The following is a 72,089-nucleotide window of genomic DNA, read 5'->3' on the forward strand; positions in this document are numbered from 1 at the left end:
AAAGAAACATCATGTAATTCTATCAAAACTTCCAATTACCATACAGACATGACTTAGTTTGTGAATTAGAAAACTTAAGTAACATCAGGTAAACAGCAACACACAATAGTAATTGAAATAAAGTTTGTAAGATCAAAAACTTTTTTAACTATTTTTTCTGTGGAAATCTGTAAGCTTTAAATAGAAAGGAGTTTCTCTTTTTTAAATTTGTGAAAAAATAATTAAAGCTACTCGTCCGTAATAAGTTTGTTGGAAAATTTAGCTACAATCTTCCCGAAATATTTTTTATGTCCTATAAAGATTCCATAAGTAGATTTAAGATCTGCATATTCAACAGCTAAACTTTTCCATTATAATAAATTATAACTTTAGCATTACTCAACTAAAATACTTCATCTCACAAATAACTCCTATTATATATATTCAAAGAATATTAAATAGCATTGTTTAATGCAAATTCTTGAGTAAAGATTCATAAAAAATCATGCTACTACAGTGTACATGTAAGAACTGATATTCGTGTATTAGAAACGAAAGGAACAAGGAGAGGAGGTAAATAAAGAAAAACACAGCACCACAAGGAGAGATTTGATTTATCTAACAAAAGATCGCGGCGGCTAAGGATTCCCCAAATCCCGCCACCAATCACTCCATAGGCATCGCACAAACTTATCAAGGAGATTAAAAAAATTTAACAAAACGTTATATAACAAGGGGATATTAGAATGATAATTAATCCCATACCTACGAAACGATCATGGATGGAACAAAACCAGACAAAATTCCAAACTCATGTGTTAAGTCTTGTTTTTTTTTTTTTTTTTTTGTTTTTGGGTTAAGGTGGCACTAAACAACATGGGTTTTTGTTTTCCCCCCCTTCTTGATAACCAAAAACCACATAAGTGATGAAAATACGAGGAAATATCACACTTCGATGGGTTCTGTGTTTCATCGTTCACATTGTTCATGCTATGCTCCCCTTGTAAGGGTCAACTTAAAAAACCAAGAAGCCATGTTAAGACCATACAAAAAATAGTCATCAAATTAAGCTAAGAAATTAAAGCATACTATGTAACGCAGGAGAGAGGATAGGTTTCAAATTCGGCTTTCAAATAAAAAATAATAATAATCGCATTTCAATTTCTAGAGAAAAATTGTGAAGTTTATAGAAAAAACAATTAAATTAAAAGCATTTTACTATCAAGAAAGGAAAACTAAAAGGGCCATGATCGTTTGTATAGGGATGTACAAGGATCAGAAATTAAAACATGGAAAAATATATAAAAAAAAAAAAGAAGAAGAAAAAAGGGAGAGAGCTAGTATTTACACAACTAGGAGAGATTAAAACGGAAATAGGATAAAATACAAAAAAAAAAAAAAAAAGTGTCCTGATTAGGTTAACCAAAAGTCATGGTTAAGATGGAGAGACAAAAAATATTCCTCTTTCATGCATCAACATATATAGATACTCACCGCCATTCTTGCTTTATTTTCTTCATCTTCATTCTCTCTCTCTCGCTCTCTCTCTGATTATGATCTCATTATCATATAGTTCTTAATGGTGATTATCATATATTAAGATATTTATATTCCTAATCAGAAGAACAAATCCATGATTCCATCATACCTTCACTTCTTGTAGCCACATTCTCTTGCCCCAGCTTAGTCACCACAAAAATCTGATGACGAAGCCAAGAAGTTAACTTTCCCATTTGTAACACGCTGGGTTGAGTTATTGTAATCACCATTAATGGACCTTATAAGACCTTGTTGTTGTTGATGATGATGATGATGATCAACCTCATTTGAACCAGCCCCATCTCCCCAGTTTGTAAGACTGTTGCTGTGATCACTTCTTCTCACTAATGTTACATCTGCTGAGGGTGATGATGATGAAACTATGTTTTGAAGGCCTGAAAGGTTTGTGTTAACATGGCCATGGTTCAACCCGAACTCTTCTAAAACAACCATTTTCAGATGTGAAACATTTAAAGGAATTTCTAAAGAACCTTGTTGTGGTTTTGTGGTGCCAAGAATATTGGGTGAATCTGGAAGCGGGTATTTGGGCGGGGCTTGAAGAAGTGGGTGGAAATTGAGAATTGGGTTTTGGACGTTGAGGTTGAGCAAGTTATGTGGCTGTTTCAAAAGGCCTAAATCAGAAGGTAGTTGGTAGTTAATGGATGTGAAAGGGATATTATTTGAAGTGGTAGTGTTAGTACAAGTGCCAGAAGTATTGATGTTGGTTGTAGTAGGGGAAGCTATAGCATCAACCATAGAAGCAGAAAATGATGATGCAGCAGAACCTGAAGAGACAAATGGTGGTGCCGGTGGTGGTTGGAATTTTTTAGCAAAAGGTCCTAAGAGGTAGGGGGGTGGTGAAGGGTCCAAATGGTGAGAGACAGCTGATCTCAAAGTGGAGGCTGCAGTTCCAAGTAGATCAAGCCTGCTTCTTGGGAAAGGTGAGGATGTAAAGGGTGGTGCAGGGATCCCTGTAAACTCCTGAACCATGGCTCTGAAATTGGTGGTGTCCGTGCTCAAGACAGTTGTTGGTGCACGCCTTGAAGCTCTTGATCTTTTCTTCGGGTTTCTAATCCCTGCAGTGTTGCTGACTTGATCATTTGTCCCTGAAACTGAACCTGAACCTGAACCTGGAACTCTTGTAGCACTTTCTTGTCCATGTGATGGTAGAGACTGAAAAGTGGTTCTATTTTGAGTTTGGTTGGTGAACTGTTGGGTTGGTAAGGAAGAGGAAATGAACCCACCAAGATCAGTGCAATTCGGGTCAGATCTTAAGTTCTTTGACCAGACCATATCAAGGTTGTGGAGTGAATTTGGGTTCGTAAGTGATTGTAGTGGTGATCTTGATGATGATGATGGTGCTAAAGGATCAAAATAGTTTGAAAAAGGGTCAAAAAACATAGTTGAAGATGAAGAAGAGTGGTGGGATTGGTGGTGGTGATGGTCTGGTTCTGGCGGTTGGTTATTAGGCATGGGACCAACATGGCTGAAAGGGTTGTTTTTGTTATTGTTGCTGTTCAAGAAAGCTGAGATTGACTCAGCGCGTGATGAATCATACTCTTCATCTCCACCACTTGAGGATTGCATACTTCCACTATTGCTAGAATCCATTTTTCTTCAAGAAAAAGAGAGAAACAAAAAGGGAAAGACGTAAAAGAAAACAGAGATATGTATGCAGTGAGATTTTTGCTGATGTTACTTGTAACTCACACACACAGGTTCATTTTAAGAAGGGGGAGAAAGAACCTCCAAAACAAAGCATGATGTATTATAAAGAAGAAAGAAAGAAAGAGAAAGATCTTCTGGGAGATAAAATCAAGGAGAGTTATATCAGAAAAGTACCCAAGTTGTCTTTAAAGCTCTGATCTGCAAAGAAGACAGCGTTCGGCTTGCTTTTACTCTGTCTTTCGAAAAAAAGGTATATTATTGTTGTAAAGAATGGAATAAACAGCCCACGGATCCTGAAATTGATAGTTCCATTAGAGAAGAAAGAGACAGAGCTATAAAGATAAATGGAATTAAGTTCACTCTCTTTCGGTGTTTTCCGTTCCCTTTTGTGTTTAAGCCTAATACGAGGAGTTCTGAAGTGAATTAGGGTTTTCTTTGAGAGGTAAAGGAGACAGAGAGATGTGATTCTCTAGCATTTTCATCTCCCAAACAGAGCTGCTTCTGCTCGCGGTTTCTCTCAAAAGATCAGGGTGGGGCAGCCGTATTGAGAGAGAGATGGAGGGAGGGAGGGAGGTGGTGATGGGAGAGGCAAGTGGTCAAAGCATGCGAGACTTGCGGTTTTGATTCACAGTGTGAGAAGAAGAAAAAGATATGGGGTCAAAGTAGAACGGGGTCAAAGTAGAACGGTTAAAATATACTACTACAGTACTGGATCGTATTAAAAAAAAAACTGCTATGATTATAGTTATTTACTGATCTTCTAATTAACGTTATGACATGGTAGTCTTCCAAGCTAGTATATAATATAATAAAAAAATATGTATTTTATGGATGTGTTTTCAAGTATACCTTTTAATTACAAAAATGCAAATATATTATTTATATATAATAAAATAAATTATAAAAAATATAAACTTGTAAACCATGAAAGTTTTATCTATGATAATTAAATAATAAAATAAAAAAAATAATTTTTTTCTAAAAATAAAAGATAAAAGTATATTTTAATTAGGCTATTTTTGATAGCGTAATTATCGATCTCTGATCATTTTCTTTCTCCTTAATATTTTTCAGTAATTTTCTTTTTGCCTTCACAACTTAAAAAAAAAAAAAAACTAAATTTTAAATCAAAATATGAAATAGTAAGATAATAAGAACCACATAACAAATTAAGTAAACACTATAGAGAAATTTAAGTTCTAAGTGCCATAACAAGGCGGGGTGTTTTTTAGTTTTTGTTAAATTTAATCATTCTTCTTTTAAATTTTATGTTTAACTAACAAAATTTTTCTTCAATTCACCACAAACATATTCATTTACACTTTGTATATATATGAGAAAATACAAACTAAAATACATCTCCATATTTAAAATCATATTAATATACCTTGAAATGATGAAATTGCAATTAAAAAACTTTGATTATTAAAAAAGCAAAAAAATTATAATTAGTACGTGTGTGCAGAATAATGAGATGGGCAAGCAACCAAATTAAGGAAAAAATGGTAGCTGAATGGTATGGATAACAACCATCACCAATCCACCACCATTACTTTCCAAAGAATTATAAAAAACTACAAATATAAAAATAACTTCTAACAATAAAAAATCAAGTGTACTGCAAATTGGAAATCTAACATTATTTAGATTTTGTCTCATGTTTTTCAGGGAGATTAGGTTTAATAATAGAAGGAAGAATCATCCATGTCGATGTTATATATATATATATATATCTGTGTTTTGGCACAACATAGGGTAGTTGATTATAATCTGGGCCACAGCCTTTGACCAAGTCCTGGGGAACCATGAAAAAAAATCCCATTATTCGTGGGTTATAATTGAGGAACCTGGGAAATCTTTCACAGTTTTTTCTCTTCAGAAACGTGTAGATGCAAGAATCAGTATTCTTGTCTATCTTTCCTTCTTCTTACACCCTTAATGTAACTTTCCTTGCTTTTTAATGATTAAGATCCTTACTACAGTGTGTTTGTAAGAAATAATTCAAATTAATTTTATATATTTGGAAGAAAGAAGAAGAAACCATCCAATCTATGGATGGATCGGTTCAACAACACCCTAAGGTTGCTGCAACCATCAAAACTGATCAAAAGAAGCTGTATATATAAATGATGTTACAATCTGCTTTTCTTTTCGTCCTTCCAAATATTTATTATTATTATTATTACTCAACTTGTATTTTTAGTAGAAGCCTTTGTCATTCTACGTGTTTATGATTTATCTCTTGTTATTGGTCTGTTTTTTGCCCTACAAAAACCAAACCCTAATCCTGAAGACCCGAATTGTCACGGATTTCAAAAAATACGTGTAACGTTAGCGAAGCACTATGCAATGCATTATTAACTCCCAGCTGTAATATATATATATATATATATATATATATATATATATATATATATATATATATATATATGCCGCTTTCAAGGGGAATTCTTTTTACAGTTATTGACTTCCCCATATCCTGTGAAGTAAATTACAGGGAGAGAAAAGAAAAGGAAAAAAGAAGCATTGGCAGAAGTCAAATCAGAATTATAATTTAGAGGGAGCTAAACTTGAAATGACAAGTCGGATAAAAATAACAAAATAGTATCCACTTCTGCTAGCAAGAGCCATTATATTTTGCAGTTACAATGTTTATAGCTCTTTAGAAATAAATAGTGATAGTGATAAAACAAATATGAAACAAAAAACTTTTTAATATAAACTAAAATGTTAGCCTAAATAATTTGATGATTTTTAGCTGAAACAAAAATTATAATACCCCATGATCAATTGACTTGTGAACCTAACCTAGACTGAATCATTAAGATTTTTTTAATTAAAATAATATTATTTTTAATTTATTTTAATAAAAAGATTTAAAATTATTTTGATACGAGTTAACTTGAAATTTTACTGGATAGAGTTGAACCTAAGTCAAGTTATAATTAACAATGGTTAAACCTTCTAGGACTACAAAAGTTGTCTATACCTCTATTTTGTTTTTTGTTTTTTTTTCCTTTGAGTTGGTTGCATCAAATTACCCATACTCCCCCCACTCCATAATAAATAGTTATAAATTTTTACACTATATATATTGGATATGTTTTCTTGTTTCCAATGATATTTATCTATTGGTTCCAGCGGTGTTATTTGTTAAAACCTGCAGGTGGTTATATATCTCACAAGCACTCTTTAATTCTTAGATGACATCGTTTAAATTACAAAAAAGAGATATATCAAAGTTCTGATCACAACGTTATTAATATCATATTTTTTTTTTAACAAAATAAATTTAATGATAAAAAAAACTCGTTAAAGATGACTAAAATGGGTTATGATAACTGTCTACGTGGGTGATATATAACTCATTTATCTTTGTATGAATTGTGAGGTGCACCTTAGTCCTCATTAATAATTAAATTGTGCTGTTTTTTTAAATAATTTTTGAATTGTATTTTTTTTCATGTGATAAAACCCCCCCTCTCTTTGAGTGCATTAATTTCACAAAGAAATGCTTTTGTAGGAGTCGTATCATTTGACCCTTGAATTGGTTTTTGTCCACAATTCTTCATCCTAGTATCTGATTTTGTGTGCACTGATTAGAATTAAGATTCAACTCGTGTTTTTAAAAATTTTGAATTTCTTTTATCTAAAATTAATATTTTTTAGTGTTTTTAGATCATTTTTGATGCGTTGATATCAAAAATAATTTTTTAAAAATAAAAAAATATATTATTTTAATATATCTTTAAATAAAAAATATTTTAAAAAATAATTACAAGCACACTTTTAAACAACCTAAGACAAACGTTAACACTTAATAGGAGACAACCCAAACCTTAGTGCAGGCTTGCAGCATTATTATCAAGAATATTTTTTTAAAAAATAAAAATTATTATTTTAAATAAAAAAATATTTTAAAAAACAATCAAGATAAAGTTTATTGGGTTAACATTGGACAGGAGACAACCCAAACCTTAGTGCTGGCTTGGAATATCTTTATCAAAAAATAATTTTTTAAAAATAAATCCCATCAAACAAGTTAAAACAAACAGTGATACTTGACAGGAGACAACCCAGACCTTAGTGGAGGCTTGCAGCATCATCATTTCCACCATTATGAAGGTAAAGCCCATGCCAACTAAATAGCCTAATCGTGGATCCATATTCATTACAGGCCCAATAATCTTAATCCCAACTCCATCTTGTTAACTTTAAGCAACTATGAAACCGTGAAGGTCCAATTTCTTGCAAAGACCAAGAGAAATCTGAAGCCTTCTTTTTCAGCATAGGGCTACAGTAAATGACACTGTTACGTTGTTACAGACAGGGGCTAAAGCTCCAAAACAGCCAGCCAGCCAAATCATGGATATAAGCCTCCTAAAATTGAAAGGTGACTTGAGCTTGGGCAACAAGGCAAAATAACATCTGAAAATTAAGAAGAGAGAAATATGCTCCAGGTTTGCTTGGCTAGGAATCCAAATGGCTTTTTTAAGCTAAACAAGAAAAGAATCGATTCTTCAAAAACCCATTCCCCCAATAGAATAATAATAAGAAGAAAATCATGCCCTTTTCCCGCTATCTTTTCTTTCCCACCAAACAACGCCCAGGACAGTGTCTCAATCTACTCCAAAGGTCCTCTCTCTTAAACCCTTTAAACCCCATTTTATTATTTTCTTATTTTCTCTAGTTGATCGAGAAGGGTTTATGTGTGTGTAGCAATTACTCTAGTTTTTATGTTTCTTTTCATGTTTAAGTACGTGTGATTTCTTGGTAAGGGTTTAGGGTTTATTTTTCACAGAATGCATTTTAGTTTATGTATTGCTTGAATCGAAGTCTATGGAGTTCATTTTGCTGTTATATATATATATTAAAAATTGTTGGGTTATCTTTTGCTGCAATTTAATTGAGCATTATTTAGTGAATGTCTGCTCTTTACATTTATAGGCTGAATTTAAACACAATTATTGGTGAAGTTTGTAATGTTTTTTATTTTCTCTGTTTTTTTGGGGCATTTTGAGTATATGTTGAATCATGTGTGATTGGTGTAGGCTTGGTCCATCTAAGAGGGTTCAATCTAGCTGTTTTTCCAAATCAACAAGCCAAAATCACTGGAAGCGTCCTGTACCGCAAGTAGAAGTAGAACTGTGGGCTCCTCGTTTCTTTGTCATTGTATGCTGCTTAGCCTCTTCATTATCACCAATTGATATGTATTGGTTCTTGATTCGATGTGCCATTTTAAAATATGGTAGATTTTGTTTGTTTGGTCTTTGTTTTGATTCAAAAGGACGATTCTGCATTTGAAACTAAAAATGTTTTTAAAATGTGTAATTTTGCAGCCAGCTGCTGTACTAGGTTTTGTTGGATTGGCAGCTTTTGTGCATTATAATGACGAGAGGAGAGCAGTTCCAAAAGGTACTTTTTATGCTTTGTTATAATCAAATGACTGTTAACAATGGGTCAGAAATTTTATTCGAGACTGAATAATGGCACTTCCATCATTTGTGGTGATTTCGTTTTGATTTCTTCGATTGAGAGATTGAATTTCTGGTTCTTTGTCCTGCTTGACAAAGTGGAAAATTCCAAGACCATTGATGATTAATACGAGTTAAACCTGGATAGTAATTACTTTGTAGTTTAGTTAACATTTCCTTGTTCAGCAGTAGCTTATTTCAGTGGTTTGAAGCGGTCTTTTTGGTAACATGTGCAGTTCTATAATATCTGCTGAACTTTCTTTGTTATTTAACTTGAGTATAATTAGCTGGACTTGAACCATCTGCCAACCTGTAAACTCATGCTTTTTGTTATCAAGATGCCCATGGAAATGGGTGCAGCTTTTTGGGGAATTCAGTGCTTTCAATTTGATCAAGTTCTATTGAATCTTAAGAAAGAAAGAATGACTGCCCTAACATTAACATGGAAAAATGCTGGATCTTTATTGTTTTTGTTTTCTCTTTTTTTAGGTTTGAACATTGTACTTTGGCAGCATTAAATCAACTAAACAATTTTGAATCCATATTGTTCTTGATTCTATTGTTTTCACCGAGTTCTTAAGAAACTTGAACATGAAGCAAGTATAGCACCCCACCAAATTGCATTTCATCTCACATTTATTAAAGAAATAATCAAAAGAAAGAAGTATGGTATTCATTTTGAGCTACTGATACACTAAACAAGTAGTTACTTATCATGGTTTTTTGGGTTAATAATGATGAGCCCAAACCTGATCACAAGACACAAATGAGATGGAAGACCCACTAAGATCATCCATAAGTAAAGAAATGCACTTAGTGGTGGCCTAGAGAAATTTTTTACACTCAAAGGCAAAGAAAAGGTGTCTCTAGCAAGGCAGTCTATGCAGCAATCCCCTTCTCTATATTTCTGAGTCATCATCACTGTCCAGTTTCGATCCAATCATGTCTTTTAGTGCACAGAACAGCACATTAGTTGGATTAATGTCTGATAAGTGCATCCAGCAGCACTAGCAAATGTCTTCCAGAATGACCTTTCTTAACCTTATATCCTCCAAAACCGAGATTCTTATTAATGCTCCCCACAACTCCATGTTCTTCGAGGTGCATAATGAAACCACCCAACTTTGTCCTGAAAGGTGCCTTGAAGTAGCTAACTTGCCAGTGGCAGAGCTGTTGCTTTGCCTCCAAGGGGGACGGGAACAAATGTATTTTTAAAAATACATGGTATGGTTATAAGAGAAATAGTTTTATTACTACAAATTGATTATAAAATTATATTTTCCTAAAATTGAATAGATGAATTAAAGTTCTTGTTGCATTGTGCACGGACAATCAATATCAGATGGGTGAGTATCTTTTTTTTTTTTTCTTTCCAAAGCACAGAAACCGTGTCGCGGTATGTTAGTGGTAGTTGCAATGGCAAATACATGATTGTCTTGGGGCATGTCAGTTTTGCAGCCTTGAATGATACAAAAGCATCAAGCTAGTCTTAATTGGACAAAAGCATACTTGTATATTTTGGGCTTGTGATGGGCATTTGGCTTTGGCTAAAACCTACAGTATATTGTGGTCTTGTGACTTGAGAAAAGATATTGTTGATGAAATAGGATTGGTTGACTTTATCCCTGTTCAGGAATGAGCTCCTAAAACCTGTGTTTGGGGCCTAATTCTTACAAAACCTGTGTTTTAGGCTTTCTGATTTGTGTGACTCAAAATGTTGCACTGTGGGATAGCCTTACTCCTATTGTCTGGTTGGCTTCATCTTGGAATGGAACGTGCCTAGGGTGGAATACCGAACATGCACTTTGTGGTCTCCGTGGCTGGAGATTTGACTACTGTATGGTGGTCATATAACTGATGTGAGGCAGAAGGAAATTCCCCGTTGCCTTAAATACAACTTTTAATGTGCTTCGGGTGATGATCATTTTTACTGAACACTTGGCTCATGCTTCTGGAAGATTAAGATGGAGCTTGATTAGCTTCTTCCTGAAAAGAAATGAGGAACGTAAGCCAAGTGGTGGTGATGTCAGATGCAAAGCAGCTTGTTAAGGGCTTCCTTCTAACCTTGTTCTCCCTCTTCTCTAATTGTATTTCTTTTCTTGTATACTGATCAGGTCAAGGCAGTGATTCCGTCAATGTCAAGGGTCCGATTATTGGTGGTCCATTCACCCTAGTTAACACAGAGAATAAAGTAGTTACTGAGAAAGATTTTCTAGGAAATTGGGTTTTGCTGTACTTTGGCTATACATTCTCCCCTGATGTTGGACCTGAGCAACTGAAATTGATCACCAAGGCTTTAAACACATTAGGTATGATGCATTAGTTATTCTCTGATTTTTTTTTTGGGGGGGGGGGGGGTGGGTGTGGTTATAAATCTGACATCTGTATTTATATGGATGTAGAGTCTAAAGAGAATCTTAAGGTTTTGCCTGTGTTTGTTACACTTGATCCTCAGCGTGACAACCCCCCACATCTTTGTGCTTACCTTGAAGGTTAGGAATGCGCACGCTACTGCACATGCTTCGGATTATTCCTTAATTGCCTTGTAATAACTGGCTGTGGTTAACATATATTAATGAGCTCTGAACGACTGCAGAGTTTGAATCAAGAATAGTAGGATTAACAGGACCTGTTGGTGCTATAAGACAGATGGCACAAGAGTACCGTGTTTATTTCAGGAAGGTTGAAGAAGAAGGAGATGACTATCTTGTCGAGACTTCTCATAACATGTAAACCCCGAGCTCCTCTACTGCTTTCTTTTCTTCTGATTTTTTAGTTTCTTTTTCTTGGCTGGAACTCAAAAGTGGATTGTGTATCTTAAAAACATGCAGGTATTTGATAAATCCAAACATGGAGGTTGTAAAATGCTTCGGTGTCGAATATAACGCAGAGGAGCTTTCAGAAGCAATAGGAAAGGAATTGAAGAGAACCTCATCATAATGGTTTTGAAATCTCTGATGTGCTCCTAATCTTCTGGGAATTTTATAATTTTGGAAGGTGTCTAACTAACGTTCCTGATTTCTTTTTTCTTTCTTTTTAACAAAGATTTTGTCTAGTTGTTGCATGGGCTTGAACCTTTGACCTTAACTTCAGAGTGAAGGTTTTAAGAGGTCAGTAGGTTCTCGACCCTGTCTACTATTATGATATTGCAGACACCTTCCTCCAACCCAGGATCTTTTTTTGACTTGGTATTTTAATTTTGGTCTGTCATAGCGGTATAACTGAAGATAGAAAAAGAAAAAGAAAAAGAAAAACGCAAAATTGGGCCCGCTCCTTTATGTTCTGTATAGAAGGGAGGGACTTCCATTTTACTGCTGGAAGGTTTGTTTATAAAATCCAGCATTCTTTATACGTGCGATGCTCAAGGCCAATGTGCCAACGTGCCCTCCTCTTTTCCTCTTTCCCATGTTTCTAATTTATTTATATTTTTTGTGATTGGTTATATAAATCACTATTATAAGCATATCACCAATCTGATAGATGGTTCAATTCAGCTTGATTAAGTCTAGAAATAGTGTTATTTAATTGGTTATTCTATTTTTAGAGGAGTTTGGGATGTAGTAACTATTTTTTTTTAATATTTTTTTATTTAAAAATTTATTAAAATAATATATATTTTTTATTTTTTAAAATTTATTTTTAATATCTGTTGTAAAAAATATATAAAAAATTAATTTAAAAAAATTAAAATTTCACAAAACTCCAACTTCACCTCTCCCCTCCCCCGAACAGGCACTTCCGAGCCCCGCACCAAAGACATGGTGCATTTATGTGGAGTGGGGCAATTTACAGTAAGCTTGACGCTCGTTACAGGAATTTGCAATTATTTTCGAGTAAATCAAGGCAACGTTTTTCAAGTCCCTTTCAACGATTATCAATTACCCTTCAACGACTGACGCTTTTGGTTTTACACCTAAGACACTGGAGGACTAGCCTATGCACAAATAACAATAAAGTCAAGTTGTGTTGATTTTTGAAAGAGCAACTTCTGCAATGTGCCGAAGCTTGCTTATTGACCTGTGGTATCCGGATGCAATGCTCTCGGAGAGGTCGATGAATCCACCTAGACAATACCATGTCGGCAATGGCTTAGTGAGATTCTCAGAGCTTGTCAGCCTGGATCACCATTCATGAGGTTCTAACAACTATTAATATTTTGGTAATACGAGTTCCTTCTTTTTTTTTTCGTTTTTCGTTTGTCGATTTACGTGTGATAACTACATGAGAGAAGAGAAGTTCCCATCCCAAAATGTAGGGGAAAGATAGGGGGGAAACCTCCCTTTTTTAGCAAAAAATCTAGAGATCTACATCCTACAAAAGACCGGGTCTCTTGGTTCCCTTTTTTCAACCACATAAGAAACACAAAACAAAAGAAGACAGAAAAAAATCAAACAATCAAGAACAACTTTCCACTTTTAAATTTTAATAAGAGTAAACCAACTGTAAATTAGTGTGCTCTCTCTTCGTAAAATCTTGCAAACCTCCCCCCCACATTCATCATGCCATTTCATGTCTTGTCCCAAACAGAAAGAGAGAGAAAACAAAGAGATTCTATGTCCTAGCGGTCACTTAAGGAGCCCTAGCAATCCATCTCCAGCTAGCCTATTTTCAAACCCCACGTTCATTTTCTTCTCTATTCACCCCAATTTTTCCCTAGCTTCCTGCAGGATTCAATCCTCCTGCCTGCCAAAGTCCGTGGTAAATATCTTTATGCAGATTTAATCCATGTCCAATGTCACTCCATCAATAATGTTTCAATAGTTAGATAGCTACCGATGCTCTGTGTCTTTGTTGGTTTGAAAATTAATGTGCCATTCTTCTCTACCATAAAAAGCTGCATCGTCTTTGAGAAACGCTCAAAGGTCAGAAGAAAATATGGGAGACATATCGCCCGAAAAGAAACCTGCAGGTTGTGGCCTATTCTCTGTAGTTTTCGGTCGAAGAAGTTTTTGGCCAAGAAGATCAACATCTACAGGTTCACTTCCTACAGTGAATGCAGCCAATTTCACCAGAACTCCTAGCACGCCAAAGAGGCGAAGGAGTGGCTCGGATGAGGCTGCATTTCTAGACAATTCGCCTAGTGTAGCAGAAGGGCAGCAAAAATCTATCACAAAGGCTCCTATGCATCCCAAGATCCCCCCTGCACAGAACCAAAACTACGGTAAAAAACTTCCCGAGGAAGCAACTAAAATATCTCCTGATCAAGGCTATGCTAATCAAAATCAAGGTTATAGTAATCAAAATGCATTTGTTAATCAAGGTAGGAGGGTTCCTACGGAGGCAGTTGGTATTTCCGGTGAGCTCGAAAGCATGATCACTGATCACCAAAAATCTAAAGGAAGCAGCACGCTTGTCCGTGCTTCATCAAGCAATGTGATGCTTCTTGGCAATTTAGGTAACTTGAGGCAAGGAGGAGGTGGAGGAAATACAACTTCTCATAGTGTTCTTGATTACCTTCCTAAGACCGCAAGAGAAGAGGTTGTTACACCTAATGGAAAATACCCTAATAGTGTAATGGGAAATGTAGTGAAGAAACAGAACGAAGAGAAACCAAACGTAGGTGCGCAGCCTGCTTCAGGTTCATTATGCCGGGCTCTGTCTACTAGAATGGACCCTGAGCAACTTAAAATGATGGGTAATGAAGATTACAAGAATGGGAATTTCGCAGAGGCATTGGCTCTGTATAATGCAGCAATCTCGATTGATCCTAACAAGGCTTCTTATCGGAGCAACAGAAGCGCAGCATTAACAGCTCTAGGTAAAATTCTCGAGGCAGTTTTCGAGTGCAGAGAAGCCATTCGAATTGAACCCCATTACCATAGAGCTCATCATCGTTTAGCAAACTTGTATCTCAGGTATAAAAATTACCATTAATTGCCAAGAGACTCTAGTACAATTAAGTTCCATGATAATTTAATACTGTGTTTCTTCTTTTCCTTGGTGAAATTCTTATGTGTTAATAGATTAGGTGAGGCAGAAAAGGCTATATATCATTACAAATATGCAGGGCCTGAAGCTGACCATGTTGACATTTCAAAAGCTAAAGCTCTTCAAGCCCATCTCAACAAGTGCACCGAAGCTCGTAAACATCGAGACTGGAACACCTTGATCAAGGAGACGGCGGCTACCATATCCGCCGGCGCAGATTCAGCACCGCAAGTAAGCCGCCTAGTTATCATTCATCATATTTTAACCCCTGTATGTTAAATATTGCCATGCAATGCTAAACTAGTTTTGTGTCTAATTTAGATATTTGCATTGCAAGCTGAGGCCTTGATAAAGCTTCATAGGCACCAAGAAGCAGAGGAAGCATCGATGAAGTGTCCGAATTTTGATGTGGATGCCTGTACTAAATTTTTCGGTCCAATCGGTAATGCAAACTTGTTAGTGGTGCGAGCTCAGGTTCACATGGCTCTTGGCAGGTTAGTGTTCTGTACTGCATAGTCACGCATTATTAGAATTGCGTTAGAGGCCACAATTTGCATGATTGCATAGGTTCATAAATAAAAGAAAGACATAACTGTAACCTGGTGTTGAGGAACAACTCAAAAGGCATATTTTTGCTGGTAAAAAGAGGGACCAAAGATATACGAAGTCAAGAAAAAATTCGACCACTTACCCACCAGCCACCAACTTGCTCAAATATTCCCTAATTACTGTATGGGTTAAATACTTTGATTTTGCACCTAAGCTTTATGGTAAAAGCAGGATCGTTTTTTGAAACAAAAGACATGTCCCTAAGCTCTACCCTATCACCTAATCCTGTGTCGGTACTTCTCTCCATAATTAGGTGGTAACAACGGCTCTTCTATGAAATACTTTATCTTCTTATAGTTCCTTTTTCGGAGAATCTTCTTCTAGATTGCTATACACATAAAAAACTTGAACACATTTCTATTGCTGACTGCGTTTATATTACTCTCAAATAATCATCTCAGCTTCATAATAATTTAAATGGTTAGGTAAATATAAATTATATTATATCTAATATATCCCCTTAAGTAAAAATCATTTGAACTTAAAACTTATATATATAGACCCATACTAGTTTATGCTTAATTTTTATTAAATCAATAGGGATGATAAAATTCAAACTTGTAATCACTTGGTCATTAAAATTCTAATACTATGTCAAAAAACTAATTTAACTCAAAACCTTAAACTGTTATGTGAAGTTTTAAAATATAATTTATATTATTATTTAATATACTCTCTCAAATGAAAGTTCTTATAGGTTAAAACTTGTACATGCCTACATTACCTTATACTTAATTTTTATTAAATAAATAAGAATGATAAGATTCGAATTCTTGACTATTTGGTCATCAAGGCTCTGACACCATGTTAAAAAACCAATTCAACTCAAAAGTTTAAACTATTAGATAAGGTCTCAATATATAATTTATGCTATTCTCTAACACACTCCTTCAAGTGAGAGCTCTTTAGGCTTAAAACTTGCACAAACATACACTTACCTTATATTTAATTTTTATCAAATAAATAAGAATGATAAGATTTGAACCTATGATCGTTTGGTTATCGAAACTTTGATATCATATCAAAGAACTAATTTAATTTTTTTTATTTAAAGTATTAAAATTTCAATATATAATTTATATTATTCTATAACAGTTTTAGTGACGTTGTAATTTAATTAGATTTGAATGTATCCAACTGAAATACTTAAAGTTAGCTTCTTTTTTTTTAATCTTATAACGTAGCAAGTAGCTATCGATTTTATTCTGTCCAAAACAATTGAAAGAACGCACAGGTTAATTGTCCTTAGTGTTTATTGGGCTAATAAAGCTTTTAACCAACGGATTAACAGATTTGATGATGCTTCGGCTGCGTTGCAACGAGCAACTAGGCTTGATTCTAACAACAAGGAAGCAAATATGGTGTTGAGAAAGGCTAAAGCTGTAGCTGCAGCTAGATCAAATGGTAATCAGCTTTTTAAGGCAGCAAGATTTTATGAGGCTTGTCATGCTTATAGTGAGGGACTTGAGCATGATCCCTACAACTCAGTGTTGTTATGCAATCGAGCTGCCTGTCGATCCAAGCTTGGCCAGTATGAGAAAGCGGTAGAGGATTGCAATGCTGCTCTTACCGTCCGACCAGGTTACTCCAAGGCCAGATTAAGAAGAGCTGATTGCAATGCTAAGGTGACTAAATTGAACAGAGACATAATTTAGTTTATACAGCGTGTATCGTCATCATTTTAACAGCTTTTATCTTCTATAGCAAGTTAGATATAGTTGGATTTGGTTTGCTAGTGACTAATGTTTGTTTCACTGAAATAGTTGGAAAAATGGGAAGTCTCAGTCAAAGACTATGAGATGTTGCAAAATGAAGCCCCGGGGGATGACGGAGTGAGCAGGGCCTTGATGGAGGCCAAGTCGGAGCTCAAGAAGCAGAGAGGGCCAGATGCGGCAGCTTAATATAAAGCTAGAGAACAAGTAGTGAAATGGTAGAAAGAAATCGCTAGAGCAGCAACCTGCAGAGCCAACGAGGCCAAGAACAAAAAACGAGAGACTACTTACGCCTAGTGTTGAAGCTGAGGCAAGAGATTGCGCACACTAGATTGAAATTAGAGAAAGAAAATGCTTTAATTTAGGGAAGAAAATTGATCCGACCGGGCATCGTGTTTCAGAACATGCTGTCAAGGACTTCGTTTTTATGTATAGCTGGACACTTGTATGAAATTTTGTTGAAACACCGCCTGAAACCCGTCCGATTACTGACTTTTTTTCTGGCCTATAAGTCCCATTAATATCCCATCTATGAGCATTAATGAACGCCACCGCAAGTTGACTACTCATTAGATCCAATCTGACCGACAAAGGAACTCAATAAAACACTCCACTTTCTTAGCATCTACTAGTTGTTGCCCCTTTGAGCAATATAGCCAGCAACAAACACAATGCCAAATCTATCACGAAGATCATCTTCATGACCAATCACAACGATTCAAGTTTTATTAGCATTATAAATCCTCCTTTGATCAAAATGACAACTTTCATACATACATGAAGCCATGATCATCTAAGAACCTATAACGATAAGCAAAGTCAAGACATGTTCTTGAAAAACCAAGCACATGAACAACTGTCCAAGTTATTTGCCTCATCAAAAGATGATGGTCAAAGATCGTCGAAGCGTGATCCGACACAACCCAACACCACACACAAATTAACCTTAAGAAAAAAAAAAGGTCTCTCACATGAATGAAGCTCCGGCAGATTTCTTAACATCAGGATAATCACAATAATTCCTAATAGCAGTTAACTCATAAGGCGAAGTATCAAGAGCCAGCCACTGCTCAATGGTGAACTGCTTTTGTGAACAAGCCGCATGGACCCCAGTTGTAGTCACCTCCACGTAGTTAACGTACCAACCATGGCCTGAACCTGACCCATCAGATGTCAAGTTCAATGCACACACTGGTGAACTCAAACATGGTGCTCTTCCACTGAAAATGTCCAAATTGCCCCTCTCGAAGTAGTTGTGACCTGGCTCCATTAGCCCTCCCCATCTCTCAAGATCTGGGACCTCCAAGCCCTTACCATAAGAGTCGTACAGTCTAACGCTTATGATGGAGTCCGTGCCTCCTTTGATGATGGATCCTGTTCTTATGTACACTGTGTATACACAGTCTTCATCCTGCAAGAGATCAAGAAAAAAAGAAAAAAAACGAATGTAACTAAGAATTGGTTTTAACAATGACCAAAAGATGAGAAAGGATTTCGAGAAAGTTTCAGAGGGCAACTTACAGAAAATGCTATGGTGGCGAGGGAGAGGAAGAGGATGAGAGAGAGGTGGAGAGTGGTGACAGACATTATTTTCTTTGTTTTCTTCTTTAGCCGTAGAAATGTGAAAGGCCTGCTTAGTTGAAAGTGGTTTTATAGGGAAGAGGACTTGGAAGCATGGGATGAGTGTGTAATAGCGACTTGTTTGGTTGTGTATAATTAATCTTGCATTGCATAAAAATAATATAATTATAAAAATCTCTTATAAAATTACAATTTATATTGAAGTTTAATATTCATAACAATTTAGATTCTTAAACCATAAAAAAAATCAATAAAAATATTCAATATTTTAAAATTTAATATATTCATAACAATTTACATCATAAAAAAATCAATAAAAAATATATAATTATATATATAATTATTATCATATTTCATTTAATGTCTAAAATAATTTTACATTAAATTTTACAGTTTTATTATTAAATTAAAAAACACAACCATCAATCGCTTAATCCCAAACTTAAATCTTCAACAACAAAATCTCAACCATCACCATATCTATAAAACCAGTTTTAATTTTTATTTTTTTTTATTGTATTTGTCAGGAATCGATATTATTCTTTTAAAAAAATTCAAATAAAGGTATCTCACGCTCCTCCTCAAAACTTGAAAAAAGGAGCAAAAACAATTAGTTTTGAAGAGTAGATTTTTAGGTTAGGATGATGGCTATTATTTAATTCGCAATATGGGAGAGATCTAGTGGGTGTTGGCAGATATCAAGATATGAAGAAAGCTCATTATTTCCATTATTATTCGAAGTGTTATATAACACAAGTCTGTTATGGAGATAACAGAAGATGAGATCCTATCCTAAAGATTAATATACAACTCATATATACTGTCATAATTTATTTTTAAATTATTTCTCATATTTACTTTCAAAAATCAAAAAATATATTCAGACCAAAAATAAAAAATTCTTAAAAAATTAATAACAATGAGAAGAGAATGTCGGAGCGCATAAAAAAATGGCTAGAAATTGATCGAGGAGATTAAAAAATACAAAGATTAAAATTTAAAATTATATTTTTTTACAGACGGAGAGCCTTGTTGACAAAGAAAACTCAATTTAAAGAAAAATATTCAAAATTAGATGTTTATGGACTCAATTAAATTTTATCGAAGGTTTAATTGAATTTATGGAGGGTTTGATTGCAAGAAAAATTGATTTTTAAGTCAATTTAGGTTTCAATTGGAAGAAATTAAAGTTCTGGGGTCAAATTAGAATTTTTTTTAGAGTTGATTTGGTCAAATAAGGGGCTTAATTGCATAAATATTGAAGTTTAATGGCTAATTGGGGACTTGAGTAAATAAATTCAAAATCAAGGACCAAACTGGAAACATGCGTTGAAATATGGGGTTTGAATTGAAGTTCGTCGGGGTAAAATTAAACAAAATTAAAAATTTGAGGTCAATTAGGGGTGTAATTAGAGATAAATCACAAATTAAAGGACGAAAGAGTAATTGGTAGAAAAATATTGTTCATTAGAGGTGAGTAAAAAAATTAAAAAACTGATTAAACCAAAAAAACATTAAAAAAAATAGCCAAAAAAACCGAACCGTGAAAGAAAACTGATCAAACCGATTAAAATTTTAAAAAAACTAACCGGTTCGATTCGGTTTTGGTTTTTTAAGCCTAAAACAAGAAAAACCGAACCGAATTCAAATAAAAAAAAACCGAGCCAAACTGGAAAAAACTGAGTCAAAACCTAGCCAAATAAAAAAAAAAAAACCAATTTAAATCGAGCCAAATCAAAAAAATCAAGCTAAATTAATAATTATTGATAATAAGTTTAAGTGGAGCTAGAGCAGAGATTTTTATGGTGATGAGTTGAAATTCATTAATACAAAGAGTGGTTGAATTCATTGGAGTGGTTGGGTTTGAATTTGATGAGCTTAGAGGTTTTGTCGAATTAGTTTATGTAGTCATTGTAAAAAAAATTGAAGTTTTATTCAATGGATAGAAAGGAGTTATGATACCATGATGGTCGATATCAAGATGCGGAGAAAGGCTCATTATTCCATTACTATTCAAGGTTATATAATACAAGTAAATTATATAGATAATATAAGATAAGATTCTATCATAAAGATTAATATACATCGATAGTTATTAAACCTGAACCGGCCCGGCAGGTCGACCCGGTCGATCCGGTGGCTAGACCGGTTCGGGTTTGTTAAAAGATCGGCTAATACAACAACCTGGTAAAAACCCGGTCAACCCGGCGGGTCGACCCATGACCCGGGTGACCTGGGCAAACCCAGACGAGACCCGGTGGTTTTTTTTTTTCTTTTCAAATGTGGTTTCTGTTAGACTTGGGAAGAAGAAGGTTTTGGCCAAACGACTAGGAGATGACTGAGAGGGGGATGAGGGAAGTTGTGGCCGGACATATCTGCAGTTTCAGGGACGCTATTTATAGTTCTCCCCAACTTACCACAAACCTTAGAATCTCATATACAAGAGCTAATCTTGTGCCAGTGAAAGATAATAAACCCTAAAAGTACAACAATGATGAAGAACATAGCAAATAAGAAAACCCATATAAAGAAAGTGTTTTGATAGCACAAGCCAGTGAAACCGGCTAAAAAAAGGATCATGATTGAGATCCTAATTAATATCAATGGCCGCTCTAAGAATTTCAAATAATCTGTATTGTTGGCTTTATGCTTAGCCATTTCTTTGTTTCTCTTCCCCTATCTGGAACAAGCGTTTCAGATCTCTCTATGCTCTATCTCTTTTTCTTTTTTTATAGTTAATTTTTGGGATGGTCAATTACAACTTACAAGTGAAAAAGAGCATTGAAAGCAACAAAGGTAAAGACATAACGTGTGCAGGTGTGCTATTTAGCTTTATTTGAAGGGATGGCTCATAAATAATTAAATATTATGTATTTGTATGGGTTGACCCATAGAACCCAGAATCCGGTCTCTTAACCGAGTCAATTTCCGGGTTGGATTTCATAACTATGTATACAACTCGTAGATACAATCAGATTTGTGTTTGAAATATTCAAATTAATCAACAATCGGGTTTCAAATGAAAAAGGGCTGGTTCTGATATCAAACTAGTTATTAATTATCTAAGCCAAAAAACTAATAGGTTGGCCTTCCACAACTAGAATATCAACATATCAATATTGATGAATGCAGGAATATTAATTCGAATAAAATATAATTAACTAGAAAAAATAATTATTAAACTCAAATCCAACTATATGTCGATGCCAACATTAAAACACCATTTTTCTTATCAACATAACAGGGATTTTTTTATCCAATTCCACACCTATCACATGCAAAGTAATTAACAGAAGCCTAAGCATCCGAAAAATAACTCACCTTCACATGGAAGAACTTAAAGCGACAGATTTTTTAGCCCGATAATAATCACAATAATTCCTAACAGCAGTTAACTCGTAAGGTGAAGTATCAAGAGCCAGCCACTGCTCAACAGTAAACTTCATCTGTGAACAAGTCGCATGGACCCCAGTGGAAGTCACCTCCACGTAGTTAACGTACCAGCCATGGCCGAAGCCTGACCCATCAGAGGTCAAGTTCAAGGCGCACACAGGTGAACCCAAACATGGTGCTCTCCCACTGAAAATGTCCAGATTGCCCCTCTCAAAGTAGTCGTGACCTGGCTCCATTAACCCTCCCCATGCTTCAATATAGTCTCACGCTTATGATAGAGTCCGTGCCACCTTTGATGATGGACCCTGTTCTTATGTACAGTGTGTATACGCAATCTTCATCCTGCAAGAGATCAAGAAAACAAAAGGAATAAAGGACTGGTTAAAGAAAAAACATTTGAAGAGATATAGATGGCATTATGGGGTTTTAGGAGGGTAACTTACAGAAAAGGCGATGGTGGAGGCGGAGAGGAGGAGGAGAGAGAGGAGGAGGGGGTTGAGTGACATTTTCTTTTTCCTTTTTGGGTTGGGTGTGGAGATGTGGAGGTCTCATTTCGTGGTCTGGGCTGCACTATAGTCTATAGTTGTTTTGTAAGGAAATGACAATAAAGGAAATACAGAAAATGTGAATATGACTATAAAATTGCAAATACGTTTATCCCCAATATAATTTATGGAGCAAGTATATATACGTCCCTTGATCATGTAGCAATTTCTTTTTTGGTAGAAGATCATGCAAAAATTACAAGTGAGAGAAGCCTACAGATTAATTATATCAAAAAATTCCACGAATTATAAGTACATATTTTACATGGCTTTTTTTTTTTTTTAAAAAAAAAAAAACCAACACAAGGCTTGAAATTATATGTAATAATCTCATTACACACACACACACACACATATATATATATATATCTTGAATATCATTAATTTATTTATTGTCAATCTAAAACATCGTTAAAATATAAATTAAATATCAATTATAATAAATCAAGTAAGAAAAATAAAAATATTTTTTAATTATTGAAGATTTTATAAACCAAATAAGTATTTTATTTTATCACTCAACATTTTTTTTTATTCAATGAATTTTTAAAATATACTATAGCTGATTAGTTAAAGAATACAAGAAAGAATTTTTACCATAATGCAATAACTTTAAAAAATTATCATACAATAATATATGTATAATTACAAATAATAATTCATTTCACAAAAAATAAAAAAGATTGCTAGAAGTATAAAGTATAACAGCCACCTGTCCTCTTGGCTTTGTCAAAGTCAATGCAATATTTATGAAATTTCTAGAGAGGCCTTGCCAAGTGTCAAACAAAAAGAAATCGCATGTGGGGACGCATGATGAGAGCGTACACATGCTAAGTGATAAGAGAATGGATTTCCTGGCTATAATTATTGTTTTGGTTGCATCTTCTTTAGTTTTTTCTTTTTTGGCAGAAGAGAGAGATTTCTGGAACTTTTGAAGATTGATCGAGAAGAGGGGAGGGCATATTCTAATGGCACCAAAAAAGGTTCCATGTGAAAGAATCAACAATTAGGTGGCAAGTTCGTCAGTATAATGCTGAGGTTTTTTTTTTTTTTTTTAATGCTTAATCAGTGTTAGAACATAAAGAAAATTGTATTTGACTTTGAATTGTAATATAGTTTTTTTAATAAATAAATTATAAGAAGAGATAGTTGAATGTAGAAGTATTTTTGCATCAAATGATCTATATCTTTGCAGATAAAGATTATAAATTAGAATGAATAGTCTAATAGTTATAAATTTGAATTTTTTTTTTACTTGAATTCAATAATAAGTTTCAATTTTCATTAAAAAAAATATACATTTCCTATTGGCAATTTAGTCAAGAGTCAAGATTAAAATGAAAAGAAACATATAAAATGCAACTTATCTATTAATTACTTTGTAGAATTACATCAAATAAAATAAATCAAAAAAATTCCTTTTCAAAATAGATTTAACAAGAACACCTTTTGAGCTCGAGCTTGGTATTTTGAGCCTAAAGTACAGTAGGGCCCAAAAAGAATGGGCTCAGTCGTGGTAGTTCAAACCCAACGCTCAATGAGAAGCTTGAGCCCACCTCCCTAGAGAGCATGAACTTGGGCAAGGAAGCCCGAGCTTCTACAGGGTGCACGCACAACGTGGACGTGATATGCCCAGCACCTTTGTGGTCTTGAGAGCGCGCCCTGAGCCTAGCATACTTGAGTTTAGATAACACGCCTTGATCTATTTTTTATCTTTAATGGGCCCAAGGCCAACACTTGTCTAAACCCTATGCAAGTTCCTTAATATTTTATACTGATTCGATACATGTTATTTTAAGTAGAATACAATTCAAAATATTATAAAAGTAAAATTATACTTTAGCTCATCTCTCCACAAAATGATAAGATTCTTGAACTATAAATACACCATGAATTTTTAAGTTAAAAGTTTATAATCTCTACAATATTATTATACCTTTTCTCTCTAAAAAATTATTGACTTTACTATCACAAAGGTCCAATATCATTTAAAAGGAATCCTTTTGTAGATATCAATTACTAGTCACCTAGCTTACCAGACATCACCTGCTACTACAATAGCTATCGATTACCTGACTTACTAGATATCACTTGCTACTAGTTATCAATTATCTAAGCTTTTCATGTCAAGTTACCAAATACTTTGACCATAAAAAATGAATCAATTTGTTTGAATTAAGAAATCATCCAATTATTCAATGCATTAATTTTATTTCTAAATATCTTGGATTTTAAAACTTGCCAATTAGAAAAAAAATATTTTTATATCTTTTTGCTTGCTTAAAATATTTATTATTCAATTAAATTTATAAACTAAATAATAATGTAAAAAATAAGAACGAAAGGATTGTAATGGTTAATAAATAATTTATTGGACACAATTGAAAGAAGGTTCAAATATCCTCCCGTGCATGCCTTCCCTTGTAACTTAAAAAGGAAAAAAAAAAAAAAACAAGAATGAAAAAGCTTTTGGAAGTGTTGGGCCTTTGGGTGCTTAGGGCTATAGCCGAGCCAGGCGAGAGTAAGAAATGACGAGATGCCCAAACTAGGCCTGCTGATATCAGATTTAGATGGGCTGTAATTATTAAAACTATAGTTTAATCTGTAATATTGTAATCTGTTGCCTTGTAGATCTGGGCCTGGCCTGACCTCTCTTTCAGTTAAATATAACACTTTCAGATTTTGTGCTGTGTGACAAAACCTGCCACAGAAGAATGAAATATATCTCGACATGACCGAGGCTAGCTGTTGGGATGCAACAAAAAGCCATTAATTAATGGGCATAAGTGGAAAATTTCTTCAGGCACATATTAGTAAAGATCTTAATTAGGAATCCTTAATTAATTACAAGAGGGACAAAGCGTAAATCTGAAACCCTGATCTCTCCCCTTTGACCAAGTAAAGATCTAAAAATAAGCTCAAATTGATGATATACCAATGCTTTTTCCTTACCAAACTTATAGTACTTACGTGTTGTCAATCTCCAATTCCAACCTTGTTTCTTTCCTCTTATCTCTAATGCTACCCATCAACAGCTCAGGCAACAACCTCCTCCCATGCAAACCCTAACTTTCTTCGTTGCACGTCATTACCATTTACCCTTGCCACCCTAACCTCCTCCCTTTTGCCCGCCGCTCCCCATCTCCAAATGGAGGAGCGGGTCTCAAATGAAAGTGGTGACAAAAGCGACGAGCCTCCTCTCCACAGTACTAGATCCCCACCATCCGGCAGTGACCTTATTCCCAAAGCAAGACGATTCCCATCACGCAAGAAATCCATCAAACACCCATCTCCCGAAGCCATTGAATCTGAAACCTATATTATTCAGATCCCGAAAGATCAAATTTTCAGCACTCCATCACCAGAAAATGCTATAATTGCGGAACGCCACCGCCTTCCACAGAAGAAGGAGAGGTCATGTTGCAACCGTTGGCTGTGCATCATTGTTGCATTGATCTTGCTTGCTCTCATTATTGGCATACTCGCCTGGACATTTCACATTCTTTTTACCCCTAAAGTCCCTCTCTTCACCGTCGTGAATGTTGCTGTCAAAAAACCGCTTTCTACTCATAAGAAAACACATCCTGGGTACCAAATCACATTCGAAACAGAGAACCCAAATGGAAGGTTGAGCATTTCTTATGGTAACAAAGGGGATGCCACGTTATCATACAAGAACCACAAGATTGGTGCAGGAAAATTCCCTGAGGTTGATCAAGACGCTGATAGTTCAAAAAGCATCGAGTTAGGTCTATCTGGCTCAAGTGGACCGTTGCCTCACGACGTTGAAACGAGCATCCAAGACAAAAGGGGGAAAAAACATGTATCATTATCAATAAAAATGGATGTCCCAGTCACAATGAAAGGTCTCGGGGGAATTAAATTACGGCGTAAGGAAATCAATGTTGTTTGTTCTTTCAAGGTGAGCTCTTTGGGGGCAGGTAAGGATGTTCTCTCTCAAAAATGTCAGTCCAAATTCAAGTAGATGGTGCTGATCATATCAATGATGATGATCACACTGCAGTAGTAACCATCGATGTTATGCAAATTGATTTAATACTTCGGGTCCTGTAGTATTTTCCATTCATTCGAATGTTATTTTATGTTGATTATTCCAGTTGGTGGGATCGATGGACTTCATATATATATAGACACACACACACACACACACATAGACTTATAGTTTCGTTTTATTTCTCCAGGAAAACTAATCATATAATAATCACTTGTGGCTATAGTCTAATTCTTTGCATGGTCTTCTCTGTAAATTTATGCATTTCCCCTGTCTCTTGATGCAAAAGGTGATGGCGCGTCCCATTTTTATTCTCTAGATGACCACCCATGCATCCAGAATTTATATATATATCGATTGATTATGCCTCTCTTCGTAACAAAATTTTGGCATCACCTGTTGATTTGCTATTGGGGCAAAATGAATTGTGCTTATCTTTCTACCAATTTATCATCTTGAACTTAGATAATGGATGGCCCACCTATGATGAAGCCCAATTAAAATCTTGAAATTTTGGAAGTCCAGTACTTAACAACTCCATGTCCTCCACGGTCTAAATGAAGTAAAACTAAGTTCGTTTCTCCTGCGGACTTTTTTTTTTTTCTTTTCCTTTTTTCATTTTTAATGTGAAATAAATTCTGAAAAAATAAGTTAATAGAAAATATCTTATCAATTTAAATAGTATTAATTAGAAGAAAATAACTTATTATTATGTTGGGGATTTTTTTTTTAACACTATTATTATAACTCATGGTATTCATCAATATCATTACAATCATTACCGCTATTATATTATCATTATCGTCACCGCCATCAATACAACCATAACTCATGACCACAACCATTATTTTATATCATTTTATTATATATAATTATCAATCACTATTGTTATTATTACCACACTATAGTCGTTGTTACCAATACCATATCTTTATTATTAAAATAACTATATTTTTTTTTTATTGTATCATCACTACTACGATAACAATCATTATCCAATTATCATCAATATTATTAATGATTTGTTTTTTTTGGTGCATTCAAATAAAAAAATCATTTTTCAGGAAAATATCTTTTTTTTTTTAAATAGAAAAATGGGATAAAATGTGGTGACATCCGAGGAGATTTTGGATCAGTTCGAGGCCTAAAGTCCATCAACATGTTTCATTTGAGGACAAAACTTCTGATCACAAATAGGCACGACGGTGGGCCCATTCGGCAGCCAATGGGCTCAATATACTGTTTGACACGGCCACACTCCAACTGCCCAGATGTACACGCGAAAAAGAAAAGAAAATAGTGAGAGGTTAGATTAATTTGCTATGTAGGCTTACTGACACTAGAGACGTTAAAATCATTGACGAGAAATGATAAATAGCACTGCACATCATGACGCCTAAATGTTGTAGAGATTCATAGTGGTTTATAATTAAAAAAAAAAACTATACAAATTGAGATTTATACATCAGATATGGATCGTGGGATATTTTCATAATTTGATAATTTTCCTTATTAATTGTATGTGCCTGATAAGTACTAGATATAAGAAACAAGGTCTTAAATTCAATCTCGAGTCATTTTCCTTCAAAAGATTATAGTTAACAGCAAAAAGGAGATCGCCAAAGTAGAACAATTATTGTACTTTGCACAGGACATTGTCAAGAAAGCAAGTAGCTTAAAGGGAGTGGTACTTTGAAGGAAGTCTTTGATTTAAAGCAAGAAAACTTTAGCAGAGCATTAGCTGTATAGAACCGTGGAGAATGCAGGCTTTTGAGGAGGTTGGACGGGTGGGTTTCACTTTACCTCTTTCTTGCTCGCACTTGCACTTGGTTAGTTGGGAAAAATTGATCCCTCTTTGTATTGGGTTCGTTCTTTAATTATAATTTGTCATATACACGTTGCTTTTTCTCTTTTCTCCTTTCTTTTTTCTTGTTTAATTTTAATTATTAGCCTATAAAATTAAAAAGTCAAGCTAAGTCCTTTTCATTAATCTCAGGTCAATTTATCTTCGCCCACCTTGGTTGGTAGCATGCATACCCTCAGTGCCCTCAATCATTTGGTTTTTCATATTATTAATGTTGTTGTTATTATTTTTTATTATTAATGTTGTTGTTGTTATACATTTTATATAAAAACTAGTTGTAATTTTTATGTTGAGATATTTATTTGATATAGTATTAAAATTTTACTAACTAAACAGTTATAATTTCAAATTTTATTACCTTTATTTTCTCTTTTAATTAAAATTAATTAATAACACAAAATAATATGATATGTATACATTCTAAATTTAAAAAACTTTTATTTAAAAGGATATATTTAAAAATAATATAAATTTTATTTTAAAACTTTACTCAAGAATTTAAACTTTTAAATTTATACAAGTCTTTGACGGTTTGCACTTACATCTATAAATCTTTATTGGTTTTGTGGAAATTAAAAGAAAACTTTTGACGGACGCTATATAATATTTGCAAAACAACAACGATTATTTTAATTCCTCTCATAGGTATAAATGAAATTTTATTAAAAGTGTGTTAATTAGGAATATGATGTAAACCGTGTTACTTTTAAATTTAATATTTTTTGGTTAAAAATAATTTTTTTTAATTTTTCAAATCGTTTTGATGTATTCATATAAAAAATAATTTTTTATTTAAAAAAAATTAATTTTAATATATTTTTAAATAAAAAATATTTTAAACCATCACATATTTCTAAATTTGGATGAAGTTTAGAATGAATGATTCTAAGTTTTTTACTCACTGAGGAAAAAAAAAGAAAAAAAAGAAGAGAGAGTGACATCTTAGTTTTCATATGCACGAACAAACCATCTGCTTTAATTCACTACTCGATGTCCAATGTTGGTTTAGGGTTCTAGCTTCAATCGATAATAATTGTTGCTTCAGTTCCCCGCATCCATTATCTATAATGCATTTTAAAATTCGTAAGTTTGGTTTCATGCATAGACTACGCCAAACCAGACAGTTCCCAATTATCCATCCCCTTTCTCATGCATCAATACTTTTCATATATGTCAGAGAGGTTCTAGCTGGAGGGGGACGTCGGCCTATGGCTATGAACCATGCGCAGATAGGCTCTGCTCATATGTTCCCTCTAACAGGGGCATCTGGGACACGTGCATCCATGTGACCATTGGGTTTTGGCACATACAGCCAATAACTAGGTTCCTTTTCTTTATGGTTTCAAATTCGTGTTTTATAATTATTTATATGATAGTTATAAGATTTAATAATTGTTAATTTTTAAATTTATAAAATTAATTAAAATATATGCAAGTTGGCTCAAATATTGATATTAATAATAATAATAAAAAATATTAAATTAAATAATTTATGAACACAAAGTTTATAAAACTGAACTAAACAATATTTGTATTGAATCTACTAGGTTGCTAGTTTGTTGTTATATATATATATATATATATCATACAAACTTGCTCGCTAAACCGGGGGTGGGAGGCTGATCCTAGGGTTGATCCTTGAGGTTCCACACCTAATCTGACTCCAAATCATACATCCATATCATGGAAATTAACTAGTTTTTAAAACTTATGTCTTTTGGTTTTTGAAAATTCATTGTCAATCACCCACCCCGGACTGGAGCAAACTAAAGCAATCTTTATGAATAAACTAATGGCTTATTGATAAATTGAGCAACTCACTGAAAGTAACTATGTCAAGTGCATAAGGTGTTGATGTCCAGCTTGAACTCATCACAAAGTCTTTTGAAAATATACAGATTAATCTTTTGAGAGAATTGTAAAATAACAAAGGGGTCATTTAGTAATGCCCCGAGCTTTGGAGGAGGGGCCTGGTGCATAAATGAACAGCTTTTGGGTTTGTATGTGCAGCACCATGTTGGATCTCTTATCTTTACTATCTAAACAAATATTTTTTATTGCTTTATATATTAGCCATCCTTTTTATCTTATTAATTTAGTCTCCTCAGAATTCTTACATATCATTATAAAAGTCATCACACTACAGATATAAGATGGCAATGAGTCGTCATTCTACGTCAATTCTTGAGTCACCATATGCTGGCCCATGATCTTGGTATTGGAAGGAGAAACTAATGTATTATCAAGGCAGGCGAACTCATCAATATTTGATCTTGTTAATTAAACCAAAGTTAAACACTCAATGTTGGTCCAAGGAAGAGGATTGTTTTCAACAATCATGTGTGAAGGTAGACATGAACTAGATCCATAATAAAGCCAAATAAGCCATATCCTTGCAAGAATTAATGGTTTCATCTATGTTCTCCCATATAAATTTGATAGTTTGATAGAGATAAAGTGATGAGTATTGGAAAAAGGACGGGAGGTTCATAATTAGGGAAAAGAAATCAGCAGGGGGTTGCCAACTGCTTGAGGAAACATGTTGGTAGTATTTTTTTTTTCTAATATCTTAATATTTTTTTATGATAGAATATATTTTTTTACCCCTGTAGCCGCAGGCATACAAACTAATGAGATCCAAAATAGGCATCCCTTTCCGACGACAATGTACTCGAATGTAGTGAGGAGAGGAGATGGTGAGTTTACCGGTCAGAGTTGTTGCATTGGTGACAGCCGCGTGTGCTTCCTTCCCTACCAATAATTGAAGCTTAAAAGACTCTAGTTTATTTCAGTTAAGGCGCCAATGATGGATGTGGAACCTAGTGGACTCCATCTTTCCACGTCCAAAAGAAACCGAGCTTGTCAAAGCTTGGAGCCATGTTGCTGTCTCTGTACAAAAATTCGTGTGTTTTTTTTTTTTTCTCACATCAAACATACCTCCTTGAGTGGATTCCAACTCCTCATTCAACCATAGATTCCCTTGCCCTAGTGGTGGGCTTCCCTTTCAAGAAGCTAACCGAAACGTTTATCCTTTTCCGTCTCCTTTGAAAGCCAGAAAAAAAACAAAAAAACAGGAGGTTCCATTCATCTCTAAGGTGGGGCTCCTACAAATCTGAGTACCCAATGGGGGTATAGGCCTGTTCTAATGTTCGTAAGCAATGACACTTCAATTCCCATCACCTAAGTTCTAAATGATTAATATCACTTGAGCTTATGTATTAGACTTGTTATTTGAGGGCGTTTCTATTCAACCTGCCAAGTTCAACCGCTTTTTGATCATGTGCAAATAATATCTAGTCAATTCATATTATTGCGACTTTAAATTATTAAACTGTTTCGACAGACGAAAAAATAAAGATCTGAATTACTAAATTCGCACGACTTCTGTCGTATTATGGTGCCTACTCATTTTTCTACTCATAAAAGTGTATCCCCGAAGCATATATTAAAATCCTTTCCAGATCTTTCTTCTTAATTCCTTGTCCGAGAAAGGCTGTATATGTCCATCTTTGGTACGCCAAATGGAGCCAGGGATCACCTAACCAAGCAAATATCTAGATTTGATTACCATATATAGTCCTTTACATAATAGTATTATATATTTCTAATAAATGCCTCTCTTGAATGCTTTCGCTCACATAAATTTGTTTACGAGGAAAGGATTCTGAGTATTTGAACACAGCTAGAGCCATTTTAAACCACAGCCTTACAATCCTTAATCAATTTGTGTCCACTAAGAGAGAAGACGCGTCATGTATGGAGTCATGGACATGTAGAACAGAAAAGGCCTTCTCTGATTCTTGTGGATATCAATTCCATGGATGCCGTTTTGGGGGAGGTTAGGCAGTCTCCTGGAATCTGTGGAAGTAGCAAAGAAAGGAAGCTAACCTAGCCACTAGAGTCAATAATTCCCTATGTTGTAACAATTATTGATCCATGATCACATAGGGGGGTGGATATAAAATCCACCTTGATATATAGTATCAGTACTGTTTACCAGAACGTGCATGAGATATTGTAGCTAGCTTCGATCATAGTACATGGTATTAATTATTATTAGTATATATATCTATGCAGTGGTTAATTAAATCATGATTCGTACATCCTGGCTTCAAGGTAAGCATCATGTCTTCATTCAGATAAAAAGATCAGGGAGACCCAAGAGCTGCTGTAGCGTGGTGTAAAGAAGGAAAAACAAAAACAAAACTGAAAATAGGATTGAACGTCCACAATTCTTTTGGATCATCCGTCTCATGGGTCTCTCCTTTTGACTCAGCATGAAGATAATTTAAAGTAAAAGAGGAAAGTTTAATCTATAAAATGGGGCCTTGACATTACCACATCTCCAAATGAACCAATCATGATGGAAACGATAAATGATGGAAACGATAATCTTATCTCCAAATTAAGGATTTGTCAGTGAGCTAGCTATGATAAGTTCCATCTACATCCCTTTTGCTTTTCTTACATTGCATTTTCTAGTAAATTCTGAGTCTGTAATGAGTGAGTTGTCCCTCCTTTTGCGCTAAAATACAGATCCATGTCAACTTTATTGGTGTTGATGCTAAAGAATGTTAATAAATAGTCATTGATCTGTACTAAATATGGTTAAGGTGGTCTCTCATATAAAACCAATAATGCATGTTTGTGTTTTTACATGGCCAACCTATATATACTCTTGGGAAGATAAAGCCTTTTCATTTTCTTTGGTCAGAAAATTTGCCATACAAGGTTCTCTTTCTTTGTAACTGGTGATTTATTAGCCCTACCCTTTTCTTTTATACGACCACATTTCTTCCAAACTTGTAGACAGTATGTACAAACAGTCTTGTAGTCCTTCATGAGGGATTATTGAGTGCATGTGGAGAAAGCAGCAAATCAAAGGAAACGCGGCCTCAACCCTGTAGTACAAACAGTCTTCTAGTCCTTTGAGGTTCTTCTAAACGATCCATTTTAGGATTTGAAAAGCAGTTTCCCCGAAGGTACCTAGCTCTCTCCTTCAACCCTGTAGGACCAGGGCTAGCCTTGGAACTTATGAGGAAAGGAATTGTCTCAAAACCGGCAACCTTGGGCTCAAAGACCTTTCTCTTAAAAGCATATTGTTTGTTAAAACTTGTACATTATTGAGCAAAATGTACCAAAAATTCAAGGTAACTATGATGTAAGATGTGGGAGGCTCTTTCTTCCAGAAAGTTCCCTTTGAACTAAACATTTCAAGCGCATAGAAGAAAGATGTAGATTAATTGTAAGAGCCTTGCGTTCTTTCCGTGATATACTTCAATTATCAATCCCATCACTTTTACAAAATCTTCTTTCCAACCATTTAAGTTTCCAAAAAGAATTGATTGCAAAACTTTGCAGTTTTCTACATATAAACTAAGAAAGGCATTAATGGAAGATGATTTAAGTTATTTGTCCATATCAACACATCTTGGGGCCTAGCTAGTTTAAGATTTGAGGTCCCAAAACACATGCGCATGGGTTTGAGTCAAAGCATGCCAAGCTGCATTGGCTGGACCTAGAAAATAAAAATGGTAAAAATAATGTGAGGCCACACATATTTATTAGTGCTAACCAAATCCAAACATCTTTTTTTTTTTTTTCAAATATATGAAATGCCACACGCACTCATAAATTATTCATCAAGCTAGCTTTTGTAATCGATCAGATTTAAACTATTAGATGATGCATAGACATTAAAATATGTTGTTACATCCTTCTCCTAGAATATCATAAATCGCAAGGTTGTGAAACAAAGAAAATCAAATCTGGTCAAATACTACCTTTGAATTTTTGGTTAACATGAATTCAGTCCACAACTTTTTTTTAAATCTGATTTAGATCCTTAACTTTTCATTTTCTTTCTTTCTTTTATCAAAGCCATCCCTCCGTCCATTTTACCATCCAATCTGTGAAGTTTGACTGGGCATTCACCCTTTATATAACGCGACATGTGGATTAAACAAAAGAAATAAAAACTTAATTAAACTTATCGGATGATATATTTGCAGATGATAGAAAGGCTCGGGATCTAAATCAGATTAGAAAAGGGTTAGGGATTCAGTTTCTATTGACTGAAAGTTAAGTTCATGATAGTTCTTGACCACTTAGCCAGTTAGGATATTTCATCATGAAAACTGAAGAAGCTAATATTGAAGACCGTAACTTGAAAGTAATTTCGAGCTGCGGGTTGACATGAGTTTGGTTCCCACATACATTTCCTTAGACATGACGTCTGGATGGCTGGGAGTGGACTCGTGCTCACATAATAATGGAGTACTCGCCAATAATATTGTAAAATATGATCGGTGAATTTCGATCATTCAGAGGGATTTATCATTCTTACAAATATCCTTAATTTGCCCAAAGAAGTTTATTATGAATCTTAAAAAAAGAAAATTATTGTTTAAGCAGACCATGTGAGGAGCTACAGTTAATATTGATTAATTATTAGGTTTGGTTATGGAGATTGCAGTTTCACATATACACACTCAATTTAAAAATAAATCTTCAATTTTTATGATGTATCTGCTCGAGTCATGTAGAAAGAGAGATCAAAATATCTATGCATTTAGATTAATTACTTGCAAGTTACAGATCTTAATTTCCCCTTGTACCCAGCTGGCTAGTTACTACAAGGCCTCTCATGTCAAGAAAAGAGTCATGTTTTTTCCCTTACTATTTTCTTGTTCATATTTTTTTAACCTGAACAAGAACTTACATAGTCTAACATCGATCCCACCTTAATTACATTTCTTGAAGGGGTGGTTTTATATGTACTGTTTCGATTTTCCTACGCCATCTTAAACCCTTGACTGCCTTTGAAAGGCTAGCCGTTTCCACTGCACCAAACGTTGCAAAAAATCCATGACCTGTGGGAATATCCAAAACTCATTAGCTATATGACTAGCTAGCAATGCATTACTCAAAAGAGAAAAGCATACAGAAAGTGAAATAGATAAATTAGAGCAATTATGCATGTTTTGGATGCTACTTGCCTGGGTGGGTTCTTGTAGGGAATAAGATGCACTAGTGTCCTTGGGCAATTTAGAGACCAAGATACCAAAACCTTGTCCTCTCTCTCTCAGCACCTAACAACAGTAAAAAAAAAAAAAAACATCATTAACCTAAAAAGACCTAGATTTAATGTAAGTTTGATAAAGAAAGAGGACTTTGTCTTTATTTTAAGCATTGGATACCTTAAATGCATCCTCGTCTGTTCTATCATCTCCAATGTAAACAGGAAAAACATCAGTACAATTGGCGAATCCTGTAAGAGAGATTAATGATTATTAGAGATTAGGTAATAAACTATTCAACACTATAATATGTCTGGCTCTTACAATTTAAAGTGTATGTATATACATATCTAGTGGGGGTGATCACTTCTTTTTAAACACCGTGATTTCTTTCTCTTCTTTGTTTTTTGGGTTCTTCAGATAGAAGCTTTACAATTTTTTGAGTAGGTGATTATTATCGATCAAGCACAGGAAAGAAAAGGGAAAACAAGACCTTACCAAGAGATTCTAACAAAAATTCAAGAGCCTTTCCTTTGTCCCATTTAATGGTAGGGCGGATTTCTAAAACCTGTGCAGAAGAAGGTGGTATGGAAAGTGAGGCATCTCTTTAATTATATATATGCTCACCACATACATTATAAAACTAATAAATAAAATACAAGATTGTTGATTTATTAGATGCCACGCCGCACCTTTCTTCCATGAGAAAGTCGAAGCTTTGGGTACTCCTTCAACACTGACTTGACTACCTGAGCCAGTCCACTCCATTTCTGTATTTTTCATGCATCGCAGTTCGTAAAAATTAGTTTTAATATAACAGTAACAACATAATGATATTTTCTTGATGCTCGATTCCTACCTTCTCATCAACGCAGCGATAGTGCACAGAGAGACAGAATTTGTTATTTTCCACCTTGGCCCCTGGTGTTGTTTTAGTTTTCTCTACCAGTTCTTTGTAAACCTGAAAACCCATTACCAGAAAACAAAAAATGTAAATATCCTCCAATCTTTTATTTATTTTCTTTGTAGTAATAACTTGTACATCTTACCCAAGTAATTACATTACCTCATCTATCATTGGAAGAAACTCACTGCCAGCTTGAAAAACAACACCTTCACTGCCCTGAAGAAGACAACATAAAAGACAAACCAATTTCTATCATTTTGTGAAAGGAGAAGATATATAGAGAAAATTAATCAAGCTATATTTACATGATGGTACTTGAAAATACAGTTGTAACGCTCACTCACTTTCTTGTATTTGCTGCCTTTGGCTGGTCCTTTGATGTCCATGCCATGGCTTCCAGCATAGTACAGTTCTGCTAACCGTACAAAGTTATACACCTATAAAATATGGTCAGAAGTCACAAAGTTTAGCACGGGAAAAAAAGGAGAAGAGCCAAAGTAATCTGTACTTACTGGCCTAACATTATTGAATTCGAAAGAGGGAAAAAAAAGAGGCTTAAAATGTACCTTGTCTCTGCATCTCCCACTCACTATTGCAGTAGGAAAAAATCTCGCAAGCTTTCTCACTGTTGCTCTCATCTAATTTTTCCCCAACACAAACTTCAGTTACAATATAAAAAAAGAAAAAGGGGAAGAGGGAAGAGGAGATGTACAGAGAAGAACTAGATACCAACCTGCTTGGACATGAAAGCTCTATCTGGGTCATCAACGATAGGAGAAAGTGTGCCATCATAGTCCAAGAACATAACTATTTGCTTTCCTTTGGAGGCATCAATTATCTGCTCAAACATCTCCAGTGCTGATGGGTGGTGAAGCTGCAATCACCACATTAAAAACCAGGAGTCATCATTTGATCATGTCTAAAAGTCCTTCCCTGAGGTTTATATTAGTTAAAGATTGGTTTTTCTATTTTTGCTTTAGGGCTTTTTGTGCGTGTACTCACAATCCATGAGCTTTGGTCGTCATTAACAGAAGGTGTGGACTTGACATGAGTAGGAGATGAGGTTCTCGTGGAATTAACCCAAGCATTTAATCTTGCTTCTCCACTGATTTCAAGATTCTTTAAAAGTTTCTTTCTGGAAATAGTGATGTAACCACCAGGAGCCGCCGGAGGCTTCTGCGCGGCCGTGGTGAAGATAGAGGAGTTTGTTACATGCACTGTGATTGCCAAGTTGATTCCAGAGTTAGTATCAGCCACTACCACATTTTGGTTTGTCATCTTTCCACTACAAAAAAAAAAAAAAAAAAAAAAAACCCAGAATCACATTTCCTTCCAAATTATTGCAAACAAGAATTTGAAGACAATCAAGATTATCAAATCAAGAATCTAGAAAAACCCATTAGGGAAAACTACACCTACATAAGGTCCTTGAATTATATACCTTACGAGAAGATACTGATATTCGAAGGTACAACAAAACTTAGTGAAGAAGAGAAGGAGGAATTAAAACAGAGTACTCTGTTTTATAACTCTTTAAGCTTCAAGAAGAAATACAGAGAACAAACAAGACAGACAGGGAGAGAGAGTGTAAAACAGAGAAGAAGGCAAACGGTTCCCAAAGTTTTGTAGAGAGAGAGGTAATGTATGCTTGCAAGAGAGACAGCCCAATGGTCGATTTATAGTTGCAACAAGACGGACGAGAGGGCCACAATGTGCATCCTCTCTCCTTCCCAAGCTCCAAGCCGTGGGACCCTCTGAGGGGTGGAACCCACAAAGCTGGCCCAGACCCTAAATCCTGAAGCGGGACCCACATTTGGCTTCGTCCCCTAGCCGTCTCCGTAAACACCTTGCCAGCTAACAGATTAGGACGTGGAAGACATTCTTTGGATGACTTGACTACGGTGGGTTTTTGCCACGTGTAAATAGTCACATGCCAGGACCCCCCCCCCCCCCCAATTCATCCACCAAACCCCCCGCCCCGCCAGCCCTCCCCCAAACTTTGCAATCTAAAAGCAAGTTGTGGGGGTGGCCGTGGTGAAGGTGCTTAGAAAACGCCCCTTGTAAACACAAATAAAACCACCAGCTCAAACCAGCCTAGTTATATGCTATTGTGCAAAACCAGCTGCGGTTCCTCTATGTTCTTCAATTTGAGAATTTAAAATTTGAACAGAAACAAAACAGCCCTTGCATAAATTACTAGATAATTAAAGCTGCAATTTTATTTTATTTTATTTTATTTTATTTTTCAATTCCTTCATCATTCGCATTCAATCCGTTCCTAAAACCAATATTTTTATTGGTGGTCACTAAAGGATAAACAGCTAAAGATTTATCATATGATACTTTTTTCCTATCTAAAAATATTACAGTTTCGTATGCTAGTTAAGAAGTTACATCAAGTTATTTCTCATACTATGTCGTACACTTCCTGAATTTTTAAATTTACTTATAAAATATTTTGTCAATATTTATATTCACAGTCCATCAACAATAAACTTATTCACATAATCACAAATAAAAATAATCCATTTGAAAAACTCTCATAGATGGTTTGTGGTTTATCGATAATAATTTTACATATGGATTACTGACAAACAAAGCATGCAAAAACAAAAAACTCTACCTGCTTTATTCTATCGATACTTCTATTGCTAAATATAACATATCACTGACAAAAAAAATCGTATGTCATTCTATCGATGATTTTTTTTTTGTCCGTCAATGAATTTGACATGTAACCATCAAACAGGCCATCTGTTATTTTGTCGATGAGTAAATAGTAGTAGTAACATTTGCAGTAAATCATTTTCAATTCTGTGGACTCATTAGTAAGTAATAATTTATTTATTTTTAAAATCAATTAAACAAAAACATAAAATAATTAAAACAAATAAATTAATATAAAATTCAAATATTTATTACAAATTTAAATATTTATAAGTTCAAATACAATTAATCTAGAATAGAGGTACTGGAAAAGGAGGAGGAGGCGAGTGTTTGCCTGGACCGTGGGGTGAATAAAAGGGAGTACATGTACCACCCATCAGTAATCTTATCTCCAATAGCAATCGACGGAGTTGTCGTCTTAGCATTAAATTATTCATAATCAGCAGCAAGATGGGTCGTTTGATTTTTAACTTATTGGTTTAAAATTGCCTCAAATTCTAGAGCCTGATACTTCCAGATAAATGGATCTTGTTGTGAACAGACCCCTCCTCGACATGACAATATTGCATTCGACGAATCCGCTTCGTGAGTGGATGCATGTCTCTTAGTTGCCTACTCTTAGAGGGCACCTAACGATTCATGGTTGTCAAAATCATTGCTAGATAAACTAACAGCGATCCTGTTTGTACAACATGTTAATGTCTTTTTATTGGGTATCTATACAAATTAAAGGGTTAAGGTGCCATAAATGATTCTTATTTAAAAAAAAAAAATTCATCGCACCTCTCATATACAGGAGACTACCTAAAATTTTTAAACCTATAAATTGGATAAAAGATAAAAAAAACTAGTCCCATCTTCATTGGATTCTTCATCTACTTTGACTATTGACCGATATAACCTTGATTCATTCCCATCGCATCTATAACAATATTCTTATAAGAATTATTATTGTCATCTACAACTTCATACACGTTGCTAGAACTAGAAGTTGACTCAACCATCCTTTCTACCATGATCTTGTGAGGAACATATAGTTTTTCGTGTGCAAACTACACATGTATTTCTTCATGAACCTTTTTTTGTAGAAGATGCATCGTTACAACATCTAGATTGAGAATTTTTTTTTTATTTTTACACCTCTTACATGGACATCTAATACCATTTACATTAATATTTCTTGGATTATGTAATGTGTAATTAATAAAACCTTGAACTCTATTACAATAATCTATCCTACATAATCCTTCGGATGAATCTTGATACATTCATGAACAATCATCTATTACTTATGTCAAACCTATATAGAATATTGATGATATCATGTATTAATTAATTACATAAACTAAATAAATAACAGAACATTGGTTTAACTCAAACTTATTTAAATTACTTTAATAGTACAACTAATTAATTATTAATCATCTACATAAATTCAAATTTCTATATATTTACCAAAAATTGTAACTCAACAATAAAATTGATAAAATATAAAATGGACTAGTTAAATAAGCTATTATTTATTTTATCACAAAACACCTAAGTCACAAATTCAAATTAATTTCATCAATTTACAAACAAATACAATTTTATAAAATCTCATACAAACCTTAATAAATACAAATTATACTTTCATACAACAAATATTTATAGAAAAAAACTATAAAATAAAATACATAAACTACAAAAATACACAGTAAAAATTAACATTTTAAAATTGAGTTCAAATAAAAAAATGGATAATTTTGCTTACTTGATGTGAGGAATCCTCAATAAAATTTGAATTAGAATAGGGATGCTGACAAACTGAGTGTTGGGGTAGTTGGATTTATAGCGGGAGGTTGGTTTGTGATAAAATTAGAGGGGTTTGTGGTGTTTGTTGGAGAGAAAAATAGAGAAAAAAGAAGAAATGAGAGAAGGAAAGAGAAGGGTCGCTCGTCACGCTATAAATTAAATATTATAGACGGATTTACCAACAAATTTAATCAACATAATTAAATATGTCAGTAAGTCTATCTGTAAAAATGATACTTCATCGTACTTCTTGACTTTTTTCTATTCCTTCTTTTCCCACTGTAATTCTCTTGGTATTGATGAAATATTTTCATCGGTGTTTACCGATGGATACATCAAGAGAATATTCTGTCTATAAAGCTCACTACAATCTATTGAAAAAGAAATTATATCAGTTTTTCTATTTGTATTTGTTAATTTTCTAGTAGTGCGTTCAATATCTTTGGATTTAAATTATCATTTCAAAATTATTTTAAATATATTGCTTAAAAAGGAGGTGCTTCAATTTTAATTCTTTGAGATAATTGCAGCAATTTTAACATTTGTTCGTAATATCATATTTCATATTGACAACGGTTAATCTAAAAATATTATTTTTATTTCAATAAATAAATTAGAAGCAAAAGAGAAAATAATTCTTATTGTTACAAAAAAAAAATCAAAGAATTCATAAACTAATTAATATCCACCCTTCGGGTTATGGAACTTAAAAGATAAATTATTAAGAATATTTTTTTTAGGAGGGGGACATTATTCATTTTATTATTATTATTTATTGATGTTTCAGTTTTTTTTTTCCCCTTTTCTTTGGTTATTGATTTATTTTAGTTTTTCAAACCAATCCTTAGATTATGTGTTTTTTGGAATTTAAAGTTTATAACTTATTTTAATTCGCGTTTTATATAGTAATCACAGTATCAAAAATATATTCTGGCATTGGATTGGTGCTCTATTTCATAAAAAAAGAATCAATTTTGTTGTTTGGATGAAATTTAAAATCAAGGGACCAAAATTGAAAGAGAGACAAATGAGAAACCCTTTTATAGTTATTTTTTACTATGCTTTCAAGTTTGGCTCTCTATTTTTTATTCAAATTTCATTCTTTGATGTTGTGTTGATTATGATTTTTGGTTGGTATCAAAGAATTGTCCTAATATAAGATTGGTAATTGATTTTGCGAGCTATTGTTCAGATTCTTTATTTTTCTAAAGACTAAGAGTAAAGAGACTAAAATAGAAAAACATTAAAGGTTCAAGGGAATCATAATAGCATAAACTATCATAGAAACCAAGGCAAGGAAAAAAAAAAAAAAAAAAAGAGAAAGGAAAAAAAAATGGTTGACGAAGTCACAACAAAACTGCTCCTGCAACACACGCAACCATATAAGAAAAAGACCCCATGAAAATTCCAACAAAATAAAAAAAACAACATGATCAAAGCTTGAAAGAGTGCTCATGCACTACCCAAATGATGCAAGCCTTCCTCATGTTCTAGGACGTGTTTCCCACGTGCAAGGCTCTTTTATCTTCTTCTTTTAGGGTAGTCCTACATTTTTTAAAAACCTATTGGATTTAATCCTAATATTTTTTATTAATTTTTTTTCAGCTCTTTTTATTTCATTCTTCAACAATGAATTGATTGAGAATTGTACTTATAATTTGTTTCGTTTTGTTTTACTTTCTATAGGGTTTTGTGGTTTCAAAAAAAAAAAATAGGCATTAAGTTAATGCTTGATTTTGTGACCGTTTACTTTTTAAAATATAATTAAATAAAAAAAATATTTTTTTTTTAAATCAAGTTATTAAACTTTGTGGAGTCCATGCATGGTTTGCAAGTTTGGCGCGTTAACTCGATTCATGAGTTTGATGAGTCAAACTTTTTCCCTTTTTTTAATTTTTTTATTTCATTCTTTAATATTGGGTTAATTGAAAATTAAGTTTTATAATTTTTTTTGTTTTTATTTCTATGGAGTTATCGTAGATTTTGAAAAACATTCCGGTATTAGGTTAGTACATGGTTTTGTGATTATCAATTTTTGTAATCATATAGTTAAATAAATAATAATTTGGGGGGGGGGAGTTATTAGTCCCAGTGGATACCATGACTTGGTTCACAATTCGACAAGTTTACATAAGCGACTTGGTTCATGGGTTTGTTGGGTTGACTCCGGTGACCCGGTTCATAAATGCGGTAGGTTTACCCATCAAACCCAATATACTTTTTTTTATATAGTTTTTTTCTTCATTTAATTTTTTAATTAATTTTGTTTTTAATTTCATCATTTAATGTTGAGTTGATTCAAAAAGGTTTCATGATTTATTTTGATATGCTTTATATATGGTTATTGTGGTCTCAAATAAACGCTTAATATGTGTCGGTGCTTGATTTTACGAGCATCATTTTTTTCATAAATAAATAAAAATATATTTTTTAAAAAAATATTGAACTTAGTAGAGTCTATAACCCAGAGCACATGTGGACCAAGGTTGATCTAAAATATCATCGTCTCAATATTTATTTTTAAACAAAATCATCTTAATTTTTTTAAAAAGATAAACCATGTTTTTACTGGTTGTATTTGAACCTATGAAATTGACATATTCATGTTGGGACAACTTTCACATAATTTAATTTGAAACTTGAGTTAGGTAAAGAATTAAATTAAAAGATTTCAAGATTAATAAACTTGGTTAAGTTTATTAACACTACTAAAATATCATCACAACCTTGACATTTTTTTTCATTTAAAAAAAGTTGGTCAAACTTATGGTATAAAGTGGGCCAATAGAATAATTATAGCACTAAAACAAGTACCAATTATTTTCCTGAAAATTTGATTTTGAAATTTGATGGGTAGCTTAAGTTTTTGGTCTTGTGACTTGGTAGCATTTAATTTGTGGGGCAAGATTTTTCAAGAGTCTTATATTGTTCAAACTTAAATGTTGACTTTACAACAAACGAATCGAATATCATTGACTAACAGACCTTCTATTTAAAAAAAAAAAAAAAAACCTAAGAAAAATATTTGGTTGGCATCACGCTCCCACAATAAAACATTGCCTCTTTTAAGGTTGCGTTGGGTGGATTCCCATCACAAACCTAAAAAATTAATAAAATAGTATATTTTCTTGACCTTGAATGGATTTACCAAAAGTGTAATGAGTAGTTAAAGTTCCATGAATAGTTTATGTTATGATAAAAAATAATTTAATTTAATTTAATCGATAAGAATGGGGAGGGTAGCATGTTACTTCAAATTAATTGATGGTGAACATCCATTTAATAGCCAAAGCACCGTATTCAAATTGATGGCGAGCTTCCTTTCAATAAATTAATTAGAAACGTTTACTACAAAAACTCTGTATGTTGCTTCAAACAAGAAACGAAAAGCGTTACAGTGTTTCCCAAGCATTTTCCTTTTAATTTTCCTACTTTTTTTTTTCTAGGACCCATAATTAATTTGAAATATACCATTATGGAATTGCCACCTAGCCTATTTACCTAGGGTGGACCGATTGTAATTTGTATTGGTCCGTTTGTTTAGGTTTAGTTTTTGTGTTTGTGATATAAAAAATACAGTTAAGTTTTTGGTAATATATTAAACTGCGTTTTATACGTTCATTAAAAAATTAAGTTTGAAAACATAATTTTTATGAAGTAGTTTTTACATGTTTTTTTAAATTAAATTTCGTAAAACTCTGTTTGTTTTTGCGTTTTAAAAGCACTATTTTCAAATTTTAAATTTTTTAAATTTTTTTCTTTACTTCAAATTAATTTTTTTTATTTTCAGATCGTTTTGATACAATGATATCAAAATTAATTTTTTAAAAAATAAAAAAATATTTTTAATGTATTTCCAAGTAAAAAGCACTTATAAAAACCAATCACAACCAAATATTTTATATATGTTTTTTGTTGCACATAAATCTCAACATAATTTTTTATCAAATAAGTATGTAAATTCATCTAGTCATGTCTAACCATACTTTTTTAAAATTTATTTTTTAAAACCACAATCACACAAAAACAAACACACGTAATTTTAAGGTAAATTGTATAGAAAGGTATCTAGGAAACAAGAAAGAGACCAGAAAGTCCAAGAAAAGATAGTTAGGTTCCTTCTCTAATTGGTCATCAGTCAAATATTGTCAAACAAGAAAAAAAAAATGGAAGGGCATGGGAGATCGCAAGCAAGCAAGGGAGGGGACAGACTCTGGCAGGTGATACAGATGTTGTTAGGATAGAATGGTCAGTTCGTCGCCTTGCTCTCTTCGTTCTCTTCTCTGTGCCCAACAGCCACTCACTGAGTCTGGAATGTTTTCTTTGTATTATATTCTTCTCTACTATTCCAGATCTCTATTATTGTCGAGAGAGAGAGAGAGAGAGATGTTATTGAGAATATACTACGGTGAGGTCACCATATACTTCTATTTTCTTTTCTTTTCCATGTTTATGAGAATATAACATCTGCACACATTGATTTTTGAAATATATAATATTTTATATTTAATGTATAGCCAGTCTATTTATACATTAATATTTTAAAATAAAATTACAATAATACTTTATTTAAAATAATGTTATTTCGTACGATATAAGCTAAACAATTCATATCCGAATTCTTAACAAATAATGCAATGGTTACCAATCATGTAATAGACAATGAACCTCTAGCTTAATGGTATCAATGTCCCCTGCCTTTAAGAAGTTCAAGCCCCATCTAGAAAAAAAAAACAAATACAATAACGGAAAAAAATAAAAACCAACCAAGATGACTTGTATGCCAAGAATAAGAATAAAAAGAAAAAAAGATTCACAATTGACCGGAGAAACCCACTATTTGAAGATTTGAATCCCATATTTTACATATTTTGTTAATTAATTAACAAAAGTAACAGATTCTTGTAATAATTATATATATGGTCGTCACGTTCAGAATATTTCACATGCATTGCTCCGTATTTCCTTCTTTAATTAACCAAAGTAATTTTTGGTAGTATCTGAATTTTTATAAATTATACTTTACTAGTCAAAACAGGGATCCTTTGAAGATGCTAGTGAAGAACTATTGGCGTTCAATAAGTTCGAAGAGTTGATCAAATAGTGAAAGTTATGTCATAATTAATAAAGTGTACAAAGTAGTAACATTTGCATTATGTAAGAGATTAGACACTTGATTCCCAGTTGCAGGCTAAAGGCAAAGACACCACGCTATGAATAGCTTCGAACCACTGATTCAGCATCCTTTACAGGATATCCCAGAGATGAGAAGAGCAGCATATGATGACGACAAATACCACATAGAAATGGGAAGCTTTTGCACATCTTCTTATAATTGTGGTTATGGTTATAGCTATTTAAGTTTAAGCTTGTTTCTGGAAAAAAACCAAGTATTTTGAAGTTAGTATTAGAATAAAATGACATGAAAATCAGTAATGTCATGAAGTAGTGTTAGATTAATTCAGTCAAAAGTCTATTCAAGTTTTTTAAAGCTTGTAGAAGACATTCTTAAATGTTTTTTTTTTTTAAAATTGGTATTAAAAATAATTTTTTAAAAAATAAAAAAAAAATATTATTTTGTTAGATTTTCAAGTAGAAACATGGTTATTCCACTAACAGTACAAGTTAGCAAATTAATCTAGTTAGGCAAAAGAAACAATATTTTTTTTTTCCTTTTGGATTAGTTTTAATTCAAGATTCAAGTTGTAATGAATACAATTCATATAATTATTATATAATGGAGAAGAGTCATCTTTTATTGTGTAGTTTGAGATCCAATAAATCCCTGATGAAAAAAAAAAAAAAACAGTAACCTTTCAAATTTCTCAGCATAAAATTGAATTTGGTACTGCGTTATAATCAATGGAGGTAGAAAGAGAATGTCACTGCCCAAACCGGAAGAAACTTAAGCTGATTAATTAAGCATGCATGAGAACGAAGATTTTAATATGATATTTTCGGTAAATAATTAATCTCAACTTCTTTGTATCTTGGTTTCAAAGTAATTAAAGCATAAATCATACTTATTAGATCAAATAAAAGATTTAAAAATCCATATAAAAAATTATTTAACATAATAGAAAGATATCAATTTTTTTAAAAAAAAACGAAGCCCTGCTTTTGAAATAAACGGGCTGTTTATCCATCAAAGTGTGGAAACAAATAAAGCCGGACAGAAATACGAGAGCAAAGGGTAATTCCATTCCTTAAAAAAAAAATGATGGCAACGGGTAATTTTGACACTAGCGTATTGATTCTTGGGTTAATAATAATTTTGTTATATTAAAAATAAAAAAATATATAAAAAAAACATTTTATATATTTTAAGGCAAACAACCATGTCAAATAAAAAAAAAACCTTGGATCTAGCTGAGTCTAGCAGCAATATTAAACTAAAAAATCTTGAATCTGGGAACTATACCAGATTTAATAATAGCTTTTAAAATAAAAAATAAAAAAATAAACAATGCCTCCTATGATCTTCTAACATTTATAATATGGTTCACAATTCTATATACACAATAATTTTTCAACCATTTCAAAGTATAGTAGAATTATAATATTAAAGTTTTACTTTTACAAGGATAAAAAAAACGAAAAGAATAATTACTTTTAAGTTTTACCAAACCCTTCCACCATCTTACAAAAATTGTACTGACAAAAAAGCAAGAAACTTTTTTTATTTTATTTTATTTTATTGTGTTTCTTCTCAACGTAACAGAATGAGGGTGGAAAATGTTAGTCGTGTAGCCAACAAAAGACTTCTACGGATCCCCAAATGCTTAAAAACCAGCACAAGCGAGCTAGAGTCTACTTTTAGCATGTACTCTTCACAGACATAGCCTTAAGATGTAGGGACAAGAGCCACGAGCTTTGCAGGGGTTCCATGCGACACCGCACGTGTGATTTATGAGGCATCTCTTTCTCTTTTTCCACTGTCCTCCACGTAATACATGGATGACAAACGTGGCATAACATTGTAGATTCTATGGATTTTTTAAGGAGGTCCCCAGCAAAACCACATGGCGAGAAATAAAATAAAATAAATAAATAAATAAAAAGGTCGGCGGTTTCGAGAATAAAAACACACGCATAACATTTACAGAATCTGCTGTCCATACAATGAATGTGTGGTGTTATTTTTTTTTTTTAATAATATAGTAATTTTTTGATAAGACCAATATGTCATAGACTAGAAGTCAAAGAACAAACGGACTTTATAAACAAGAAGACTTCTAATTACAAGGAAGACGAGCACTACCAAGCTTTTATAAACAAAAACACTTTATTTATAAGACCATGTTAAAATGTTTTCAGGATTTCTAATTAAAATATTCCATGTGTATTAGAAATTTATTGTTGCAGCTCTTTATTCAAAGTGCAAGGCAATGAAAAATGGGTTGAAATTGTGTATTTCAATTATGCTTTTATTTTAAAAAACTAACTTGTTTCTTAAGTACAAATATCCTCTCAAAATTCATTATGATAGTTGTTGTTATCTATTTTGAGACTCTATATAATAAAAAAAAATTATACAAAAAAATAAAAAAGTATCTATCAGTTAAGAATAACATACCAGAACTTTCAAAAAATTATCAAAAAACTGATTGAGGAGCGTCAAAATATATAAAATTAAAAAATTTAAACCCTACTAACAAAGAAAATTCAATTTTCAAGAAGAAAATTTAAAGTTATTTTTTAAGGACTCAATTTAAATTTTTTCAAGGTTTAATTACAAGAAAAATTGATTCTTAAAGTTAATTAAAAGATTAACTTGTTTCTTGCAGTTCTAATGCCCTCACAAAATTCATTATGATAGTTGTTGTTATTCATTTTGGGGCTCAACATAAACCAAGAAAAAAACTTAAAAAAAAAATAATAAAAAAAATAAAGGGTATGTATCAATTAAAAAGCACATCCTAAAACTTTTAGGAAATTATCAAAAATTAGTGAAGAAATATCAAAATATATAAAATTAAACATAATCAATTTCCTAAATATATTAGATTTTAAAACATCATCAATTTCCTTAGCGATTTTTTGAGGTCCAGCATATGTTAGTTAAAGTAGGATTGTTTCTGTTATGAATATCATTGTTTCTATTCGTGATTCATTCCTTACAAGATTTTCATTATACCCCGCAAGAACATAACATGAACAGCCCCTTTCTTTTTTGAATTGAAAAACTTATAATATCAATTATAAATCTCAACAATTGAGACATCACTCTAATATAATGTATCGCGAGGTTAATCAACCTTATCAAGGACCGAAAGTATATACTTTCTCGAGTTCATGTGCCAAACGCGTCTCCTAGTGTAGGGATTTACTACCACACAGCTAAAAAGACTGGTGAACAAACTGGGTGGACGAAATATCTGCAAAGTCTTTTCTAGCCAAGTGTCGACTTGAATATGAACCCGTATTTGTGGTGAGTGGAGCTAGCACCAATGATTAGGCATTCCTTGTGGGGTCACTAATCCTACTTCGCAATGCCCCAGGGAGTCGGTAATCAAAGTTTCTCTTGCTGCGCGTGCACCCAAAGCTCTTTTGTTTTTGTTTTGTTTTTTTTTTTATGTCGGCCCACGCTTTAACATGCTGGTTTTGACCTCGTGGGCCCCACTTAGCCACTGCCCACTGGGCTTGTCTTCACAGATTTGTCGTCCTTTGTCAGGTTGTGAGTGCAATTCAATGGTTTAGTGAGCCAATTGGTCAGGTCGTCTTCACAAGTTTAATGAAGAACAGTGACCGTTTAGTTTTGTTAGGTGAGCCAATGGCCACTACATCATTGTGCAAAATATCTGTTCAAGTTTTGTTTTTGTGATGGGACAGGATTGAAATGAGACCTCTAGTTTTTGTTTCTCTCTATCCCTAATTGTGGATATTGAAGACACAAACACTTTTCTCTTCGAATTTCCATTTACTACTCTTGTTTTATCTGTCCTACATACGTAACTTATAATTCAGAAGATGCTTGCCCGCGCTCCACTTGCGGGTAGCCATCTTAACATCGAAGATTCTTCATTTTTATTTTTATTTTCTTAACAAATTGTCGGAACCCCTCCGGCTTCTTTAATATATCTATACTGATTTTGCTTAAAAATATATATATATATATATATAGATAACAATATTCATCTGACCATTACCGTGTTGAAAAACCATAAGAAACCCTCTGTTCATACACCTGTTATGTAGCTGGTCATTCCAAAAATCGAAAATGGAGTTCACCTTCTGTTAGTTAATTTTGGGCTATTATGCTTGATTAGTACTGCCATGGGCTCTAATTTCAGGCCATATATAATTATATATATATATATATATTTAGTGCCTTTTATTGTTAGATGTGTTTAAATTTTGGATAAGTAAAGAAATTAGATTATTTTCATATCGAGTCTGGATCTCTATATCCTCGAAGGGTATATTTATTTGTGTATGTCCTTCACAACATTAGGAGAGAGCTTCAAAGACTAGTTTGGCCGAGAATCTCAACTTGATCATTCATCGTAAATAAAGATATAGCAAGTAAATCCCATGTCATTTCATCGATGAAAGATGTATCTGATACCGAAAGCTGCTCGTCTAATATAAGATTAAGGTTGTGAATCCCTTGTCTTTTCATCAAATGAAAGAACGTTGCTGGTTTGACTTAAAAAAAAAATACATCATATTATATCTAACAAAACCTTGCTAGCTCTCCTAGTCAACTGTTTCAAGCGTTGGGTGGTTAATTTCAAAGCCTTAAGCAAAACCCTAGCCGCCATTGCAAAAAATTTGAGAGAAAGTGAGCTGAAATTTAGGGAAATAAACCTTAAGAGTAATACTATTCATCTTTCCTAACTTTTCTCCCAAGAAATTCTAGCCTCATCTCTCTCCAAAACTAAAACTTCTCTCCTTAATTTTCCTCTCCCCTGACCTCTATTTATGATGAAATCACCACTATTCTCTTTGTCTCTTAACCCTCTACAAAATCTCTTCATCGATTGATCAAGCCAACGATGCATAAATCAAGCTAAAATTAAAGCATTTATAAACACAATACATAACAACATGATCAAAACCAAGCATGTAAAAAAAAAAAAAGCAGTTAAACAACATGTCAATTTGTGACCCAAAAACATTTATCAAAATATAACACATAACCCCGAAGTCTTGCAATATTGCTAGCATAAGAAAGCGAATATAGCCACACAAAAAATAAAAAAGGAGGAGGAAAACATACATGTAGGCCAACCACAACCTTCACAAATCTTTTAAAGACCATTAATAGCTAGCCAACCCTCTGCAGACCTGGACATCTAAGAGATTAAAAAAAGGAATTAGAATCAACCACATAAATGACTACACAACAACCACATACAAAACAGGAGTAACGACAGACTTCAAAGAGAAAAAGAAACAAGAACTACAAGGCACCAAAAAGTAGAGCAACAATAAAAGAAAAGAAAAAAAAACAAAGAGCAAGTGAACTCAAATCAGAGAGGTTCAGAATTGAATAAAACAAAACCTGAGAAAAGACAACGTTTTAAGCCTAAACGTTGCCATCATGGTCAATTGTAGTAGTGGGAGTAAGGGTATTGTTGTTGATATCACACATCAAGTGCTTATCAACACACTACTTCAATGACACTTTCAAGTCTGCTGTGTTATTCTATATAAAAGAAACTCAATTCCCAAACAATAATAAAAGAACCCTAAAACATTGGACCTTTTCTCATTAATGGCTAACACAACTTACTTAAATCCACAATCCTTGTCATTGTTTCTCCAAGAAATCCAACTTCAAGTCTTTCAGAAATGAACCCAATTCTAAGTTCATAATAATCTGAAATAGGAGAGGATTTGCACCTTCGGCGTGGCGGCGCAAAACCAAAAATAGAAGGCACAGCGCATCCCCTTGCCATGGGCAGTAGTTTCTTCGATGGAAGATTATAACTTGTTTTTTTTTTTTTATTGAAAATAAGGGTCTTTAAGCAACTATGTTATGTGATGGTGTTTAGTAACCCTTTCATACTTGTAATTCTCATTAAGGATTATGTCTTTCTTTAAGATGAAAAAAGCATGAAAAATAAAACTTCTCAAAGACAATGCAATCCAACAATGGTCATGAAGAGAAATCGTTAGTTTTTGAGAAAACAAAACATGCCCGTTGTAAATCAGGTGATTTTTTTTCGATCATACCTGTTGAAAATTAGTAGTCTAGTGTCCTTGTTAATTCTTTCCAAGATTCCCATCTTCTCATCTACAAAAGGAAACATTTTAAACACATGTCCAACTTTCCAACTTCCACTTCTTTTTAGAGGCTTTCTTGATTTGATTCTATTATTAAAAGTCAACAATTTAACAGTAGATCATGAAAAACATCAAAACCTTCTACATGGAAAGTTTACACGTATCTAAATAACCACACAAAAAAAAAAAAAAGAAAATTAAATTTACCTTAGCCATCTCTAAGCCAAATATGAGAATGTGGGATACATAATGGAAGCAAGCCAACACAAACCTCAAGTAATGGAGTTGCCTCGTACATGTCTTGGACGACAAAGAATGCTTTCTCTATTCAAGAATCCAGTCAAAACAAACATTAATGTTAAAATTGGTCTCATACAAAACAAAAGAATGCATTTAGTGGATAAAATTTAATACTATAAAATAACATATTCTTCAACAGCAGTTACTTTTCTAAACAAGTGTAATTGTCAAGAATTTCAGGGTCATTAGAGGTTTACATGGTCGTTCACTTCAAAGCCCGTAGAATTAATCGAGATGCGCGCAAGCTGACCCGAACACCCACGTTAATAAAAAAATAGTGTAAATGTCGAGAACCCAAATAAAAAAAATTCCCACTCTCAATTACTAGTTCTTTAACATGTATTAACCCTTTTTTTATAAAATATATCATAAATCACATTACATCATGTGTTATTAATAAATTTGTATAATTTGAGTCTTCAATGAAACATGTCAGATTAAATTTGAAACTTTTACTTGCAAGGTTCTATCTTTTAATTATGAATGATAACCTAGAGACTGTGACAAAGTGAAAAAAACAGTAATTGTTTTATATAAAAAACTCAAGGACTAAATCACAACAAAAATGTTGAAGAAAACACATGTTTATTTAAAAGATTATGTGAATAACAACTTTTATAGTCTTATAAAAGACAAATAAAAAGGCCTAACTTTATATAAAGACTAGTTTTTTTAAAAAATACCATCTCAAAACAATTGTAACCAACATAAATAAATAATGGAGAAAGGAAAGCAAATAATTTAAATTTGAAAACCAAAATAAAGATGGATTTTGGTGATATTTATAGGTGGAATCACAAATAAAAAAAAAAGACTTAAAATGGATCTTAGAAATGAATTTGATCCTAAAAATGGCCTTAACAAGTTTCATGAAAAAACCCTAATCATAAAGCTTTGAATATGATGTAGCTTATAGGGAAAAATCTACCTAATTAAATTCAAATCAAATTAAAATTCTAAAACCTAACTAGGAAAGAAACTTGAAAATAACAAGAAAAAAAAAACTTGAACAAGTTCTAAGTATTATTTGGGCATGATCTTGACTTCAACTAATTATAACCAACTAACTCACTATAGAATTGGGTCTACAGATTACACATTAAACAAATTTCATTTTAATTCAATGATTGAATCAAAATGTATATTTATTTTTTTGAGGAAGCTTGTTCAACACTTCTATATTTCTTCTTGAACTTGGACTTGTGGATGCATGTCCCATGTCAAGCTCCCTCACTTGAGAAAAAATCACTCTCAAGTTAATGATCATAAATTAAATTCTTTATTTTCAAAAGAATAGGTATTTTGAATTTATATATTGTAGCTAGCCTATTCATAAATTGTACCTTTTTTATAAACAATTAAACCAAATAAATCCCTTCAACTTTTTTTTTCATCCTCTAGACTAGCCTTTCTTGCATCTTAAAAAGATAAGTTCCTCATTTTCCCTTTCTAATATCAATTTAAAACTCCTGCGTAATTCCAATATGTTCTAATTTTTCATTAGTTGGTTTAATCTTAAAATGATTACTAACATCAAATGGTCTTTTGGATGTCGCCTTACTTCATGTTTCTTTGATTTTTAGCATGTTTAATGACTTCAATTTTCCTTGAAGAATGAAAACAATTGCTACTCTTATTTTGTTTATGGGAATAGATGAAGCAACTGATTAATCATCAAGAAAATTGGCCATCGAAGCCAGAACATTAGATTTGTGTGTGTCAATAATGAAATCTTTGTCCAATTTTTTTTTAATTATTGACCGGAACATCAATAGTAGGAGTACCATCAATTATCTTAACCTTAACTTCCATTTTAATCTATTTATGCTCAATGTTTTACTTGTTATTTAAAAAGGTTGAATAGAAGACAAGTAATAACAATATGATTACTTATATGTCCAATATGAAATTTCATTGTAATCATATTATGTCATCATGCAATTATAGACTTACCAAAATGAACTTTATCATCTAGAATATTGTACCATCTCTCACAAAGGGCATCAAGCAATGACGAGTCTGCCTCCTATGAGTGTTGTTGGAAAAAATGTTTGGGTATATTCATAAAATTATGATTATGAAGTTTAGGAGTCGCTACTTAGTATTATAGCTACTAGAAAAGCTATGGTCTGTGAAAATCAGGGTAAGGAATTTGTTGTGTAAGGAAAAGATGCATCACCCCCTGTACACTCTACCTAAGATAAGCTGCATTATTATTTGATTGTTATTCTAAGTTTCATTTATGTCTATTAATCTTGTCTAAGATTCAAGGTAGATCTTCATTCGTGAAGAAGTCTCTACCATATAGAGTTAAATTCTAGTCATTTTAAGGTCTAAGCATCACATTTATTTCTTTGTATCTTTAATACCTGAGGATATACTCTACTGTGTAGTTTTACATCCCTAACTATTAAAGTCTACAACTAAACCCTAACACTTAAAATATATAGTGAACAAAATGATTGGTAAATGGTTTTTTATATTTTGATCAAACCCTAACGGATAATCATTAACTAATTACGATATCTATTTTTGCATTTTAAAATATGAGAAAGATGCATTTTTTATACAAATAGGCTTGGAAAACTTTTAGGATTTAGTCACATGCACGAAAAACAAAATATATTTTTTTAAGAGGAAATTAATTTAAATTTCAATTTTTTTAAGAAACGTTTCAAAGCAACTAGGTAATTTAGTATTGGATCTGTATCTTATAATATAAATATACAACCCGATATTATGCACAATTATAGAAAAAAGCATGCGAGAAAATCACAAATATTTTGAAATGACCCTTTGAATTTTTTTGAATTTTTTTTATTATATTATTATTATTAAATATAAATTGGATTGGACCTAACCCAGCCATCTAAGAAGGATCGATTACTGGATATCAATATAAATCGATCATTCATTAGGAAGTCTCTACCTTATCAAATTAAATCCTAAACGTTCTAAGACCTATAATTGTAGCATCACAGTTATTTTTTATTTTGTATCTTTAATACCTTGGGTATACTTTACATTGTAATTTTATATTGCTACATATTAAAGTCTACACCTAAATCATAACTCTTTGAATATTAATTAAACAAATTAATTATTTTGAGTTTTTTATATTTTTACCAAATCCTATGAATAATCATAAAGTGGTTACGATATCTATTTTGTATTTTTAAAAACATGATAAAAATGCAATATTTTTTTTTTATGTATAGAAAATATGAATGAAAAAACTTTAGAATTTGTTCATATGCTTGGAAAAAAAACATATTTTTTGTTTTTTTGAAACAGGAAATGTTTTATTTTTTTTATTTTTTGAATTTCAGAGAAAATTGAGTATTTGAATACCAGTGTATATTTTACAATGTAAGTCTACAGTTTGATATTAAAATGAAATTCTTTTAAAAAAACATATTTTGTGTTTTCTGAAATAAGGAAATTGTTTTTGAATTTTTTTTTTTTCAAAATTCTAGATAAAATCATCTATTTTTAATATGGGATTTGTATTTTACAGTATAAGTATATAGTCTGATATTAGAAAAAAAAAATATTGAAAAAAACATATGAGTGACCCATAATTAAGTTCATAATAGTTCCTAAAGTTTTTTAATTTTTTTTGAAATTTTTTAAGCCTGATTGGCTAGACCTTAAAATAATGATAAAGTAAAATTAAAAGAAAAGGCTTATGGTATATTTGACAAACAAACATGTCCTTAACCTAAAATCAAAGATATTAAAAATGTTTTAAGAGTTGCTTGACAAACACATCCTAAAAAACTCAAATAGAACCTTAGTTTTTTTTTTTTTTTTTTTAATTAGGATAGGCCAAATTAACACGAACTTAAACCTAGGGGTGCTCAACAATTGGAATTGTAGACCGCATCTTGGTAGTATGAGGTTTCTGATCGATGTGAATGCAGGTGAAATGGGGGCTTGCAAAATTAATTATGCCAATTTTTATGTGCTATTTTTTTTTTTTTTTTAGAGTTTTATGTAATTTTCTGGAATATAAAGGTTTTACATGAGGATATTATTTTCTTGAGCTACTATATTGGACTTTCGAGGAAATGTAGAATGGCAAACGTTAGCCTAATTATTTCTTAGTTTTAAAATTCTTTTTGAAAATAATTAAAAATATTTTAAAAAATAACTGCAATTACACTTTCAAATAGAAAACGTTAAAAAGAATACGGTTTACTTTTTGTGTGTTCTTTCATATAATCATGGCTTTAGATTATGTTTATTACAAACTAGATTTTCTAAAAATATTAACTATGTTAATCTGGTATGAAAATTATGAAGCTAGGATTATGTTTTTGAATTAAATGGAAACTATACACTAAGAAAGAAAATCACAATGCCTGTTGTTTTGTGGGGGTGTTTAGGATTAGATGATTTAGCTTTTATATATGGCATCTATTCATTTTTCTCGTCTAATTTTTTGCTTTGCAGAATTTTTCAAATGAAAATGATGGTATAAAAAAAAATATGAAATAGAATTTTTAAACCCGATTTAATGGTTGACCTGGCTCAAGACCCGGGTCACAGGTTTTGCTCTGGTCATCGGGTTTTAACCAGGTCATTTGGATCAATTTTATTTTTTAAAAATCAAAACGATGTTATTTTAATTAAAAAAAATAAATAATCAACAGATTGAAATCGAATACTTTCAGGTCAACTTGTAAAGTCAACCGAATCTTTTTTAAATACAGCTCAATTATAACTCTGGATTAATTAGATCTCTAATCGACCTGCTAGGTTAAGTTTTAAAACTATGAAGATATTAGTAATGATGTGCCAAACATTAAAGCATATAAAGAGGGAGCCATGGAGTGCCCGGAAAGATGGTTGTTCATGTTAATAATAATAAGAATTTCAAACATAAAAATTGATTATTTCAATTCTGAAAATTCCAAACAACATGTAAATAATTATTTAGTACGTGTGAGACATAATTGGTGGAGTAGTATCCTTTTCGATAAGTAAAAGAGAATTTTCCCATAAATATGTTTATGACATAAAAATGGCATTCTCATTAGGTCATCAATCATGCGAGAATTAAGATTGATAACTTTAATATGTACATAAAATCTAACAAATTGCTTTCACTTAGTTTTAACTTGGAAAAAAATCACATAAATCATTATTTTTAATGGTTAAAAAAAACTAGTGAAAAAAATTATTTAAAAGAAAAATACAAAACTAAAATTCAATATAGTAGCAGATTCATTCTAAATTTATGCCATCCATATTCTCAAAAATTCAAGAAAATTAAAAAATCTTATAGATCAATCATTCATAAATATTTTTAAGAAAATTGGACCCATATACAAATATGTTAAAACAAACTGTTCTCCTAGCCAATATATGAAAAATTCAAATTCAAATTCAAATAAAATATTTTTCAATCTTTTTCAGGAGAAGTCCATGGATGGTTTTAAGAAACTTTTTCAAAATTTCGCAAAACAGAACATGACCAGCAAAGTGGCAGCTAACCGAAATAACTGCCACGCCCCCATATTCCAAAATTTTCGGTTGATTATGGGTCCCAGAAAAGTGATCTTTTCGTTATCCACGTGCCACGCATGACATGGACCCACAACTTGATTTGTGTGGGGTTTAGCCGTGTCAAGTTTACAAATGAGATGAGTGTGGGTCCCTGCCAACCCCACTCTCAAGCTGATCCCACAAAAAGGAACTATCTTCTACTGTTATTTTTGCTTATTAGCATAGTTTTTTTTTAATAAAAGAAAATGGATAAAAATAAATTTGAAAATAAATTGGTAAATTATGATTGAAAAATAGGACATTCAAACTTGTCATTATTATTCAAATATGCAACAATTCAAAGAAATTATGAAATAAATTGCATAAATTACAATAAAAAAAAGACCTCGGAGGCAAAAAAATTTCAAACTTGTCACTTTGGTCACCGATAATGACCTTTTTTGATATCATTGAATTTATCTCATGAAGATCTTTTTGGTGATGTTACTGGTGTCGTAATCAAAATTTTAATGTACCTCCAATGTCTTTTCTCATCGTAATTCTGGCAATTTATTTCTTTTTTGTTTTTGAAATATTGCATTTTTTAATAGTAATTTAAATGAAATATTTTCCAATCACGACTTGCATAAAATTATGTTATTTTTAAAAAAAAATTAAAATTCTATTATTTTGCTATTTAAAACAAAAACATGCTAATTGTTTTTTTCAAAAAAAAAAAAAAATCATTTCTCCACCCCATTTTTCTTTCTATCTAAGTTGCAGGCTCCCCGGCCCTTCTCATATTTTGTTTTGATAGTAATCGAGATAATTTATATAAAAAAACAATATTATTAAGTGGATGGTGACTGAAACAAAAGAGATTACAATAAAGCAATTAGAAAGAGGAGCAAAACTAATTAGTCTAGTTCATGATATATTCAGAAGATATGATTATATGTAACTGAAATTTCTAACTAAGTTTTTTAATCAAAAAGCCAAATGATAAAAGGTAAGGCAAACTAGACTAATCGTTCATGATGTTAGGACTAACTCCATAGAAGTTAAAAAAACAAAAAACAAAGAACAATCCTATGTAAAACAAAAAAAAATTAAAGGGTGAAATTGAAAAATAAATACAATAAAAGAGATAAAAAAAACCAATAAAAAGAGTGGGGACCAAATTTTACAGATAATAAATTAAAATTAAATGCTAAGGTATAAAATTGAAAACAATATTCAACTAGTAAAAGGATTAAAAGGAATAAAAAGAATAGGGATCCAATTTTGATATAAAAACCAAATGATAAGGATGAAATTGAAAAAAATAAATCAATTAAAAGGAGAATGAATAAATTTGATATAATAAATGATAGGACATCTTTATACTTTGATAAAGAGAAGAGAGATAAATAAAAAGAAGAAGAAAAAATAGAATAAAAGGCCAATAATCACATTGTCGCTCACACACATTATACCACTAAGAAGAGGATGTCATCATACTTATTACAACGCTGCTATAGAAAGTGGTATTTCACCATCAAACTTGGCCATTGCAAGCAGCGTTTACTTGTTGCCCCATGCATGACATGCGTCATCAATTTTTTTAATCTTTTTTTTTTTAAAATATTTATATTACTAAATGACATAAATCCCTCTTTTTTCACCTAACTATAACAAAAAAAAATAGAGACAAAAAAAGCCCTTAGTAGAAAGTTTTGAATTTTTTTTATTCTAAAGGCATTTATGTAATTCTATGATGCATTTATAAAGAAAATGGCCATAAAGCTTGAGGGGGAAAGTTCTTTTATTTTACCTAAAAATTTATTTTAGTAATTTAAAGTGTTCAAAGAAAATGCAAAATGATCTTCCTCACCATAATGTATTTGTAAATCATAGATGTGTCCATATAAAAAGATAATATTGCCCCTAATTGCTAATTTTCTTTTTGTGTATATAAGGGCAAAAATGAGAAAAGCATTGTGGATTCACTATGTACATACACAATGTTTTTCCCACAAAATTTAGATTTTTTTAACTAAATTCTTGGCTCACACTACATCGTGGGTCAAATTATTTTTTTGTTACTTTAAAAATACATTCTAAAGAAGTTGGAAGGAAAACAAAATTGATGAATACTATATGAAAAACTTTTAATATATTAAGATGGTGATATATTAGACAATATTTAAAAAAAAAATGAATATTGAAACAACGATACATTGGCTTGACCCGAGCCAACCATGGTTAACAAGCAAAACCCACAATTCAATTATAATCAACCAAATACTAGAAGGCCAAAAATGAAAAAAAGAAGAAGAAAAAAAGACCTAAAAAGCTATATTTAAGCAAACAAAAATATCATGAAATGAGCATAACATATTTATATTTAAGTAATTTATTTAATTTAATTAAAAAATATATTTTTAAAAAAGTTAAATTTAACAAAGAACAACAAATGAACCGAAAAATCTCTTAAACCTGGAGTGGTCTCCAAAATTCACAACCTGTTAAATTGTACAACTAGACTCCATTAACAAATCCAATTCAATTTTGAAAGATAAAATCAGAAAAACAAAATTAATTTTTTAAAAAATTTCAAATTAAAAAAATAACAATAAAAATTAAAGGAGGATAAAATCATAAAAATATCAATTATACAAATGATCTTAAATAAAATAAATAACAATCAAAAGAATGGAGATCAAATTTGACAGATTAAAAATTAGAAGATGGTGAAATTAAAAATAAATTTTAATTCAATAAAATAATTCAAATAAAAAATATCAATTAAAAGCAATAAAAAGAATGGTAATTATATCTGAAATATTAAAAAAATTAAAGAAAAATAAAATTAAAAACAAATTTTAAATATATAAAGTTGGAGAAACTGCGTGCTAATTTATCCTTGAATGTTAAAGAAGGGTAAAACCTCGGATTAATCATGGATTGTTGCAAAAAGAAACAAAAACTAAAGTACTTTGGGTAAGGTCCGCATCTGTTTTTTTTTTTTTTTTTTTTATCAAAACCAAAAAACAAAAAGGAAAAATCGTGATGAAAATTAGTATAGAAAAATAAAATTAAATGCATGGAACTCTGGCTTAACTAGTCTTTCTCAAGATTTCGTCAGAAAATCAGTTATGAGCTTAATAAACAGTCTCTTCGATCCCGATGCCCTAACAAACACCCAACCCCTCACCTCCCAACATCTTTTGTATATTATTCTGATTCAGAAAAATCATAACTTAAGGAAAATTGATTTTATCTCTAATTATTTTTCACTTTTCTTCATGATCAAGAAGATCATATGGAATTAGATCAACCAAGATTACAGAATATTACGGAATATGATGAATAACTAAACAAGACAGGATGATGAGCTAAAAAGAAAAAAAAAATCTTATTTGTTTTTATATTTTAAAAATATTACTGAAGAAGTTTGAAATTTTTTTATTTTAAATTAATATATTTTTTAATATTTTTAAATTATTTTAATATGCTAATATAATAAATAATTTTAAAAAATAATCACAATCATACATCTAATCCCTCCTTAAAATGCTGTTCCTGAAACGAAACATAACCGTACATTTTGTCTATTTTAAAAAGTTTAACAAATGGCAAACGGAACCCTCGGATGCTCAAAAGAGGGAGGCCACTTGTTGCTAATTCTAATTATTGGGTTTGCATCTTCTTCTTCTTTTTCTTTTTCTTTTGTCTTCTTCCCTCTCTTCTTTTTGCCTTTTACTTGTATTGATTTTCTCTTTTGAGATTCCATTATTCTTTAACAAGTTGCCATTTTCTACGCTCCTTTCCTTTCCTTTTATTCTTTAAACTATTATAATTTGTCTTTCCTAACTGCCCTTTCACCTTTTTATCTTTTTCTTAAAACCACCGAGATACTTTAATAAATAATTGACAGATACACTTAGCTTAGAAACTAGTTTACAGTTTGTTGGATTAAATTTTTTAAAAGTAATAAAAAATATTCAAATTATAAAGAATTATTTGATATGTTTATTTTAAAATTGGTGTAACTGATAAACATTAAAATTTTTATTTTTTATCTAACTTAAATTTAAAATTAAACCGTATAAAAGTTGATTCAACATGACTTGATCGATAAAAAAACATCTTGGTTGACTTGTAAAAAAAATCTAAAAGTAAAATTGATATAAAAAACAAATCATATTAATCCAATTTCTTATCTTATATAGTCATATTTAAAATTAAGCAAAATAAAAGTTCTCCTAACATAATTTAGTTAACTTAGCATGTATAAAAAAATTTAATCAACCGATTTTGCACCTAAATCATCTAGTAGCCTCTATCAAAGAGAAAATATAATGCATACAAATTTCAAAATGGCATAAACACCCTAGAAAAAATCTCTATCTAGCAAGTAATAAATCTATAGTGGTATAATCACTTAATTGTATTCGCAAGTGCACGCACTATATGCGCGCATGCTTGTATTAGGACTGATGATTTATATTCGAAGCACATGCTAAATTGACAGAAAAAGTGAATAGCACTTTACTAAGCTTTTGATGAAGAAAATCTCAAACAAGCATACATATATAAATCATGATTGTACATATTATTCACTCTCTCATTCCCGGGCCCCCCTCCCTTTTTTTTTTTTGTGGCCTTTTCATCGTCACTTTAACCTAAGAACATATGTAGCAAAGATTAATAATTTAGCTTTTGGAAAGAAAGAGGTAGTAAGCAGATCAATTTATAAGGAAGATACAACAAAATTTGGACTTAGTTTGCGCACTAATTGATTGGCTGGTCCGTCGACATGCCATCGAGCTCCTTGATATTAAAAAATCATCTCAATTTAGTAATTTAAGCTATTAAATAAGATTTCAGAATATAATTTATATTATTTTATAACACATCCCCTCAAGTTAAAAGCCTTTTGAGCTTGAAACTTGCACAGATCCATATTACTTTGTGCTTAATTTTTATTAAATAAATAAAAATGGTGAGATTCAAACTCGTAACCGCTTAGTCATCAAGGCTCTAATAGCATGTTAAAGAACCATCTCAACTCAATAGCTTAAACTATTAAATAAAATCTCAAAATATGATTTATATTATTGTCTAATACTTGACAGGTCTTTCCATATCGCAGGAGCTGACAAGCAAAATGGGACCACAATCCCATTTTCTCCTTTCTTGTTTGTAAATGGGATATAAAAGCTTGCAACTCCGGGCATGGCAGCCCCACCATGCATATATGTATGATCTTCAGTCTCAACAGCCTTAATTAGCCTCTCTCACCAATTCTAAGGCGTATCGATCCAAATGGTTTTTCTGAGAATTCTCCTGCAGTTGTCACCACTGCTACTGCAAAAGCACATCCAATTTCTAACGTGTTTCTTTTCACTCTCTCGATACAAAAAAATCAAAATAATAGTACACAGTTTGGAATCATGATCAAGTAGCCTTAGTTTATTAATCCACATATATATTTGGTGCTTATCCTCCGAGCCCGACTCCTTTATTTTTTCCTGCTTGATCATCACCACAATGACATCACTTCATTATCTACTCCTTATCTTGATTGGAATTTTATGGTGGGCAAATCAGTCCACTATTGATCCATGAAGTACTACCCTGCTAGAAGAACAATGTGTATGTCTCTCCATTTCAAGAATCCACAGAGCTCTTCATCTTGTTCCTTTTCCCAGTTTAATTTCAACATCCTTCCATGTGCTTTCCCTTTCTTATCTTCCATAAGTTTACAGATAAAAAGTCCACTTTCCAACTTTGATTTGAGAAGAAAAAACACTCATCTCTTTTTACCCTCTTTTTTCTTGATACCGTCTTCTAGAAGGGATGACAATTTAATCCAAATTTAATAAATAACAGCTCTACTTGATCTGAATAAATAAATAAAAATTAATATTTGATAAATAATAAGTATGGTATAAATATCATTAAATTCGACTCAAAACTCACTTGAACATATTCAAAATATATATTTATAATATTTATATTTTTTAATACAATATGATACATACATACATATATAATATTTATTATTTAATATAAATGCACACACACATACATACTTTAAATATATTTTAATTATTTTATTTTTTAATGATTAATAAGTAATAGTGGAAGAAGATACTAATTTATAGATATTTAAATAACAGATATGATATAAATATTAAAGAATACAACCCGCGTGTACTGATTGGCTTCCTTATCCCCTGAACATTTCCAACTGAAAACAGTTGCTAGTTTGTGATTTGATGCAGTGGGACCCTTAATACTAATGTCCACGTCAATATGATGGAGTTCCACGTGGACGACATCAATGTCTTGATTAAAAAACAAATTACTACAATGAAGATCATTTTCAAAAACATCATCAATTAAATTAAACAGTCCTTACTTTTTCAAGTAAAAGCCGAAGTGTGTGATTAAGAAGATTTCGTATGATTAAGTTGTGCCTAAAAGGATAGGATGATCCTTACATGCGCGATAAATTTAGTTTTTAAACATTATTTCGTAAAGATATAATTTCATATTATTCTTATCCTTAAAGTAATATTTCTACTAAAAAATTAATTTTATGCCTTCTATAAAGCCTATAAGATAATGAGTTTCTTTATTATATTTTCATCAATTTTTTATTTTTATTTTTCTAGAATGAGGGAGCAAGAAAAGCTAAGCTAAACAAATTAAATTAATATATTCCCATTACTTTTTTGCATAGTTTTTAAATCTAGGTCTAGTGGCTGGTTAGGTTCAAGGCTTGGATTTCGAGTTTTGATAAAGTCATCGGTTGCTTAAGTCAATTATTTAAAAAATAAAAAAATAAAATGATGTCATTTTAATATATAAAAAAAAGTCAACGGGTTGCAACTGGATTTTTATCCGGGTTAACCGAGTCACACCGAGTTTTTTTATATATATTTTTTCTTCAACTTGGTCTAATTCTAACTTGAGGTCGGCCGGGTCCCGGACTGGACCGGTTTCAAAACTATGATTTTTTTATGTACTTAATGGAAACTTGCAAAACAAATTGCATGGGGATGGAGACAAATGGGTCATGATCCGGGCGTTAGATCCATTTACTATTTTGTGCTCCTGAAAAAATGATGGCAGCTTATGCAGTCACGGATACACCCATGTCGGCATGTATGTCATATTCAATTTTCAAGTGTATGTTTAGAAATGTATTGTAGTTTAGTTTTTTAAGAGTATTTTTTAATTAAATATATATTAAAAATTATTTTTTTATTTTTAACACGAATACATCAAAATTATTGAAAGGTGTTTAACAAAATATATTAATTTAATATTTTTTAATTAAAAAACATTTTGAAAAACAGTAATTTGATTCTCAAAGATGTAGCTTATGCATTTACATATAAAGCATTTGTTCAAGCATGAATCCCCTTTATCAATTTCATACAAGAGTTTAATGTGTACATGCGCAGATTTATTTGTCAAAAAAAAAGTAAGCAATTGACATATTAAAATAAGGATAAACCTTGATGTGAATTTAGTCCCTAAACAAAGATTTTTATCAATCAAACCCCTAAGATTTCATATATTTATCAATGCGATCCCGACCTCAATTTCTATCGATACTTTCTGTCCAATGTGCATATTTTATAAAGCAAAATGACGCGGTTTTGAAAATAAATGATAACACAAAGTCAACAAGCATGAATAGGAGGACCCAATTGAAAAATGTTTGAACAGTCTCAATTGGTAAAATATGTTGTTTTTGGAGGAATTAGGAATTAGTAATATGATAGACTGCTAATGAATTAGCAAGGTTTCCCCTTAATTATAGTAGAATTAAGGGGAAACCTCGCCAATTCAAATTAATACACTTTACAGTAGCATTTCAAAGTAATTATCTTTATTGTTTGGTGCCTTTATTTGATTAATTTTAGTGACAACAATATCAACTTTATTTGGTAATTGTATAGCTTTTATTAATATTGCATGTTTTAAGTATTTATTTCTAAAAGTCTATCCAAAAGTTTAAGTGTTATGAGAAGAGATTTTTAAGATAATTTTGTATTAATTCTTTAACATATTTTCTTAAATAAAACTTTTTAGTTTGAAACTTTTAAAAGCTTACACTAGTTATGCTGAAAATTAATATATTAGGTAAGAATTTGAGAGAGTGAGATTTAAATTTAAGATTTTTTAGCCATCAGAACTCTAGTATTATAATAAATAAAAAACTATATTAATTTAAAATTTTAAACTATTAGTTGAGATGAGAATTTAAGATGTTAGGGTTTGAACTTGTAATTTTTTTATCATCGCATATCTATTAGCATATCAAAAAAAATTCCCAACCTAAAATTTAAGTTATTAGAATAATTTTAAATTTATTAACAAATGACACAATTATTTTAACAAATTTTGGCATAAATTTCATAGATATATCATATACTCAATCTATATAGCTCCCATGAAAAATAACATAATTGAAATAACAACAGTTGTTTTAAAATGACTTTTTAAACTATGTTCATATTTATAGCAGCATCTTTTATTTGGAAATTTTTTTAATTGTCTTAGAATTGGACATTTCATGTCCAAGCAGGGGGGCAGTTCAATTTTTTTCATGCACTTCGTTTCATTACAATTGGATTGTAGAGGCAATTCTTTGAGACTTGCATGATATTTTAAGGGAAATATCATTACAAATATAGTGGAATTTTAAATAATTACTTTTATTACACATGCTTAATGCCTTAATTTGATTAATTTGAGTGGCAAGTTTATCAACTTTAGTTGGTAAGTTTGTTGCCTTACCAAGATTGAATATAGCAGCATTTCTAAGAAATGTCACAATTATTTTAATGGAAATTGCATAAATATCACAGTTGCATCAAACACCGATGTACAAAAGAGAAGAGAGATTAGATAATGTACAACATTTACCATTCTAATACAAACACTAATTAAGCACCTTAATGTTATAGGTTAAACTATACAAGAATTCCTTTACAATAAGGAAACAATCAAGGTCGTTTAGAGTGTTGTTGTTGATGTCGTGTTTCTTTGTTCCTAAGAGGTGGTGATCCACTGCTACTACATTGTTATAAGTTTATTTTCTTTAACAATATCAATCTATGAAAAAATAGTATAATAAAAAAAACCACTGACATTTTAAATGCCTTTTAAACTATATTCATATTTGTAACATCTTTCTTAACGTTACAACTTAAGAGGAAAAGGGACACTAAAAGTTCATCTTTGTGTGATAACCAAACCTTTGAAGTCTAATTAAAATTGTGAGAAGTTGCTAGTGGAATCATAGAATTAGACCATTAGGCAAACCTTCTGTCGTGCCCTCCTTGCGAGGGCACGATGTTGCGTCAACATTTCTCGAGTATTGATCTGGAATAGTCTTTGGTCAAATAAGAGAGTCACCACCTAGAAACGTGGTTAATCTATCATAAAAACTTGCTAAAAAAGCTTCAAATGTGAACATATGAAAAAGATTAATAGTTTTGTGAAATAGGAATCACAGTTATGGATAACTAAGTTAACCACTTTTAAGATTTCTTCGGAGCAACTCTGATTTAAACATCATCGAAAACCACCTGATCTTGGTAGAGAAGAAGCATACATTTTGTTTAGATTTATCCTTACTCGATTTAGAAGTCTGTAGCTCCACATTCATTCACTTGAAGATGCCAACTCGATAAATCTAAAATCTGTCAATGCAGTGACGGAATTGATCAGGGATAAAATGTTACTGAGTTCATTAAAAGAAATGGCATGTAAATTTTTTATGGGAGAGGCTAATCTTTGTAGAAGATGTGTTTCTTAGTTGAATTGTGATGGTTATAACCTCATAGGTGGTCGAAAACACCACATTCATCCACTTGAAGGTGTCTACTCGATCAACTAAAACTGCAACAACAAAAAAAGGTGAACAGTAGATGAACAACGCATCATTCACTCCCTTCATTAAATCTGAGTGACGTGTTGTCTATATTAAACCTTAAAAACTAGGGTTTTTAATTTGAGAGTTGACAAACTTCAATTTAGTCCATGTAAGAATCTAATTGCTTTTAATTGTACTCGTGATTGCCTCTCAACTTTTAATTTCATGCAATTTCACTCTTGTCAAACTAAGTTGTTAGCTCCAAAGTTGACCGCATATTTCATTTTAGTCCTTGGTTGCTAAACTATGCATTTTAACCCTTAATTGATCAACAAACTTTCAATTTCTTCAAATCGAACCCTGATTTGATCAATTTTAACCCCTGCATTCATGCGTCTTTTTCGATTTGGCCCTTGGTTTTGGATTTCTTCAATCAAGTCCATGATTGCTAATCAAAGTTCAAAATTAATGCAATTAACATCTTGATTTGATCAAATTGACTCTTTGAAATTGCAATTCAACCCCTAAAGTTTAATTTCTTCCAATTAAAGTATAAATCGACTTCAAAAATCAATTTTTTTTGCTATTAAGCCCTCAATAAATTCAATTAAACTTTGAAAAGTTATAATTGAGTCATTAAACATTCAATTTTAAATTTTTCTTTTTAAATTGAATTTTGAAAATATATTGTTAAATTCTTAATTTTTAGTATTTTGATCCTCTTTAACAACTCTTTAGCAATTTCCTAAATATTCTGATATATTCTTCTTATATATATATATATTTGGTTTTTGTTTTTTATATATTTTTTATATACTGCCTCTCACTAGTCACAATCTTATTGTAAGAAAGTTCCAGCTGGAAATCGAAATTCGCATATGGTTTGGCCCTAGTTTTATTCTTTTGAAGACATTGATATGCCATGACAAAACATGAAGTCATTAGAATATGAATATGTACGGCTTCACTTTTGAAATCTTTGTACAATAATAATAACCTAATTAGCGCAAACAATCAGAACAACTCCTCTAAATCTCTTGATCATGCCCCCTCCCAAATGGGAAAGAAATGCCACGGAACATAGTTTTGAATATTAGTTACGTAGGATGGCCTTTGATTTTCGACATTTTGAGGTCAAGGACAATGAACTTGCTTCGTAATAATAAGAATAATGTATAATATTAGAAGTTAGGGTTCCAATTAAGAATCTAAATACCATAAACTATCCGGCATCAACATTACATCCATGCATGTGGTAGCTGTTCTACTGCTAGTTGCAAAAACTCCTATTACGAATTATGCTTTTAGAATTCAACAACGCTTTTAGAATGCATGCGACAACGAATAGTCGGCAGGAGAAGAGTAGAACTGATCTCTGAAACATAAGGAATAAATAGAAAAATTGAATGTTAATTTGGACTCCATTCCACATCCTCAGAGTGTTGAAACTTTCCTTCAAGCATTAGTTCCTAACCCTATATTCTCAAGGAATTCTCTCACCCTCTAGAATACTTTTGCATGAGAATCCATGACTTCGTTTGCTCTTGTCATCCCAAACTAACTTTCTAGTCTTGTTTAAAACGCCAATTCGAACCACATCTAGAGTTGAAATTCCCATATGGAATCGACGAAATCTACACCTTTAGATTGGTGTGTGCAAGGTTCTCTATTGATAGTTACAAACTTACCATACTTGACCAACTTGAGATTGACTTCTTTTTCTTTTTCTTTTAAGACCCATTTTATAAGCAAGTGGAAAATCCTTTTTGTTTTAGGTCTTTTCAGCAAGAAATCACGATCAACAGGGATCACAAGCAAATCGCAATATGCAAGAAAAAACGTTGTGGAAAGGATGACTGCTTTTCGATCCCTTTTGAATTTTGTTGTTGAAATCTCTAATGCTCGTGTCAAATTCGCGTGCTAAAAGTTCAGAAGCAAGATGCGAAAAAGATTGTATATGGTGAGAGGGAAGATTTGAGAGATCATAACTGACTTCAAGATATCCCTCGCTGGAGATGATTATCCATTCTTTAGCTCGAGGTTCATAGCTATTAAATGTATGATCACATTTTACTATACAACAATTTGTAAGTGGGTAGGTCTAAGGACATTTTAAAATAAAATATGCGCATTCGAAAGTACGATGATGTGTGCATTGAGCTTCTTTTATTGGTAAAAAATTTTGATTCTCATTTGGGATTCTTGATTGCACAATATCTGGTTGATATGATCTTCAACGGTTCGTAGCTCTTCAAAGTAATTCTCTCGGAGACATAATTCTGTTTTTTTTTCTCCATTGGTACGTCATCAAGAATTACTCCAGGAGCCAATAGGACTGTACCAGGAGGTGCATTTCTTCTTCTTCTTTTCCAGTGAGCGTAGACGTGTATGGCGCTCCTTGTAGATACTCCATAGGCGGTTCCTTTTGTCAAAGCTTCATTCAAGTTGTCCGTAGGGGCGTTTTGATTGAAAGGTGAAGAGGCCACCTATTGTAAAATAGGCCAAAATTGCGAGCTGTCATAATTAATAATTATCGATATGTTATGTATGCTAAAAAAAAATAAGATATTACATCTAATATATCTTTTGAGTGATTTGACAAAATCTTCAGTATATATTCTGTTTGTTTGGCATAGTTTGGCATAGTTTTTTATATATATAATAATCCACTGTATTAATAAAAAAAAAAATTTGAAGATACCCTGAAAAGTTGAAAGATCATTTATGAATGCGTTACAAAAGAGATAAAAGAAAATAAAGAGAAACATAAATTGAAAGAGTAGTCAAATTAGTGATTTGTATTTGTACACATCTAAATATTATCTATACTATAAATAACATCGTTGCCAATATAGCTGAAATTAAATTTATTATATTTTAATCAAATCGATAATTTATACAAGATCAAAGAGAAACAGGAATTCCAAACCGGTTGCACAATAATTAAAATTAGATTATTTTTTATGAGCTAAACACTTTATGCTACGCCCAAGAAAATGAGATTTCAATTCTTTGTCTGAAATGTAACTTTCACTAAAAAAAAAAAAATCACTGACAAAAAAAAAAAAATCTAGAGTCCAGGAGATGTAATAGGATACTCCCTATTATTATAAAATTTTTACCTATAATTGCCAAGTACTAGAATAATAAAATAATTAATGATACGAAGTCTCTAGCTCTACTGTACAAAGTGAAGATATTAATTGATCTACTAGAAGTACTTACCGTGTGATTAATCTTCTATGGAGCAAGATTTGGGTCCTGATAATTTTAATCTTCCATTATAATAATATAATAGAAGAGGGCTACCTCTCATCATATAAATCACAAGATCTATTAGATCACTCAAAAAAACAATAAATAAATAAATAAGATGTCAAGATTTAACAAATAAAAGCTAGCTGGTGCCATTTACGTTGGCTGCAATGGCAAACCAGTTTTTAGACAAAATTAACGAACTGAACCTCACTAAATATTCAGCCAGCAGGTTGTCCAATACGAGGCCACAATAGACCACAAGGTAGCCAAGTTGTCTGGTCACGTGGGTTTCGGCTCGACCCAATCATTAGAAGTTGTTCAGTTACATGGGTTGGGCCTAAGCCAACCACTAGACTGGATAGGCCAGCTGTCCTATCACAAGGTTTTGACCTCAACCCAGCCCCAAGCAATTTTCACGATAGGCACAAAGCCCAATTTGGCCCACAATATGGATCCACGAGAGAACCTTCTGAAAACCCAAATACTGCACCTGCTGGCAACTAACATAAATCGTAAAAAAGCCCAAGTCGACTTCCAGCAGAATTCAAAGAAAGGTAGGGAGCTAACCCACGATTCGACTCTAGCCTTGAGAAGTTTGGTCCATGTTGTGTCTATTATCTTATGATATATGTGTTATGGTGTATTAGGAGATTAAACATATTAAAAAAGAATTATAATGAAATACGATGATGTGTTGTATTGCTAGTTAAATCATGTAAATTAAAATTATCATTAAAGACATAACTTAAATTAAATAATTTCTTTAAAAAACTAAATTAATTACTTAATAAATAAATTCTTTGTTTCAAAACACACAAATATCATTAAAAAAAAACAAAACAAAAGTAAAACTGAAACAGTCCTCAAAACATCTCATAGTTTTTTTTAGTAATTAGAATCATTAATTAATTTAATTGAGATTTAGAGCGTGTTTGCATTTTCAAATAGCTTTTCGTACCGAAATACATGCCAATCAGCACATCAAAACGATACAAAAAGTACAAATCGCACTTAATTTTAGTAAAAAAAAAATTTTGAAATTTGTCAATGTATACTTAAAATAAAATAAGTTGACTAAGTTGATGTTTAATAATAATTGACTAAATACATGATACAATACGAATTTGTTTTAAAAATTTTGGATTTCATACAAAAGCTTTCCTCTATTTTGTTTGTGGGGTCGTATTAAAGAAATTAAATTTGGAGTAAATAAATTATAAATTTGAATTATACAA

General features: G+C 32.1%; 6 protein-coding genes and 1 pseudogene across 7 annotated transcripts; 3 read left to right on the forward strand and 4 right to left on the reverse strand.

The window, feature by feature from the left end:
- Window positions 1-502: 502 nt before the first annotated feature.
- LOC118031664 (uncharacterized) lies at window positions 503-3,805 on the reverse strand. Of its 2 annotated transcripts, none has more exons than XM_035036164.2 (2): window positions 1,628-3,805; window positions 503-993 (listed from the first exon to the last, which is right to left on the reverse strand). In XM_035036164.2, exon 1 carries the CDS (start codon window positions 3,127-3,129, stop codon window positions 1,663-1,665), a length of 1,467 nt encoding a protein of 488 aa, XP_034892055.1. In that variant the 5' UTR covers window positions 3,130-3,805; the 3' UTR covers window positions 503-993; window positions 1,628-1,662. The 2 variants fall into 2 exon arrangements, with proteins under 2 accessions (XP_034892055.1, XP_034892047.1); XM_035036156.2 differs by lacking the exon at window positions 503-993 and having other exon boundaries at window positions 1,371-3,133; window positions 3,361-3,805.
- A 3,664-nt stretch (window positions 3,806-7,469) lies between these two features.
- On the forward strand, window positions 7,470-12,009 carry LOC118031677 (protein SCO1 homolog 2, mitochondrial). Its single transcript, XM_035036177.2, has 7 exons — window positions 7,470-7,821; window positions 8,238-8,358; window positions 8,526-8,601; window positions 10,775-10,969; window positions 11,063-11,152; window positions 11,257-11,389; window positions 11,492-12,009. Exons 1-7 carry the CDS (start codon window positions 7,751-7,753, stop codon window positions 11,598-11,600), a joined length of 795 nt encoding a protein of 264 aa, XP_034892068.1. The 5' UTR covers window positions 7,470-7,750; the 3' UTR covers window positions 11,601-12,009.
- A 995-nt stretch (window positions 12,010-13,004) lies between these two features.
- Window positions 13,005-17,380, forward strand: LOC118031683 (inactive TPR repeat-containing thioredoxin TTL3). Its single transcript, XM_035036190.2, has 5 exons — window positions 13,005-14,515; window positions 14,624-14,819; window positions 14,910-15,082; window positions 16,489-16,822; window positions 16,961-17,380. The coding sequence occupies exons 1-5, from the start codon at window positions 13,536-13,538 to the stop codon at window positions 17,096-17,098; spliced, it is 1,821 nt and encodes a 606-aa protein (XP_034892081.1). The 5' UTR covers window positions 13,005-13,535; the 3' UTR covers window positions 17,099-17,380.
- Window positions 17,381-17,610: 230 nt separating this feature from the next.
- Window positions 17,611-18,589, reverse strand: LOC118031693 (PLAT domain-containing protein 3). Its single transcript, XM_035036202.1, has 2 exons — window positions 18,431-18,589; window positions 17,611-18,320 (listed from the first exon to the last, which is right to left on the reverse strand). The coding sequence occupies exons 1-2, from the start codon at window positions 18,494-18,496 to the stop codon at window positions 17,877-17,879; spliced, it is 510 nt and encodes a 169-aa protein (XP_034892093.1). The 5' UTR covers window positions 18,497-18,589; the 3' UTR covers window positions 17,611-17,876.
- Window positions 18,590-21,627: 3,038 nt separating this feature from the next.
- LOC118031707 (PLAT domain-containing protein 1-like) lies at window positions 21,628-22,496 on the reverse strand (annotated as a pseudogene).
- Window positions 22,497-25,373: 2,877 nt separating this feature from the next.
- On the forward strand, window positions 25,374-26,413 carry LOC118031718 (NDR1/HIN1-like protein 13). The gene has a single exon (XM_035036211.1). It carries the CDS (start codon window positions 25,577-25,579, stop codon window positions 26,411-26,413), a length of 837 nt encoding a protein of 278 aa, XP_034892102.1. The 5' UTR covers window positions 25,374-25,576.
- Window positions 26,414-34,846: 8,433 nt separating this feature from the next.
- Window positions 34,847-37,882, reverse strand: LOC118031727 (probable trehalose-phosphate phosphatase J). The gene is made up of 12 exons (XM_035036224.2): window positions 37,672-37,882; window positions 37,233-37,515; window positions 36,964-37,104; window positions 36,797-36,868; window positions 36,575-36,667; window positions 36,390-36,446; window positions 36,183-36,284; window positions 36,016-36,093; window positions 35,822-35,891; window positions 35,504-35,574; window positions 35,303-35,395; window positions 34,847-35,176 (listed from the first exon to the last, which is right to left on the reverse strand). Exons 2-12 carry the CDS (start codon window positions 37,506-37,508, stop codon window positions 35,108-35,110), a joined length of 1,122 nt encoding a protein of 373 aa, XP_034892115.1. The 5' UTR covers window positions 37,509-37,515; window positions 37,672-37,882; the 3' UTR covers window positions 34,847-35,107.
- Window positions 37,883-72,089: the final 34,207 nt, after the last annotated feature.

The sequence above is a fragment of the Populus alba genome, chromosome 5 (assembly GCF_005239225.2).
Source record: "Populus alba chromosome 5, ASM523922v2, whole genome shotgun sequence".
NCBI classification, from domain to species: domain Eukaryota; kingdom Viridiplantae; phylum Streptophyta; class Magnoliopsida; order Malpighiales; family Salicaceae; genus Populus; species Populus alba.

Excerpts from the sequence above, each read along its gene's own strand:
- LOC118031664 (XM_035036164.2), bottom strand. The coding sequence starts at position 3,129 with ATGGATTCTAGCAATAGTGGAAGTATGCAATCCTCAAGTGGTGGAGAT.
- LOC118031693 (XM_035036202.1), bottom strand. The coding sequence starts at position 18,496 with ATGTCTGTCACCACTCTCCACCTCTCTCTCATCCTCTTCCTCTCCCTC. Across the intron at positions 18,321-18,430 it reads TCGCCACCATAGCATTTTCT|GATGAAGACTGTGTATACAC; the intron begins GTAAGTTGCCCT and ends GATCTCTTGCAG.
- LOC118031727 (XM_035036224.2), bottom strand. The coding sequence starts at position 37,508 with ATGACAAACCAAAATGTGGTAGTGGCTGATACTAACTCTGGAATCAAC. Across the intron at positions 36,869-36,963 it reads GAGCTTTCATGTCCAAGCAG|ATGAGAGCAACAGTGAGAAA; the intron begins GTTGGTATCTAG and ends GGGAAAAATTAG. Across the intron at positions 35,892-36,015 it reads GACTTTCTCATGGAAGAAAG|GTTTTAGAAATCCGCCCTAC; the intron begins GTGCGGCGTGGC and ends TCTTCTGCACAG.
- LOC118031718 (XM_035036211.1), top strand. The coding sequence starts at position 25,577 with ATGGAGGAGCGGGTCTCAAATGAAAGTGGTGACAAAAGCGACGAGCCT.
- LOC118031683 (XM_035036190.2), top strand. The coding sequence starts at position 13,536 with ATGGGAGACATATCGCCCGAAAAGAAACCTGCAGGTTGTGGCCTATTC. Across the intron at positions 14,820-14,909 it reads GCGCAGATTCAGCACCGCAA|ATATTTGCATTGCAAGCTGA; the intron begins GTAAGCCGCCTA and ends TGTCTAATTTAG. Across the intron at positions 16,823-16,960 it reads GAGCTGATTGCAATGCTAAG|TTGGAAAAATGGGAAGTCTC; the intron begins GTGACTAAATTG and ends TCACTGAAATAG.
- LOC118031677 (XM_035036177.2), top strand. The coding sequence starts at position 7,751 with ATGCCCTTTTCCCGCTATCTTTTCTTTCCCACCAAACAACGCCCAGGA. Across the intron at positions 7,822-8,237 it reads TGTCTCAATCTACTCCAAAG|GCTTGGTCCATCTAAGAGGG; the intron begins GTCCTCTCTCTT and ends TGATTGGTGTAG. Across the intron at positions 8,602-10,774 it reads GAGGAGAGCAGTTCCAAAAG|GTCAAGGCAGTGATTCCGTC; the intron begins GTACTTTTTATG and ends TATACTGATCAG.